At 38.3% G+C, this 72,089-nt stretch overlaps 1 protein-coding gene across 1 annotated transcript; it reads right to left on the bottom strand.

Annotated features, from left to right (window-relative positions):
• Nucleotides 1-32,799: 32,799 nt before the first annotated feature.
• TRIM36 (tripartite motif containing 36) lies at nucleotides 32,800-64,175 on the bottom strand. The gene is made up of 10 exons (XM_032214463.1): nucleotides 63,911-64,175; nucleotides 58,266-58,503; nucleotides 50,678-51,003; nucleotides 45,201-45,347; nucleotides 44,173-44,268; nucleotides 41,039-41,292; nucleotides 40,368-40,492; nucleotides 38,225-38,518; nucleotides 36,279-36,576; nucleotides 32,800-34,566 (listed from the first exon to the last, which is right to left on the bottom strand). Exons 1-10 carry the CDS (start codon nucleotides 63,935-63,937, stop codon nucleotides 34,200-34,202), a joined length of 2,172 nt encoding a protein of 723 aa, XP_032070354.1. The 5' UTR covers nucleotides 63,938-64,175; the 3' UTR covers nucleotides 32,800-34,199.
• Between the last annotated feature and the right edge of the window lie 7,914 nt (nucleotides 64,176-72,089).

Raw genomic sequence — 72,089 nt, 5'->3', positions numbered from 1 at the left:
TTGATCTTCTTTGGGTATCAAAGATATAAACGCTGTCTTCCAAGATGGAGGGACTTTACCTTCCGTTTGAATCATATTAAATAATTCTCTAAGAGGTTCTACCATTTCTAACTGTAAGTTTTTATAGTAAACCGCTGTCAAGCCATCTGTACCTGGTGCTTTCCCTGACTTTAATTGCTTAATTACCTGCAGGATTTCCCCCGAGGTTATTGGTTGATTCAATTTTTGCCTGTGTTCTTCTCTAACTGAGGGTATTTTCTCTTTGTCTAAATATTTGTCTATGTCTAAACCATTAATTTTATCCCCTTTATACAGTTCTGTAAAAAATTCCCAGAAAGCCTTTTGAATCTCTTCCTGTTGAAATACCTCCTTCCCTCTGTAAATCAGTTTAGATATATTTCGAGTTTTCCTTTTTTTCCTAATCTGATAAGCTAACCATCTGCCAGGTTTGTTTGCATTACAAAAAGTATTGTGTTTTGCATATAATAGATTAGTAGCCACCTGGTCAGAGATCAACATGTCAAATTGAGATTTTAATATGTTAATAGCTTCCTTAACCTTTGTATCGCCTGGGTTCATTGTTAACTCCAGCTCTTTTCTCTTAATTTCCTCTTCCAGTTCTGTTCGTTTTAACCCTTGCTTATTTCTATGTGTTTTATTTATATTCATCAAAACTCCTCTCATATACGCTTTGCTTGCGTCCCATACAAATTCCATAGATGTACCCTTATTCATATTCAAAACAAAATATTCAGATAGTAATTTTTTACAATCATTAATATACTTTTCATATCTAAATAAGTTTTCGTTCAATCTCCAAGACCTTCTTGCCTGCACTACCCTTCCCAACTCCATCCAAACTGGGTTATGGTCCGAAAGGACCCTAGCTGCAATCTTTGTTTTCTTGACCCTAGAAAGCAAATCATTAGTGGTTAGAATAAAATCAATCCTTGAGAGGGATTGATGCCTGTCCGAGAAGAAAGTGAAGTCACATTCCTCTGCATTTCTTTCTCGCCAAATATCTCTCAATTCAAAATCATCCATAATGTCAAAGAAAGATTTGGGTAACTTTGCTCGCATCTTGGTATTTAGGCGGGAAATCTTCTTATCTCTCTTAGTGTCTATCACTCCATTCCAGTCACCCAATAGTATACAGGAACTATAGTCCCACTGTACTAATTTAGCATGAAGATTTCTATAGAATCTATCTTGCTGTTGATTGGGAGCATAAATTCCCAAAAGTAATGTCTTTTTCCCTTCTAAGATTAAGTCTAAAGCAATATATCTTCCGAAGGGATCTGCTTCTATTAATTCAGCTTTCATATCTTTTCTTAAGTATACAACTATACCATTCTTCTTTTCCATAGCAGAAGCTGCAAAATGTTGACCAAGTTTTGAGTTGATCAAATATTTTTGATCAGTTGACTTGATATGAGTTTCTTGCAAACAAATTACATCGTTCTTAAACTGTTTGAGATAATGAAATATTTTCTTCCTCTTCTGTGGAGAGTTCAGTCCGTTGACATTCCATGTTAAAATCTTAGTTGTCATCTTTGGTTGGTTGAAGCATTTTTAGAGCTTCCTGCACGGCCTGTTTAACCTTAGGTCTAGCTCCTCCCATTGCTTCCAGATTTGTTGTTGTAGATCCTTGATCGATGGCCGATGATTGTTGATGCTGTTGCTTTTTAGCTTGTTTCTCCATACGTCTAGTAGTCATGTGGCTAGGTCTTGGTTCCATAGCACCTTGCACTTCTAGAGAAGAGAGATGCTCCATCTTGTCTGGTGGTTGTGTAGTTTGCTGTCTATCCTGTCCTTCTTGTGGTCTTTCTCTAGGTCCAGATGGTGCAGGGTGTCCGGCCTTCAATATATTATAATAAAAATCTCGGGCTTTCCATACAGAGTTGAGGCGGTACCTTTGCTTATCAAATGTAAATATGATGCCAAATGGTGCATCCCATCTATACTGTATCTGACGATTTCTGAGTTCTTCGACCAAAAAAGCGTAGTCTCTCCTGGCTCTTAACATTTGAGGTGGTATCTCTTTCAAAACAACCAGGTCTTGACCGCCAATTTGAAGCTTAGTGTTATAAGATGCTTGCAGTACCATATTTCTAAACTCTCTTGTAGTAAAATATATAACGATGTCTCGAGGAAGCTGCTTCTGCTTTGCCAGCCAGGAGTTAACGCGGTAAGCTTTGTCAATTTGCCAGTCTTGATTGGTCCCTGGTTTTCCCATCAGGCGGTCAAAAGCTTCCGATAGGATCTGTTTCAGGTTCTCCTGTTTCTCCTCACGCAGCCCCCTTACTCTTAATGCGAACTCCATTTGTCGGTACTGTATCATAATAATTTCTTTTTCAGCATTTTCCACTTTTTGTTCCACCACCTCTGTTTTCAATGTCAAGTTAGCATTGGCATCATTAAGAACCTCTAGAGTATCTTCCACTCCAGAAATATGTTCTGTTAATACAGTTACAAGACTCAGCATGTCATCTCTAATTTTATCAACCTTAGCATCAAATTTCTCATACAGCTCCTGTTTAAGTCCTTTTATTTCACTTTTAATTTCTTCTTTCATTTCTTTTATTTCCTCTTTTCTCTCCTGCTTTACCACCTCTCTATTATCTCTAAACTTATCTTCCATTTTAATTGTCTGTGCATTAAGAGCCTCGCTTAGATTACTCAGGAAAAATTCTTTCGTTAACACATCCCCAGCAGGGGGTGTAGGAAGCGGAGGCTGCAGCTTTGTGCCAGGCACTGAGGATGTGCCCCTGGAAGTAGAGGGTGACGACTTCAAGTTAATATTTGGTTTTGAGGCCATTTCAAAATTTATCTGCCTGCAGTTAATAAAACTCTTTTGCCTGAATATGCAGCTTTAAGTAAAGAGGCTTTTATTTTGAAGTTTAAGGCTTGGCAAAACTTTCAGTGAGTAAACATTGTAACAAGACCATTCAGCAGATTCATCACCATTTAACTTCCAAATAAGCAAGGTTAATGAAGGAGTAAAATTCTTCTATTGTGAAACCAAAACAAATGATAAGCAATCTCTTTTGTTTTGAATTCTTGTGAGGATTAGCAAAAAGTGTTCGTTATTACCGGAGAAACCAGCCTGCTCGGCGCCATTTTAGAAGCCTCTGAGTAAATAATTTTTCGGAGGAGAAAAAGAAAAGAAGCTAAAATGTTGATAAGCAATTATTGTCCACAGTAAACGGATCCAGCTCGTGATAAGAATAAATCAAACAAAACTTTGAGCAGAGTGGGAGAGACCTACTTTGTCCTGCACAAGGCAGTTTGAAGTTCCCAGCACGGACAGCCGTTCTGCCTTGGGCTAGCCCCCCTTTCCTTGCAAGCACAAAAGCTGCAAAAATCGAAGAGCATTTGCCAGCAAAACAGTTTCTTCTTTCCTTCTTGCCTGAAGGATAAGAAAACCTGATAAGACGTCAGATGGAAGATCCTCTAAACAGGTACGTAGCCAGGAATTCGGAGGCAGCTGATTTTTTGCTGCCTCCACCAGCAAGCTCCTCCCAGGAAGTCTTTGGCAACCTTCTGACAAGCAAAGGCAATGGGGAAGCCAGATTCACTTAACAACCGTGTTACTTACTTAACAACTGCAATGATTCACTTAACAACTGAGGCAAGAAAGGTCATCAAATGGAGCAAAATTCACTTTAAAAATGTCTCATTTAGCAACATAAATTTGGGGCTCAATTGTGGTCATGCGTAATTGGTTTTGAATTTCTTTTTGTTATGCTATAAATTATATTTAATATAATATAATATAATTATTATAAATATAGTATGATATAATATGATATAATATGATATAATATGATATAATATGATATAATATAATATAATATAATATAATATAATAATATAATATAATATAATATAATATAATATAATATAATATAATATAATATAATATAATATAATATAATATAATATAATATAATATAATATAATATAATATAATATAATATAATATAATATAATATAATATAATATAATATAATATAATATAATATAATATAATATAATATAATATAATATAATATAATATAATATAATATAATATAATATAATATAATATAATATAATATATAACATAACATAACATAACATAACATAACATAACATAACATAACATAACATAACATAACATAACATAACATAACATAACATAACATAACATAACATAACATAATAATATTATTATTATAAATATAATAATAATGTAATTATTAAATTAAATTGAACAATTTTCTAAATTTCCTTTCTGTAATATGTAATTTTTGATATAAATGCAGATCAACAAAAAGACATATCATTCCCTTGATAACATGATAGTATCAAATTTATTATGTGTATTTTTATAGACTGGGATTACTGAGCAATCTTAAAAATGGTACAAAACCAATTGATATGGGATGTAAATAGGTATGAAAACACATAAAATGCCTGAAAGTTTTGAGCTAGCCTTTCTCACCCACTGAAAATTCTTTTTCTGCCAAATAAACACTTTCCTGTAAAAATTTTGCATATCTCTGGGATTTGCAGTAATAATGAGTCCAGTTAACAATTTTCTCCTAAATTGATCACTTAACGTTCTTTATGTTTTGCTTTTGTAAGGTTTCCTAATTTCTGAAAATAAACAGAAATGCTGTGAACTCTACTTCTTAATGGGTATTGCCACTATGATTAAGATTAGGTTTAAAAGGTTAATGGATTGTATTTTTTCATATCTTGGCATGAATGCAAAATTTACTTATCAACTTCGAAGATAAAAACATCTATGTGAAAAGAATACATAACAAATATTGGTACTATGAACATATTAAAATGTTTTAAAGATAAAATCTTCTGCATACATCTACTAGCTTTTTATAGGGTTTTAAAATATTTAAATTATTACTTTGTTGAGTGAAACAACTTACCTGGGTGTGTGTTTCTCTGCCAGATATATATATATATATGTGTGTGTGTGTTTGTGTGTGTGTGTCTGTGTGTGTGTCTGTGTGTGTGTCTGTGTGTCTGTGTGTGTCTGTGTGTGAGTCTGTGTGTGTGTGTGTCTGTGTCTGTGTGTCTGTGTCTATTTCTGTGTCTGTGTCTGTGTGTCTGTGTGTCTGTCTGTCTGTATGTATGTATGTATGTGTGTGTGTGTGTATGTATGTATATATATATATATATATATATATATATATATATATATATACATACACACACACACATACATACATATACATACACACACACACACACATATACAAACACACACACACATAAACTCATACATACATACACACATACTATAGATTAAAAATACTAATATTTAATTTACTCAAACCTGGAGGGGCAGAATCATATTTTTGCCTGAAAAGGTTTCAGTTGGGTCATCTTGGGGAAGTTATTTTATTAATGAAGAACCATCATTGAATGGGCTTATATTTTTCACATCAGATGACATAGTGTCAGCAGGAAAGAAAAAGAAAAAACCCTCAGTGATAATTTCTATGGAGAATTAACTGGCTATGGGAAGAAGCAATTTAACAAATGCTTTAAATATTTTCTTAATATTTGACAGTCAGCAACTTTACTATTGAGATGTTACCATAATCTCATGGACAAAAAACCATTAGAATTACGAAAAGTCTTATGAGATCTTATGTGAGAATACCGGAAGTTATCTAAGGATCTGGTCATATTTTAGATTTTTTTTAAATGAAGCCCCACAGAAGCTATTAGGAGTTTTGTACCATAATGCTGATGAATACGTTATTTCAAAACTCTGGGATATGATCATTATTAATTTGTCAATTTTGGGTTATCTCAAAGACTATGATTATTATTTTTGCTGAATTTTGCTTTGCCATAAATTTTCCCTACAATCCCCTTAAGGACAGGGATAACATAAAGGTGACCTTCACACACATGCTTCTCCTATTACTTTTCCAAATTAAGAAACACAAATGCCTTCCAGCTATGACTAAATGAGAGGTGGAAAAATTAAATGCATATCTTTTGCTCTATTTCTTCAGCATGAGTCACCTTACTTGTTAAAACATACACAAGTAAGAATGATTATTTCCTTGTTCGTGATAATTCAATTAACGAGATTAGTTCCTAAAATAATGCTACTAGTATGGTATATGTTTATGTACTTCAAAACGTATGAAGTATATGATGAATGCATGAAGTACATGATGTACTTCAAAATGATGACTACTCTCCCTTTACTCCATCAGTTTTAGTTATGAAGTACAGAAGATGCTAAGGAATTTCTATAATATCAGCAACATTAGAGATGTATATATCCTACTTAGCTAAATAGATACATGCATATGATCTGTTTTGGACATACATTTTGTACTGAAAATTGCAAACATTGAGTAAATATGGTTTTGAAAGTATATCCAGTTGAAGATGCCACCTGTGCATATTCTAGTGTTGGAATGAGATGTCTGTTCTGAATGGTACTGTATTTCATTGAATATTTGATCAGGATCAGTCACCAGAACCAGAGATTTAGTCTTCCAAGCTTTTGGAATCAGGTCAGGGAACTTCTCTCTACTGGAATGTGTGCTTTGGGCTATTTTATGCATTGTATTTATGTGGTGCCTGGTTGGCTTCTTATTGGTTGATTGGAGTGTTGATGGCCCACTATTAACTTATTGGCTGTTGTTTCTTTGTGCCGGCAAGTCCTTGGCTCTTAAGTACCTGATAAACTGGTGGTAAATCAGCACCTATGTTGACTAACAAGGGGCGTATGTCATTTGTGCCTGGTCAGTCAACAAACTCAGTAGATGTAAAATTGAATATATGTCCTTATTCATTGCAATGTGAGGTTACCAATGAGTTTCGGTCTCCTCATCTGACTTTTCACTTGTGTTCTTGCAATCTGGTGTTTAGCTACTTCCCCTTCTGTCCTACACAATATTTGATCACGTTCTAGCTGCTTCTTATGACTTACAAGTTGAGTCAGGATTCTACAATTTCTACCTCTAAAAGTTAAAGCAATTTAAATAGCCTTAAATGATTGAGGATCAGTGTGGTATAGTAGTTAAGGTTCTAGTTAGGAGCAGGAAGTCTCAGATTCTAGCCTGTCCTTGAGCATAGCAGTTGTCTGGGTAATTTTGAGCCAGTTATTTTCTCTCAGCCCCAGACTTTGTATTGTAGATAAAAATATTCAACCTTCAATGAAACTGCCTTCCTTCTACAGTAGATTGCTTCAAGAGCACCCATATCAATGTTGAATCATCATCATAATGAAATCCTGCAGCTAAAATCTTACATTCTCATACACAATTGTTCTAACAGCACACAAGGAGACGTGTTTGCATGACTGGCCATTTTTGTTTCATTCCCATCTCCTTTACTGAAATGTAAACATAATAAATAGGCTATGTGGCCCATTTCTAACCAAAAGGTCTTCACTGAGTTAAATCTCCGGACCTCTTATTAGGGAAGGAGGGCAGGCCACTTGTTCCTGGGCTACAAGACTGCATCTCAGAAGCATATCTCATTTTTAGCCCATCCACAATTCCCTGAAGTTGTGCTGAAATGACATCTGTATCCAGGAGGTTGCAGCATGGCCCAGGGACAAACCAATCTGGGTTTGTCCCTGGATTCTGAATTTTAACATTCCACCTATCTTGAGTTTTCCAGCTTCCAGCTATGTGTATGTGAATGCCTGCCACATGTTAAGTCTTTTATTTCTCAGAAAGGATCTTAGTCAAATTAGAGCTAAAGGATTGACAGGATGAGCACAAAGCTAGACCAGATATCTCACTCCTGTCTCTCAATTCTTATTTAGCTCTGAAAAAGTGCCTGATCTGGCTTATTTCTGAAAAATGTATTTATGCACAACATACACAATGTCATGTGTGATATCTATAAGAAGATCATCGTTGTCCTTGAACAAGGTATTTTTATTGATAACAAGAAGTCATCACTTTCACTTTTTAAAGCCAAGTATGTTCAAAATGGGAATTGAGTTTATTGGGCAATTTCTCTCTTGCTCTTATATCAACCATAGACAAGACAGTTTATGTCTTTATTGTTTTCTCTTGGGCATAAGACAGTTTCAGTGGTTAGGCAAGTAAGAAAGCAATCTCCTCTTGAGACTTCTGAAAACTCACATCCAAACTTCAACTCTAACCCCCCCCCCAAAAAAAAACCTGATTAATGGAGTATAATAAGAGTCATGATGAGAAACCACCTTAGATAATTGTAAATAAACAAACTGTGAAATGATCCTGCTTACCTACACTAAATAGCTGGGGGGAGTGGGATATATTGAAGCATCTAGAAAGTTGGTCAGAAAAGATGATGAAACAAGTGGAGTGCCAAACTGTGCTTAGATCGCTAGCAAGAATTAAACTAATATTTTCTATAGGCATTTTTGTTGATTGGGAAAGGGGGCAGGAGTGATCACCCCTAATATGTTTCACCAATTTTATGAAGAGTATACTTTGCAGAGATCTTCCTGTCTTTTGGATCTAGGAATGGGGTCAAATTGATTTTACCCACAGTTTTGCTAGAAGGCTTATATAGAATACAGCTTTGGCTATTGCTTCCCTGATAAAATTGATACAAGAACTAGTTTTGAAACTTTGAAAGTGTCCAACACAATGTGTGGTATTCCAAGTGGATTATAAATATCAGTTACCTTGATAAAGATTTTAAAATTCATGCAATTAGTTTAGCCAAACTTTAACTACTGTTTATTGAAGACATCATAATTGACTAGTTCACATGGAATATTCAACCATATACAATGCATATTTTGTGTGTGAATGGGGAGATAATTCAGTATTCCAGCTCTAAGCTATCTGCTTAACTGAGCATGTTTGAACAAACAATTTATAATATCATCCACAGTATCATTAATAAAGGTATTTATTGTCGTTATAATGATGGCTCAGTAATGCAACAAAAATCTACAATGCTGCCTTATCTCAACCTGGTGACCCTGCATAGCTAATAATACATAAACACATAAAATGGGGAAAAAATAAAAGAAACACAGGACAATACCAATGCAATGCAAACCAAGCACCAAGCAAATCTCACCATAAAGCAGGGATGGGGAACGATAACCCTTTTATGACTTGTGGACTTCAACTCCAAAATTCTTGAACCAGACATGCTGGATAAGGAATTCTGGGAACTGAAGTCCACAAGTCATAAAGGGGCATTATTTCCCTGTTTCTCTGCCATAAAAGATACATAGTAGTTCAAGTATCTGGCTCCAAAACCATCTCTTCAAGGCTTTTGCTTCCATCTGCCATGAGTTCTGCCCTCACATCGTTTTTTATGACAAAGATGAGATATCTTAGACAAGATGCCAGAGTGATAACTGCAAAATAAATGTTGAACAGCTATTAGTTAAAAATGCTATTTTATATAAGCCTACTGAAACCCCCACACACATTAAGTTTAATAAGAACAAATGGAGGTAAGGTTGTAGCCTTTCGGTATGATGTATATCATGTTGAGCCTCCCACAAAATACGTAGGATGAAGTGATTTGCAATAATTTCAGCCTTCCATCATGTTCTTGTATTTATTCAATTTTGCTAAGAAAAGGTCTACATTTATTTTAAAAAAAGCAGCTATAGCTATAGCAGTTAGACTTATATACTGCTTCATAGGGCTTTCAGCCCTCTCTAAGCGGTTTACAGAGTCAGCATATTGCCCCCACAGTCTGGGTCCTCATTTCACCCACCTCGGAAGGATGGAAGGCTGAGTCAACCTTGAGCCGGTGAGATTTGAACTGCTGAACTGCAGATAGCAGTCAGCTGAAGTGACCTGCAGTACTGCACTCTAACTACTGTGCCACCTCAAGATCATCATGTAATATAGTGTCATAAAACATATTCAATATAAATAATCATCAATAACTACAAAGGGAACCATGTCAAATAATAGCTAAGATAATTAGTTAAAAGCCTTCTAGCTTCTAGCATGTTTTGGCTACACACTTGGAAAAAAAATGTTTGTGGTTATTGCTTTAATAATAACTGACCAAAGTCTGGCAAAGACTTTTTTCATAGTGATGGACATCATCTAAAAGTATTTGTTCTTGGCAACTATCCAATCCTCTATATCTCTTTCAATGAAGATAACTGGAACAAGTCTTTGGATGTTTATTAAATAAGTCAGGAAATAACATATAATGTCATATCAATGTCATTGATTGTGTGTTTTTGAAATACAAAAAGGCTAGGCTAAACTAACAATATAACCTTCCTGCAATGTAGGATAAGTAGAATGTTGTCCTCCATTGCACTAAAGGGCAGCTGGTTAGTTTGAAGTTGCAAGATGGCATACACAATTCTTTCTAATTTACCTAAGTTGAAAATACACTCCTTTGCTCCTTAACTAGCTCCTTTGCTAGTTAAATTTTCAGAATTTGTAAAGCCAATAAATTTTATTAGTCTTTTCTATTATTATGAACTGTGGTAGTGCAGTGGTTAGAATGCAGTACTGCAGTCTACTTCTGCTAACTTGCAACTTTTGATTACTTTTGACTGCCTGCAATTTGGCAGTTCGAATCTCACCAGGCTCAAGGTTGACTCAGCCTTCCATCCTTCCGATAAAATGAGGACACAGATTGTTGGGGGCAATATGCTGACTCTGTAAACCACTTAGAGAGGGCTGTAAAGCACTGTGAAGCAGCATATTCAGTAAATCTAAGTACTATTGCTAAATGTTATTACCCACCAGTGTTTACATAAAATTAATTACTGTATAGCAACGTAGCTAGTATGAATACTTGTAATGATTTTTTCCCTGCACTCAGGTACTTTAGACATTACCTCTCAATATCCATTTCAACATTTTATTTGGCTCATCCCATATTCCCAAATCTTGCATGCTAAATGAGTGAGAGGATCCCTTTAGTATTCAAGTGGTCACTTTTATTTACTAGTCAACTTTATTTCTAAGCATCATGTTAGTTAGTTATTGAAGATGATTACCCTATGTACAATTCATGGATTGTTTCTATCGATCATCTGCCTGCCTGCCTGCCTGCCTGCCTGCCTGCCTGCCTGCCTGCCTCTATCTATCTATCTATCTATCTATCTATCTATCTATCTATCTATCTATCTATCATCTATCTATCTAACTATCTATCTAACTATCTAACTATCTAACTATCTAACTATCTAACTATCTAACTATCTAACTATCTAACTATCTAACTAACTATCTAACTATCTAACTATCTAACTATCTAACTATCTAACTATCTATCTACATCTACATCTACATCATCTATATATCTATATCTCTATATATCTATATCATATATATATCTATATATCTATATCATATATATATCTATATATATATGATATATATATATGGATATGGATATGGATATGGATATGGATATGGATATGGATATGGATATGGATATGGATATGGATATGGATATGGATATGGATGATATAGATATAGATATAGATATAGAGATAGAGATAGAGATAGAGATAGAGATAGAGATAGAGATAGAGATAGAGATAGAGATAGAGATATAGATATAGATATAGATATAGATATAGATATAGATATAGATATAGATATAGATATAGATATAGATATAGATATATAATCTTTGACCCTCTTACCACAACTGAAGTTCAGTTCAGTAGCACTAAAATCTAGGGATCTACAAAATATTTGAAGAGGCATTTCATGAACATTTGGAGGCACTTCCAGCCTGGTTGTTTGTTTGTTTGTTTGTTTGTTTGTTTGACTAGCATGTTTTTCTATCAGCAAGCCTAGACATTTTCATCCCACAGCTTTTTTATTTTTAAGATTACTTGTTCACAGAACTAAACTTTAACTGTTGGTGTGGTTTATCTTTTAGTTCTATTCATGTAGTTTTGCTTTATAATTTAATTTTTTTTCTTAAATTTTATCATTAAAAGTATAGCAGTACCTTGAACACTACTATAGAGGAAATACAATATTGATGGGATAATGTTTAGATTTAGATTCACAGCCCTCGATGTGACTGTGGTGCTCCTCAACAAAATATTCACCACATTGTGTCTGAATGTCCATCAAGAGTTCACACCAGCCCAATGCCTGATTTTTTTCAACATAGACCACCCTGTCCTTGAATAGCTGGTTTGCCATACGCTAAATAAATAAAATGGTTAGATTTATCAAAGAGCATAATCCCTAAACTAAAAGCATTCTAAGCGCTCTTGTACTCTATTCACATGGATCAAATGTTTGAAGGTGACCTCAGCCAATAGTCTTCAATGCTGAGACATAAGGACAAGGACATGCAAAGACAAAGAAATGACTGTTTTTATGTATTAACCAGTCTAATAAGTACATATGTATAAATTTAAAGCTATCATACTTTATGTGACATCCATATATTTTTGCATGTTTCATCGAGGGAAAGTTTGCTTGTTGTATATTAGGTTTAATAAGCTGCTCAGCTCCATTACACTCTAAAAGGACAATAATTTTATAAAGTAGAACTGTGATTGTGAACCTATGGCACACGTGCCACAGGAGGCATGTGGAGCCATTTCTTAGGGCATGCAAGGCATTGCCCTGTCAGCTCCAGCATGCATTTTCAGCCATTTTTCGCCCTCCAGAGGCTTCCCTGAAAAATAACCCAACGCACAAACTGGAAATTCGGGAACGGACTTCTGGTTTGCACGTTGGGCCATTTTTCTCCCTCCGGGGGCTTCAAGAAAGTTCAAGGAAGCCTCTTGAAAATGGGCCTGAGAAAAATGGCCCTATGGGCAACCCGGCAATCCATTCCTGAACTTCTGGTTTGCATATTGGGCTCTTTTTCGCCCTCCGGAGTTTTTCACACAGGCATGTGCGGGGGGTTCCATGTGCATGCGTGGAGGGAGGGCGTATAGAATTATGGGTGTGGGTACATGCATACATGATCCCCCATGGTCCCCCCACTTTTGGTACGCGATGGCAAAAAGGTTAGCCATCACTGAACTAGGATAAGGACAAATAGGGGCTATAGGAAGATTAAGCACATCTTTCTTCTTATAAAGTGCTACTTTTGAGTTTTACTGTTTTTCCTCCTGTTTTTTTAAATGTTCCCATTAAAAATTATCATACAGTATTCATAAATAAACTTGTGCCCCAACTTCAGCATAACTCCATGAATTACATTTTTTATTTGGATGTCAATTGTTTCTTTTTGTTCCTCCAGCTAAAAAGCAGACTCGGAGTTTTTACAGAGTTAATGGACCAGACTGTGTTGATTTCAACATGGCACAAAGGAAGCTAATCGTGATCAGCAGCAATCTCCACCTACTTTGGAAAAAGCTGTAGTGAGATTGCTTTGTGTTTCAGAGCTCCTTTTCAAGGGCATTCTGAGGGCATGAATTGCATAAATGCACCAAGAATTGCTGTTCCACAGGCAACCATAGCTAATATTGCATTTACATAAATAACTTAACAATCAGAAAAATAATAAAACCCCAGGACCAGACAGAATACCGGTGGAGCTATACAAATATAATAAAATAATATTGGAAGAGTTAGGAGTGGAAATGTTTAATGAAGTTTTAGGAAAAGGCAAGATGCCTGAATCATGGACAGAAGCAATAATATCGCTGATCCCAAAAGAAGAAACCAACCTACAAGAAATTCAAAATTACAGGCTAATTTCATTACTAAACTCAGATTATAAAATATTTGCAGCAATTATGCAGGAAGAATTAAACAGGTTTTAAATGAACGAATACACCTGGACCAAAACAGATTTTTACCTCACAGACACATTAAAAATAATACGAGAGTCATCCTAGACATAATAGAGCATTATGAGGTGCATCCAGAAAAACAAATGGTACTGGTTTTCCTTGATGCACAAAAAGCATTTGAAAACGTAATCTGAAAATTTATAATAACACTATTGGACGAGATGAAATTCGGAGAAAAATTTATAAAAATGTGTTGTGGCCCAGCAGGAGCCGTTGGAGCTGCAAACAGACTCCAACAGCGAGGGGCCCTATGAGTCAGCTCTGGAAGAGGTGGAGGACCCTGGACAGGGTTCAGACTCCAAGCAGGGACCAGAGAGGCTGGTTGGCCAGCAGAAGGCATCTGAGGCATGGAGCAGTGGTGAAAGCCAAAGCGAGTTGGTCCCTGATGTCAGGCCCTGAAGCAGTGGGGAGAAGCTAAGGGAGTTGGTCCCGGATGTCAGGCAAAGGCAAGCAGATAAGCGCCGACAGCAACTATGCAGATACAGAAGATAATTGAACCCAGGTGGTTGTAATTAGGCTCCTCCCAAGAGAGTATATAAGAAGAGACTTTGAGAGGAGGCTGTTTGCAGGATTCAACTAATATACTAACGCTGGAGAAACTCTCGTGTGTATTTCTTATCTTGAAAGTCTGGATTGCTGCCAAAGTCTTGTCGGTGTGCTAATTTACTTTGAATAAATTGTCTAGCAGTAATCTTGTGTTGGAGTGCCTCGGTGTACGGAGGGGATGGTCAGAACAATAATGATAGAAAGTTTTTCGAAGAGTCAGACAGCCAAAGTTCTGATGAATGGAGATCTAACAGAGAAGATTGAAATAAAAAAGGAGTCAGACAGGGATGCCCCCTCTCTCCTTTGCTGTTTATATTAACTTTGGAAATTTTATTAAATGATATTCGGAAGTACCAGGGAATAAAAGGTTTAAGACTCAAAAAATGAAGAATATAAGGCCCAAGCCTATGCCGATGACTTAGTAATTGTTCTAGAGGATCCATTAGAATCCAGCCTGAAATTAATTCAAAAATTAGAAGAATATGGCGAAGTGGCAGGACTAAAGATCAATAAAGACAAAACAAAAATGATAACCAAGAACATGACAAAAAAGCAAGAAGAGGAACGGGAAGTAGCAACCAGAATGCAAATGACTAAGAAAGTGAAATACTTTGGGATCTGGGTGTCGGCAAAATGTTCCACAATTAAAGACAATAATTATAATAAATTAGTGACACAAATAAAGAAAGATTTAGAAAATTGGAAAAATATTCAGCTATCACTCATGGGACATATAGCAACAATTCAAATGAATATTTTACCAAGAATTTTATTTCTGTTGCAAGCCGCACCTATTGATCCAGGTAAAGCATTATTTCAAGAATTAAACAAAATAACCGCTAGGTTCATTTGGCAGGGACAAAAACCGAGGATTAAACTAAAGTCAATGCTTAACAGCAAGGAGAGGGAAGGTTTAGCATTACCAAATTGGAAATTATACGCATCAGCAGTAACAATAACATGGGTGGGATTGGATAGAACTAAAGAATAAAAGAATTTTGACCTTAGAAGGCCACGATTTGCGAGCAGGCTGGCATACATTCCTATGGGATGATAAAAATAAAACGCCCAAATACTTTCAAAATCATTTAATTAGAAGAGCGTTATTGCAAAATTGGCTCAAAATAAAAAAAATCCACTATGTGAAAATCCCAAATTGGCTATCACCGACAGAAAGGACGACCCATCCAAATTTTATAGATATGAACAAAATGTTAAGATGCAGAGACTTAATTGATAGAGAGGGAAATTTAAAAACAATTGAAGAATTGGCAGAACAGAACATGAAAGTTGACTGTCTAACTTACCTCCAAATCAAAACTAAATACAATAAAGATACTAAATTATATGACATTGAAACAGAACTACACGAATTGGATAAAATTATTCAAAGCTCAGATAGAAAGATGATAGGGAGAATATATAAATTCCTCCTGAAGTATAAAATGGAAGAGGAAATTGTGAAAGAACATATGATAAAATGGGCACAGAACTTTGGCTATAATATTGAATTAGACAAATGAGAAAAATTTGGGGGAACAAACTTAAAAATGACACTATCAGTTGCATACAAGGAAAACCAGTACAAAATGTTTTACAGATGGCACCTGGTACTAACAAGGTTACCTAAAATCTTAACAAATACCTCCCCAAAATGTTGGAAATACGAATCAATACATGGAACATATTACCATTTATGGTGCACCTGTGAGGAGGCTAAAAGTTTTTGGAAAAGGATCAAAAATTGTCTGGAAGCAATAACAGGGTTTGAAATAGAATGGAAACCTGAAGTTTTTTATTAGGAATAATGTCTGAGAAATACAAAAAAGAAATCCAGTATTTAATACTACATATAATTACAGTGGCAAGGATTGCCTTTGCCCAGAAATGGAAAAACAAATGAACTCCAAGCGAAGATGAAGTAATAAGAAAGATTATGGATTGTGCTGAAATGGACAAACTTACTAATGAAATCCAGGGAAAAGAAGAATCAGAATTCTACCAGATATGGGATAAACGGTATGGATGGATGGAGGAAAGAAACAAGAATCAATGAAGGAATACAACAAAACTCACAATTAATAGTTATCAGTAAAATAAGAGGGTTAAGAATGGTGAAATCCAAATGAAATATAATAGAAGGGGAAATAATAAAAGGTGAGCGGTATCGATTGATAATTGCTATTAGAAAGAACAGGAAGCTCCTGTTCGTATTGTATTGTATAAATGTGGTGTACTTCTAAGTTTTGTGAGTGAGTATTTTACATGTTTGTAAATGTATGTATGTATGTATGTATGTATGTATGTATGTATGTATGTATATATAAACAACTTTGCAGCAGTTGAGATCTCACATGTCAGAACTACTTGAGTATAGTAGTGTAGTCCCATTAGGGCATGGGGGGATGGGTGGAGATTAAAACTTTCTGTAGGTGAAACCACAAACAAAGTGATTTAGAATACAGAACTGGAAGAGCACTTGGAGATTTTCTAGTCCAACCCGCACTCTGGCAAGAAACCCTATACCATTTCAGACAAATGGTTCTTCAATCTCTTCCTAAAAACTTCCAGTGTTGGAGCATTCCAAATTTCTGGAGGCAAGTCCTTTCACTGATTAATTGTGGTAATTGTCAGGAAATTTCTTCTTAGTTCTAGGTTGCTTCTCTCCTTGATTAGTTTTCCTTCATTGCTTCTTGTCCTGCCTTCAGGTGCTTTGGAGAATAGCTTGACTCCTCCTTTTTTGTGGCAACTCCTGAGATATTGGAACACTGCTATCATATCTCCCCTAATCCTTCTTTTCATTAAACTAAACATACACAATTCCAGCAATTGTTCTTTACATGTTTTAGTATCAGTCCCTAATCATCTTTATTGCTCTTCTCTCCACTCTTTCTAGAGTCTCAATTTCTTTTTTACATCGTGGCAACCAAAACTGGATGCAGTATTCCAAATGTGACCTTACCAAGACATTATAAAGTGGTATTGACATTTCACTTGATCTTGATTCTATCCCTCTGTTAATGCAGACTAGAACTGTGTTAGCTTTTTTGGCAGCTGCAGCACACTGCTGGCTCATATTTAAATGGTTGTCCACTAGGTCTCCAAACTCCCTCTTACAGTTATTACTAGTAAACCAGGTACCATCTATACTGTACCTGTGCATTTGCTTTTTCTCGTCTAAGTGTAGAACCTTACTTTTTTCACCATTGAATTTCATTTTGTTAGATAGCACCCAATGTTCAAGTCTGTCAAGATCCTTCTGTATCTTAAGCCTCTCTTCTGGAGTGTTGGCTATTCATCTGCAGATTTGATGAGTTCCCCATCTATTCCCTCATCTAAATCATTGATAAAGATGTTGGGCCTAAAACAGAGCCTTGAGGTCCCCAGCGCATACTTTCCTCTATGTAGATGCAGTTCCATTGAGGATTACACATTGAGTGTGGTTGGTCACCCGGTTACGAATCCATCTGGTGGTAATGCTGTCTAATCCACACTTTTCTATTTTATTAAGTAGTTGGTTGTGGTCTACATTTATAACAGTGCACTTATGAACAGTATAAACTCATTTTAGATCAGAGGTGAACCTGTTCACTTATTTTCTCTTTGGAGTAACTCAATAATATTCTATTGATTATTAGTGACAACTTTGTCCCAATTTTATTCAAGGTCAAATAACCTCTAAGACAAGTAGAGACTTTGAGTGGAAGTATTTCTCTGCAAGACCAAGATAATAGTATGAACTTTTAGGATAATACATTTGGTGTAGTGTACCACATACTGGAGTTCTAGTTCTTCCTTAGGAATGGATGGTGGATTAGTGACTTTGGGTTAATCACTCTCTTTCACTCTAACCTACCCCATAAGTTTGTCATAGTAGAGAAAATAGGAGGAATTGTTTCCTTGAATTGCACAAATTAGATTAGCTCTATCCTCAATTAGTACTGTAATGGGAAGCAGGTAGGCAGTTTCCAAGGAATCCAATCCCCACCTCATGGCTGGCAGACCTGGAAGAAACTGCTGGACAAAATCCACATACTAAAGCAAATGTCTAGATTTATATGATTATTATTGGTCTTGCATGTAATAAGAATAGCCATCACAGAGGCACCTGATGCTTCCAAATCCCCAGTGGAGTGGGAAAAGGCACATTCCTGAATGGGACACAAATCAGTATGGTGCACTGTATGAACAGTTGAATGAAAAACTCCCAGATTGTGAAAAACCGCAGTTGCATGAGAGAGCTTCATGAGATAGATGAAGAATTACCTAGTTAGGGCAATAGTTTTAATGATTGTGGTGCCCTTGCCCAAGTCCACAGAGGTAATAAAAATAATTTTAAAGTATAGCCTCAAATCAACGTGCTCTACATGGGGCAGCCCTTGAAGAGCATTTGGCGACTTCAGCTTGTCCAGAATGCAGCCGCGTGAGTGATCGTGGGTGCACCTCGGTTCACCCACATAACACCTATCCTCCGCGAGCTGCACTGGCTGCCTATTGGTCTCCGGATACGCTTCAAGGCGCTAGTCGTCACTTATAAAGCCCTTCATGGTATTGGACCTGGGTACTTGAGAGACCGCCTGCTGCCAATTACCTCCACTAGACCGATTAGATCCCACAGATTAGGCCTCCTCCGAATTCCATCCGCCGGCCAGTGTCGACTGGCGACTACCCGGAGGAGAGCCTTCTCTGTGGCTGCTCCGACCCTCTGGAACGAACTCCCTGTAGGGATTCGAACCCTCACCACCCTCCAGGCCTTCCGCAAAGCCCTTAAAACCTGGCTGTTCAGACAGGCCTGGGGCTAAAGAACTATTGCCCCTGTCTCGAATTGGTATGACTGTTGTGTATTTTAAATTATGTATTGTTTTGTGTCGTTTTAATTTTCTGTTTGTATCCCCCTTCCCTGGTTGAGTTGTGAGCCGCCCTGAGTCCCCTTCGGGGGAAAAGGGCAGCATATAAATAAAATCAACATTCAACATTCAACATTCAAATCAAAAGCACCCAATTCCCTTGTCAGCAGAAATAGCAGGAAACCTGTAAATCACAAGTTGACATATTAGCAATATATAGCAGACAGAACCTAATTCTTGTTCCTTGTTTAGATTCATCTTCTGTGCATCAGAGGGGATTTCTTGCAAGCAGGGGAGTGGGGTTCAGCAGGGTTTTGCTCAGCAACCAAAGAAAAGAGGATGAACCCAAAGCAGCCTAAAATGGCTAAGCAGGTTCCAACTTCTAATCTCAATGAAATAGTCACTGAAAGGTGCCAGATTAAATCACTAGCAAAAGTTGCATCAAGAGAAGATGGAAAGTCCTAGTTTAAAAACAGAACAGGTCCAAACAACTTTTATGTTTCATTTACAATCTATGGGGGGAAAGTGACAGATATGTTTGTTGTTTGTTTATTACACTTGTATGCCGCCCTATTCCCGAGGGACTCAGGGCGACTAACAAACAAAGTGGGAAGGGGGGAATACAACAACAAACAAAGACAGAAACAAATACAAAAAACAGATTAAAACAACACAACAGTCGCAACAATTCAAGTGGGGCTGGGAACTCATCAGCCCCAGGCCTGCCGGAACAGCGAGGTCTTGATAGCTTTGCGGAAAGCCTGAAGGGTGGTGAGGGTCCGAATCTCCACGGAGAGATCGTTCCAGAGGGCCGTAGCAGCCACAGAGAAGGCCCTCCCCCGAGGGGTCGACAGTCGACATTGGCTAGCGGATGGTATTCGGAGGAGGCCTAATCTGTGGGATCTAATTGGTCGTAGGGAGGTAATTGGCAGGAGGCAGTCTCTCAAGTACCCAGGTCCAATACCATGTAACATAACAAACAAACATAACAACATTATAAGGATATGACAACAAAACAAAAGGTTACAGGTTAGGGGCAAGTGAGAAAGAGCCCTTAGGGATGTAGAATCTAGAGGTAAATGTTTACATAAGATGAAATTCTCTACTCAAATTAACTAAGCTAAGGGAAGAGAAAGTATATCTCTCCTGAATCTTTGCAGAGGAATTAGGATAAAGACCCTAGTGGTGAAGTCCAGGTTTAATGAAAAAGTAGAAGGAGACAGATTTGAGTTAGAGGTGGAAGATTGGAAGTGGAGAACAATAAGGGAGTAAACAAGTGAATTTCATAGGGACATGAATTTTGTTATCTTGTACCAGAACCAGATTTTCCCAGCCCAACACCCTTTGTGGGAGTTTGTGACTTTGCAATGGATGTTTTGCCAGACTCCCATTTTTTTCACACGCCCGGTTTTCGATATATCCATTTTAAGGGTTACACTCTTTTTTAAAAATCTGGGTTTCTAAATATACACATTCATATGCCTGTGGGAGCAATTGCCACTCTTTTGATGGATGTTTTCTAGCAATTTCAATTTCCCTTAAAATGTACTTTGAAATGTGCATATATTTAAATGGATCAGCAGATGAAGATAATGCTGTGCTTTGGTTCTGTTTTTTCAAGATTGGAGATAACTCTTTCTATATGTGAAAATAACTTGCAGAGATAATATTAGCAATTGCAGGACCATTCAGTAAATTAGTCACACTGCCCATATTAATAGACTTTTCATCTTTATATTTCTTATCTCTAAACTGTTTAGCTTGGCTCCTTTCCAAAGATTATGATAAAGGACTTGATACATACACAGTTTTAAGAAACTGTTAATTGAGACAAAAATAATATTTAATAAATGATTACAAGTGCCCCCCTGGTGTGTCTTTGCTGGCTGTAGAGAATAAGGAAGATGACCTTGATGGAGAAATACAGGCTCTGTTGCCTAGGCAAAAGAGGCTGGAGCATTTTTAACATCCAGAACATCAGATAATATACAGAAGCAGTTCAAACAGTTGCCTCTCTAAGTCATTGAACTATAAGGAGGCAGAACAAAATTCTGTTATTATAGCCAACCTCAATAAAAAGTAATTTTTGCCTTTATGTGAAGTTGATTTCCTGATCTGGTCCATCTAGTGGAGCTGACTCTGCTGGTCAGTTTGTTTGTAGGGATCTTCAGTTTATATTGTAATTCTTTTCTGCAACAAAGTCTTGTAAAGGCTGAGATTTTTAATTTATTAGGACGTGCAGAACTCAACAATCCACACTGAAATTATTCTATGCACAGAACAGGTAGTTTTGGTGCTCCATGCCTGAATTGAAACAAATACATTTCAAATATTTTGGTCTTTATCCAGAATGAATCAAGGCTGTTTTGTTCCAAATACAGACTAAAGCTCAGATGCTCTGAGTAGACCTGATTATAGAAGTGACAGGAAGAAGCCATGAATGAGGGTCTTCCTTGGTGATAATCAGTGTGGACATCAACAGCAACACCTGTAGCTAAGTGGAGACAGCGGGAAGAGGGAAGGGAAAAAGCTGGAAAAATGGGAATGGAAGGGTTGCTTGCATAGCCATGTGGAGGATGAGGGGAGAGATGGGGCAATGTGCACAATCAGTGTCCTATTCAAAGCATGCCAGGCTGGCTTTGGTTTTGGCCAAACTCCAAAACAACTAAACCATTCTAGGTTTTGTTAAACCATAGTTGATCCAAAACCATTTATTTAATCCTCTGGAATTAGATGGTTTGCTTGGGTTTGAACAAAACCGCTCTTCTATTTTCATGTATATTTGTCTCAGGTTGTATTTATGAGTTCCAGTCTTTCAAAACAGCACTTCAAAACTTTGGTGACAGATATAACTGTGTATTCATGGAAAACTAACATATTCAGAAATGTTAGTACCAGGGAAAAAATATTTATCTAGAGGAGAAAGTTGAAATTTAGAGACAAAATGAACTCCTTGTGTGTTTTAAGCACCGTTTCCAATACTAGATTCATTCATTGAAGAACATCAATAGTCTGTGTCTAAATTCACTGCTCTTGGAATCATCTGTTAAATTTAAAAAGTGTGGCTAAATAATAAATTTAGAAGCAACGGTTGGGATTAGGAAATATTTCATTATAAGTTAACCGATGTGTGAAAATATATTTATGTAGCTAAACTCGAGTTTTATATAATGAATTCTATTGATAGACAACACTTCCTTTCACAGTATTTAAGACATTAGGAGTAGCCACTGAAAGACCAGGTTAAGTGAAAAAATACAATCACCTTGCTTCAGTTTTAGAGAGAAATTTGAATTTTAAAAGTAATGTCAGTTGAAGCACCCTTTGAAACGTTGTGCTGTTTACTTAGGTAACAATAAGAAGATCTGATTCCAGTCTCAGATCTTCAAATGCTTTACCTTAATTAAGGAAGACTACAAATTGATTTTATCACATATTGTTAATCAATAATTCTTCAAAACAGAATGGCAATGTTTGCAAATTAAACCACACAATTTATACAGGAGCTGTTTGTTTGTTAACATTTATAGGGTCACCCCTCCCACCACAGTAATTTATGGTTATAAACAAAGTTAAAATAGAAAACACAATAAAAATTACCATTAGAGCCCATTTGGTCTAGAGTAGATTTGGTTTAGCAGTAAAAAGACTAGAAACCAGGAGATTGTGAGTTCTAGTTCTGACATGAAAGCTGACTAGGTGACTTTAGGTTAGTCACTCTCTCTCTCAGCCCAACCCATATCACAGGGTGGTTGTTGTGGGGGAAATAGGAAGAAGGAGTATTATGTATGTTTGCTACCTTGTGTTATTTATAAAATTAATAAAGGTGAGATATAAAAATCAATAGACAACATTAAAACATACCACTCAAAACATACAATTCGATATGTGAAAAAAATTGTTTTTCAGAGTACGTTGCGATCACTGGGCAGAAATATGTATTTACAGTGACATAACCAATTCTTCTTGGAGTTTATCTGATAGGCATTCCAAACACAGGGCAGGAATTATGCTTAAACTGTGCATAATAATTAAACAGAAGCATGAACTTTTTAAAAAATCCAGTAAATTCTTGACTTTGTTAAAGATTGCATGTTGATTATTTTGATCATTCTCCACAGGAAGTGTTCGATCTTTCAGTTATATTGAGATGTACATTACCCAATAGTTTTTATGATGTATGAAGACTTCAGGTCAAAAGGTACAGATCCATATAATCTTTTGAAAATAGTTTGCTACCGGCAGTTGTTGCTCCTCATACAATTTTTAACAGAGATTTTATAAGATACATCTGCCTTCTTGGTTACCTAACAGTAATAAAACAGTTGAGGTTTTATTTGGATTCTCCCACAGGATTTAGAGTTCCTGCTTTATTTCTAATTCTGCAATGCAATGAATATCACAAAAGGAAGCAGCAGCAAATCTATTGGGCAGAAGAGAAGGCTGGGAATGAAAATATTTCCTTTTGTCGAATGTTGTTCAGTCAGCAGTCAATAGTCACCATCTACTGGCAAAACTGAATATCAGCAACAGCAAGTCAACTTTCAGAGTGTGCTACGTGGAGGATATTAGAAGGTGGAAATCAAAGTATAAAAAGACATCTGATGGCTTTGGTTCCAAGGGCATTTGCTAAATATAACAATAATGATACATTGCAGATTGTATCATCGTTTTGAACTCATGAGCCAGATTCACCACAAGGATAAATGGAAAGAGGCAGATGAAGGGAAGGCTCTTCAAAGGCTGCTGCTGAGTTCCTCACTCACCTGCCCTATTATTTAGTTAAATCAGTATAAGTGATTGTTAAGATTTAGTGAGAGTTGGGCTGATCTCCTAACTTACATCTAAACCAATTTATATTATGAAGATTTTTGTATGTTCTGTTACTTAAGTACTGCTTTTAGCACTCTGTTTATGTTCAAGAATATATTTTCCAGCAAGAGTTTCTGCTGAATTTAATTCCCTTCACAATAAACCATGCCTTCATTTCTTACTATAAGACAGGGCCCCCAAATTTGATGTCATAGAGACAGCACATTTAACATATGCCATAACAGGCATGTCTATTTGAAATACAGTATTTTAGATGATTCATTATAGGCTAATCTTGAGTCAACATTACTCTGATTCTTCCTGGTACGTCACAAGTTAAACCCAGCTATCTCCCAGCCCGAATCTCACACCATCTCTTTCAAGCAAGGTACAGTTTTCCATGCCCTCGTCCAGTGGTCCCAGTACATTATATTCAGTCAAAAGAGCATGCTTTGCAATTCAGGCATCTACAAACAATACTAATACACAAATATTTTGTGTTGTATGTAAGGTACACTCATTTGTTGACAGAAAATAACTGTCAAGAATTTTCCCTTGAAAAATATCAGTCAAGATGAAAGCTGTCCCACCCATATCTATTATTGGTCTCACAAAGCTTTTTGGCACAAACCACTGACTTGTCCACCACCATTCTGTATGTCTCTGGAGGGCTGGAAGTTAAACTGGCACCAGATGCCATCATTTCCAGGTCCTCCTTAAAAGAGCTAATTGATGGGCTTTCAAATTAATACATGCCTTTTCATTTGCGCATGCGTGGGAAATAGAATGGCTGCCGAATTCCACCGCTCCGAATGCTTGCGACCAAGAAGATATTAACCGTGGCGCCCAGGACCCCTAACATGGTAACGGAGGGGTTCCTTTTGGGCACCAGCCTTCAGCCTTCCCAGGGAGGTGGTCGTTTAGGGAGGGGACCGCCCTTAAGCGGCTCCAGGAACAGCTCCGGAACGACGAGATCCTCCCCGGCGTGGCTCTTTGCATCGGACTTTCTAAACAGCTGGGAAGCGGCGGCGACGGCTCTGTGCGAGAGGCGGAGGCTTTGGCCCTGCCGTTTGGAGGAGTGCCGAACCCCCTCACTGACTGACCAACATCGTGGGGCTGGCTTATGCCCCGAAGAGGAGGTGGGAGGAGGTGGGAGGCCCAGGAGAGATGTCTACACTGGACTGGGACTGGGACCGGGAGGCAGAGGAATTGATTTCCTGTCTCCGTTACAGCTTCGCTCCTATCCCCCCCTGCATTTTAAAAGGGCGTTTTGCCACGATTTCATCGCTGTTTCTGCAGGACCTTAAAAGGTCTGACCATCTATCGGCTTGGCTTAGGAGTAAAACTGGAAGAACTAATTTACGGACTCCCTGTGGCAGCCATTACCATCAGCTGCCACTACTACAATTATCACTGCCTCAGGAGTGCTGTGTTAGCTGGGAAACTGAACTCCCTCTAGTGGCCATCACGGGTACTAATCTGAAACCTTTACCATCATCCAGCACTATTACATCAGAGAGGCAGTGTGCCAAGAACTTAGACTCCCTCCAGTGGACATTGTTAGTATTTCTTTTTGGACATATACTTTTCTGGACCATTTACAGCGTTCTATCGGACTCCCATTAGACCTTATTAACGAGAAGGCCAATCCTAAGATCCTGCCTTCACCAATTCGCACAACCGTTTAACCGCGCAATTTTTATCTGGTATGATGAGTGCATGGGATTGTATGTGCTTGAGTGAATGATCCCACTTTTATTATTCATTATCATTGTATTTTTATGTGTTTTAACTTTCTGTGGGGACTGCTTGGGTGAATGAATGAGTATGTCTGATTCGGAGGACCTGCCGGGAGAAGCGGGGGCCATGGGGGTGGTTGAGGGAACTAGAGACACGGGAGAGGGTCGGGGTATTACGGTCGTAACAGGGAGGGGCAGATACGGCGGGGACTTCAGGGCAGGCCATTACCGGGGAAGGAGGGTTCGCTACATTACAGAGATCCCTCCTTCCGGCCCTGTGAGTCCCACTCCGAGACCAGATGGCGCAAGTAATCAGGACCCTGGACTCAGGCTGCTGTCGCTAAATGCCAGGTCTGTGGTACATAAAGCTCCTCTCGTCCGGGACTTAATTTTAGACGAGAGGGCAGACCTGGCATGTATTACTGAAACCTGGCTGGGCCCAGAGGGAGGAGTCCCCCTTGTAGAACTGTGCCCAGAAGGATTTCAGGTGCTGCACCAGCCGAGAGCCCAGGGAAGGGGTGGGGGTGTGGCCGCTGTCATCCGGGAGTCGTTAGTTCCTCGTAGGGTCCCTGCTCCGGAGCTTGTCGGGTGTGAGTCTCTGCTGATAAAGTTGGACCTCAAGGGTCAAGTGGGTTTGCTGTTAACGTACCTGCCTCCCAACAGCGTTGCAGCAGCCCTCTCCTCGCTCCTCGAGTCGGTAGCCGAGCTGGCAATTGAGTTCCCTAGGTTGATGGTCCTGGGGGACTTCAATTTGCCTTCGCTCGGTGAAAACTCTGATGGGGCGCAGGAGTTCATGGCTTCCATGACAGCCATGGGCTTGACCCAAGTAATTCGGGGCCCAACCCATTCGGCGGGTCACATGCTCGACCTCGTATTCCTCTCGGAGCAGTGGATTTGTGATCTTGGTCTGAGGGGTAACGACATCATACCCCTGTCGTGGTCAGACCATTGCCTACTGAGGCTCGACTTCCAGAGACCAAACCCCCACTGTAGGGAGGAGGAACCGACCAGGTGGTTCCGCCCCAGGCGACTCATGGAACCATTAAGGTTCCAGACGGAACTTGGGGTCATTCCTGATTCTTTCGCCCACAATCCGGTAGAGACTTTGGCTGCTGCCTGGCATTCGGCAGCATCAGAGGCCCTCGACCGGATTGCGCCACTACGGCCCCTCCGAGGCGGCGGATCCCGGAGACCCCCTTGGTTCACCGAGGAACTCCGGGAGATGAAGCGCCGGAGGAGATGCCTAGAGCACCGATGGAGGTCCAATAAGTCCGAATCGAACCGAGCAATGGTAACCACCTGCACCAAGGAATACACCAGAGCGCTTAGGGCAGCGAAAAGATCCCACATAGCCACCTTGGTTGCGTCCGCTGAGTCCCGCCCAGCCGCCCTGTTTAAGATAACCCGCTCCCTATTAAATAAAAGGGAGGCGGGGGAACCCTTGCAGGGCAGAGCTGAGGATTATGCCCAATTCTTAGCGGACAAAATTGCTCGGTTTCGGTCGGACTTGGACTCCACCCCTGCAGTTCCAGCCGAGGCACAAGAGGATCAGATGGAACATCTCTGGGTTGAGTTTCAGGATGTTACCCCCGGGGATGTGGACAAGGCCATGAGGGCTGTGAGTGCCTCCACCTGCGTACTGGACCCGTGTCCCTCATGGCTGGTTACCAGCAGCAGTGAGGTGACACGAGGCTGGATCCAGGCGGTCATGACCGCCTCTCTTCGGGAGGGGAACTTCCCCGCCGCACTGAAAGCGGCGGTGGTGAGACCCCTCCTAAAGAAGCCATCTTTGGATCCAGCTGTCCTTAATAACTATCGTCCAGTCTCCAACCTTCCCTTCCTTGGGAAGGTTGTTGAGAAGGTGGTGGCCTTTCAGCTCCAGCGGTCCTTGGAGGAAGCAAACTATCTCGACCCCTTCCAGTCAGGCTTCAGACCCGGTTACAGCACAGAAACCGCTTTGGTTGCATTGACTGATGATCTCTGGAGAGCCAGAGATGGAGGATTTCCCTCCATCCTGGTTCTCCTTGACCTCTCAGCGGCTTTCGATACCATCGACCATGGTATCCTTCTGCGACGACTGCGAGAGGTGGGAGTGGGAGGCACCGTGCTGCGGTGGTTCTCTTCCTACCTCTCAGACAGGTCGCAGTCGGTGTTAGTGGGGGGGCAGAGATCGTCCCCTAGGCCCCTAACATATGGGGTGCCTCAGGGTTCGGTCTTATCCCCCCTACTATTCAACATCTACATGAAACCGCTGGGAGAGATCATCCGCAGGCACGGGATCAGATACCATCAATATGCGGACGATACTCAACTGTATCTGTCCGCCCCGTGCCAACTCAATGAAGCGGCAGACGTGATGAACCGGGGCCTGGAGGCGGTTATGGACTGGATGAGGGCTAACAAGCTTGTGCTCAACCCAGAAAAGACCGAGTGGCTGTTGTGTTTCCCTCCCAAGGATTCCACCAATATTCCATCTCTCAGGCTGGGGGGTCAAATTCTATACCCCTCAGAGAGGGTCCGCAACTTGGGAGTCCTCCTAGATCCACAGCTATCGTTCGACCACCATTTGACGGCTGTGGCTAGGGGGGCATTCGCCCAGGTTCGCCTGGTGCGCCAGTTGCGACCCTACCTGAATCGGGAGGCACTCACAACAGTCACTCGGGCCCTCGTGACCTCTAGGCTGGAATACTGCAATGTGCTCTACATGGGGCTGCCCTTGAAGAGCATCCGGCGTCTTCAGCTGGTACAGAACGCAGCCGCGCGAGCGATTGTGGGTGCACCGCGGTTCACCCACATTACACCTATCCTCCGCGAGCTGCGCTGGCTACCTGTCGATTTCCGGATGCGCTTCAAGGTGCTGTTAATCACTCATAAAGCCCTACATGGTAGTGGATCTGGATACTTGAGAGACCGCCTTCTGCCAATCACCTCCCTGCGACCAATAAGATCACACAGATTGGGCCTCCTCCGTATTCCATCGGCCAGCCAGTGTCGGCTGGCAACTACAAGGAGGAGGGCCTTCTCAGTAGTCGCCCCGACCCTTTGGAACGAACTCCCCGTGGAGATTCGTGCCCTCACCACCGTCCAGGCCTTCCGCACAGCCTTGAAGAACTGGCTAGCCCGTCAGGCCTGGGGATGAAGATAGTTGCCCCTCCCGAATGATGAATGCATGTTGGTTACTGTTTTTATTATATGTGTCTTTGTTATTGTCTGCATTTCCCCTTCCCTGATTTTATGTGAGCCGCCCTGAGTCCCCTCAGGGAAAAGGGCGGCCTACAAATGTCAATAAAATCACAAAATCAATAAATGCCGTGTGTGTCTGTGTCTGTGTGTGGATAGACAGACAGACAGACAGACAGACACACAAACATACACACACACACACACACACAGAGAGAGCAGGGTGAATATCACACAACAGTTCCTGAATTATTGGCTCATCACCAGTACCATGAGATGGTATCCATTTTATTTATTTGTTTGTTTGTTCATCAAATGTACCTAGCCACTCATCTCACAAGAACTTTAAGTGGCATACAATCTATCCTGACTCTGTTTCTTTCACCTGAACAGACTGAAAAGCTTTATGAATTTAGAGGAATTTATTTCTAATCAGACAAAAATGAACTGATCCTTAAAGAAGAGGAGAGAAAAAACAGAAAAAAAATAGGGTAAATACTTTTCCACTTAGCCAAAAGTAAAAACATGAAGACACAAAGGGGAAAACTCTTATAAGATATAAAATACTCATCTTAAAATTGACTGAAAAGTTTTATAAAGCATTTTACTCATTCAAAATGTGTAATTAGACTTTTAATGTAAGGCAATGTATTTATCAGATTCTAATACTTGGTATGTATTACCTACAGTATTTGTCTAAGAAATCTCGGTATTGACTGCAAAATTTGTGTTCAATTCTCTTTCCACTCCAGATTGTAAAACTTAAAATACTTGTTTTAACCAGATAAAAAACAACAATCCTCTAATATTGGGTAGGACTATATTTCTAATTTGCTTAGGCAAAACTGAATTTTTTTACCCATGAAACCACATTGAGATACATGCTTACTCTGATAAAAATTCCACCAGTGGTTCTTCTTAATAAACACATGCAATCGGTATATGCAGAACCCTTGGGAAGAGCCAGAGAAGTGAAATGATATAGATCCTGGACCAGCCATGGAGCTCAGTGTGTGACTGTGAGTCTCCCTCTCTCAATCCAGCCTGCCTGATATGACGCATCTTATGGGAACAAAGAGAGGATCCCTTCCCCCAGCCTATATGTTGCCTTAAGTTCCTACAGAAAAAGTAGACAGTGTGAATATTAATTTTAAAAATATTCTGCAAATATCAGAATATGCCAATTAGTACAAATGTACAGCATATGATGGATAAATGAGTCATTGCTGAAAGAGCAAAATAAGGTTTAATAGGAAAATAGTTCTATATCTGTGTCTCTCTTTCCTGCCCCAGACAGGTTCTATTAGTCCCACCTATTCTATCACCTTCTTTCCTTCTATTCTGGATTGAGCCCATTAAATGACTGGTATGAGGATGTGTTGTTGCCGTGGGTTGGGGGTGGTGTTATTATTTTTTAAAATGTTTATATATTTTTTATTTCCTGTAAGCCTTCTTGGATTGCAAGAGTGAGTGGGCAGCAATATAAAATTTCCAAATAAATAAAACAAATAATAAATATTCTGAACAGCAGAATATTGCAGGAAGAAGCTCTAATAGTGAAACATAGCATTCCTTTAACAGACTAATAGCTATAGGATTATATTCAGAACTCTTTGAAGCTTGCTTTCTTTGCCTGTGGATTGAGTTGGCCATTAATCTATCCTAAGGAATTGCACTTCTGTATGTAAAAAGTTTTGAATGACATCTGGATTATAGGTGTTGCAGTTATCTGTTCATCAACCAGTTTTTTAAAAGTCAAATTAGTAATGAGCAGTGTTGTGAAACTCATCAGTATGAGATTAGAAAAATTTCAGCATGGAATAACTATACTGTACTGGACATGTTTACATAGGGTTGTTTTGTATTACACTAACATACTCCATTACAATAATTCAGCATAGTCAATTGCTGCTTGATTAGTCCTTTGATCAGAGTACAGAGAAAATTCAAATTACACAGGTCAGGCCTAAGCATTCACATTTATAGCTTACCTTCTTAAGTGGTTACAACTTGGACAGCCATCTGAATTTCTTCCACGGATGTTTCCTATTTAAAAAAATCTTAATAAAGTAAGTCTCTTTACTCATAACACGGAAAAGGAGACAATAAGGAAACATTACATCACCCATGTATATCCAGGATAATCTTCTCATAACAAGGGCTTTTGATCTATAGACAGATATGCTATGATGCCCCATTAAGACTGCCTGTCATCTGATTTTTCAGGTCAAGATCCCAAGACAAGATGATTTTGGAAGGATCCACACAACGCAACAGTTAGGCAGTCCCTGGAGTTAAGAACATCCAACAATATGATTAGGCTGTCTATTATTAAAAAGTAGAGGACGGTGTACTTCTTTCTCAAGCCGCTGAAGTGCTGAAGCAATGCAGGCTGGATGCATAACTGACTGGCTATGCCCACCTGTTTTAACAAAGGGGAGGGAGAAGGGATACATCACATGACATGCCACGAGTTTGACACCCTGGACTAGAGGAAGAATAATGCCATCTGCCATTTTTAGTAGTAGGCAGTTCACTTGCAAGAACAAATTCCAACTTAAATACAAATTTGGGTTAAAGGCAGTTAGAGAACAGAATTCATTCTTAACCAAGGGACTGTCCACATTCTCCACTCAACATTTGGAGGCCACCACCAATAGTTCATGGCAAGAGTGACTCAGAATGACAGAAGCTACCCTGAAATTTCAGTCATTATCTGCTCTATAAGGGTAAAGGGGCTTAGATATATCTAAGTAGATGTGAAGAATTAAGGGCAGATACAGTAACAATAAACTATCACTGTTTTGGTGGTACCAGTGCCTCAGATAGATCCATATAGAGTGGCAAGTACAGCTGAGATTATACGAAGCTTGCTTCCCATTAAAGTCAGGATACTGCTTATAAGGGCTATGTGCTTAGAGCTCAAAGCAGTTAGAGACCCCACACACTCACTTCAAGGTCTGTTTCTGTTGCTCCCCTCTGGGAGGAGAGGTTTTGAAGTATTTCTATCAGGACTTCCAGATTCTGTAACAGCTTTGTTCCGTATGCCATCTGTCTTGTAAATTTGCAGGATTCTTTTTTCCCACCTGTATATGTACACATTCGAACTAGACTGATGTTTCTGTGTTATATATGACTTGGATGACAGAGTCTGATGTGGATGAACTTGACTGGCCTGCACAGGGTCCTGACCTCAACCCGATAGACCACCTTTGGGATGAATTAAAGCGGAGACTGAGAGCCAGGCCTTCTTGTCCAACATCAGTGTGTGACCTCACAAATGCGCTTCTGAAGAATGGTCACAAATTCCCATAAACACACTCTTAAACCTTGTGGACAGCCTTCCCAGAAGAGTTGAAGCTGTTATAGCGGCAAAGGGTAGACCGACATCATGTTGAACTCTATGGATTAGGAATGGGATGTTACAGTAAGTTCATATGCTAATAAAGGCAGGTGAGCGAATACTTTTGGCAATATAGTGTATATACCGGTGCAAAACAAAACACAATTTAACCAAAATTTTAATTTTATAAAATGACTATAGTTTTGAACTGAATTCCTGCCTCATAAGAGCATCAATTTTCTCAAACTAGTAACATAGTAATCAGGTAGTATAAGAAGAAACAGACATTTTATTTGTTATTTTTATTAGAAAAAAAACAGAAAATCTTCAGAAATGATACATTTCCACTTCACAATATCTTCAAAACAAGGCCTTTTGAATTGTTATTAAAGCTTCAAAAATTATTTTGTAAAAAAACAATCTCCATGATGTATCTTTTTGCCTAGAGTTCACAAATTACAGAGTGGTTACCAACTTTGTTAGTTATAGCAGCTATATTGTGAGTAATCCACATAAGGTTTAGCTTAATATATGTAAAGTGCAGAAAATAAAATTGTTTATTTTTTATCCCCCCATTTTTGTTCACCGCATGGCTAGGTGTTTCCCTGGTCCCTTAAACTAAAGAAAAGCACCACTTTTTGCATTCAGGAGGCCCTGAACATTCTACTATTTCCCAGCTCAAATTATTATTTTTAATTCAAACAATAAGAGTACCTAAAGGCAGGAAAAAATGTTCCAATTCATTGGGTAGATTAAATTGATGGTATTAATTAAACTGACATTAGGCAAAATATCACTTCACTGTAAATAAATAATTATCACATTATAAATAAAAAAGCTTAAATTAATCATTTGGGTTATTATTTGACTCAAAATGACTAGTGCTTACCAGATCTTGTGTAACTACTGCATAGTTGATATTTTTTGAAACAGTATTTAACACATAAAGTGGACTACACATATCTACTTATGTAAAACAAATTAAAAACCCTATATGACCTGAAGTGCAAAGCTTCACAAACATGAAGCAATTTTTTTACACACTTAAGATGATTATGGAGCTTTAGACAATTTTGTATGGATTGCTTTTTAGCTAAGAAGTTTGGACTGATGATACCTTAAGGTAAAAGTGTTTCAAACTTAATTTATCAGTGCTTTTATTCTAAACACACTGACCGCCTTAATTTTATGAAGAATTAAATGTGCCAAAACCCTTTTTTAAAGAAAAATATAAAATCCAAATTGTGTCTGCATTTCATCCCCCCCCCCACACACACACACAAGTCACATACACAGAGGTTTTAACACCAAGGTTTGATGAAAAATTGCACTTATTTAAACATAAATTAAATACAGCATATAGGAGATAACCTAAAATACTGAAAACACACATAAGAACCTGCATTTAATCACCATTGCAATTGCACCAGGTTTAAAAATCAATAATATGAATCACAATAAATCTGTGTGAGACACAGTAACTGTGATTCATTATCCATCTCCTAAATGCTACCAATTTGCTCATAGCTTGGATTCACAAAGCACTTTGCTCTAATGCAAAGACAGTTTCTGATACACATTTGACCACTCAGGATAGTCAAAATTAGCTCCTTCTGAAGTGAACAAATCTATAATTACTAAAAAGAAGAGCCTACTTCCATTTGTTTAAAAATGGAATGTAAATGGAGGCAATGTCAGAAATAAGGATTTAAACTTAAACAGACTGGCAGGTTTCCAGTTTATCAAAGGCAATCAGGGTGCTAATCTGAGTATCCAAGGTCACTATAAGACAAAAAACAACAGTTCAAAGAGGTCTTCAGGTAGAGTTTTCTGGACACTAAACATTTAGTAGAGTTGTTTTTTTCTGCAATTAAAAAACAAAAGAAAAACAGACTCAAAAGCAGGGGGTGCAGCAGATGCACTTGGAGTTATGTTGTAATTAAGACACAAAGCTAAAGGTGGGTCCTTGGGTATTAAATGTCTTCATCCTGATATTGCAGGTATTTTGCTGCAATCGTTTCTTCTAGATGAATTCCTGAGCTCCCCATTAATGCAAAAGCGGGATACATTTTACCAGAGCATTCCACTGGGCGTTCGTAAATACACTTCATCCGATCTGCATCATAGAATCCAATGCTGCCTTTGTCACAGTCAAGGCAGATTCCGATGTTTGATGGCATGGGAAGAACTCTGTTCACACAATCTTTGGGAGCAGCTGAAGCAGATGATGCTTTAGGAATAAACATTTTTTTCATGCCTATAGTTATTAATGTGAAAGGCTGCAAGGACTCAGCAAAGATGTCTTCACTCCCACTGTCATGACCACTGTCTTGTTCGTATCTGAAAAAGGAATACTAGTCATGCCACAATACTTTTCAGTTGTCAGTGATTTTTTCAGACTTCAGCATAATGTTCACACATTGTACATATTAAAAATATTGTACTGTACAATATCACAATGTGCTTGTAGGAGAGAATGATAAATAAAGGTAAGTTGTGTTCGCTTTATTAAATATCTTTTGCAATACTCTCGGAAGGATTCTAACATTAGGACATTTAACTGATCAAAATTCTCTTTCCAGATGAATTGCAATACAGTCAAGTTGGGGACTCAATCTGGCTGCAACACTATTTCAATGTAACCTTGTGAGAAGCGGGGGGGGGGGGGATCCTGTAATAAGAAGCAATCCATCCCCATCCAGTGCTTATCTCAGCTAGAGTGTGCCATCAGGAATACAAGCAATCTATATAGCGCTTCAAATCCCCTAATCTATCTTGCCTAATACAAGTAATGCTCGATTTACAACAACTCACTTAGTGACCATTTAAAGTTATAACAGCCCAGAAAAAAAATGACTTATGACAGTTTTCCACCCTTACAGCTGTTGCAATATTTCCATGGTCACATGATCAAATTTCAGATGCTTGGCAACTGACTCATTTATGACCATTAGTGTCCCAGGGTCATGTGATCACATTTTGCAACCTTCCAACAAGCAAAGTCAATGAGGAAGCCAAATTCATTCAACAACAAAATGTTAGCAACTTAACAAGTGCACTGATCCACTTAACAACTGTAGCAAGAAAGGTTATAAAATGCAGCAAAATTCACTAACAACTATCTCGCTTAGCATCAGAAATTTTGGGCTCAATTGTGGTTATAAGTGGAGGGCTACCTGTTCAGATTCATATATAGTATTTATTGCAGCTAATCTATATCGAGTACTTCAATCTTAAACAATACTTAACAAAGCCTCATCTAACCTAATCCAAGGGATTCCATGGCTAAATAAGTCATTTACAGTATGTGATCACAAACTCTTTTTAGCTTATCACATTTTGCTGTTCTTGTGATCTATCTATCATTTCATCATTTCACTTTATCACCTCAACTGACTTCTTTTAGATCAGCAGTTCTCAAACTTTTTGGTTTCATGGACCAGTGGTGGTGGTGGGGATGATTTCGTGCACATAATCTAAGTCCAGTGCATGCATGAATAAACTTCGTGCACTCAACTGCCATTTGCATGGTCCAATTCCTAAAAAGCTGGTACCGGTCTGCAGCCCAGTGGTTGGGTACCCCTGCTTCAGATTATAATAAGAAAACATCAGTATGATGTAAGTTTCAGAATCCAGATCTAACTTTTCACAAGACCAGAGTACATGCTAAAATAATCTAAGCAAAACTGGATGAGCCTGTGGCCCAGGGAATACATAAAGGAGAGGGGATCATTATTTTTCAAGTGTGGATTGTTGTTATACTTTTTTTTAATGGGAGTCTTTTCCCATCAAAAGATCACCAAATTGCTTTTGGAACCTTCAATTCAATGAAAGCATGTTGGAATCCATTTGACATACACAGTCTAAAATTCCCTTAGGCATGAAAAAAATGATTCTTTATTTTAGATGTAGATCATTATCTAAAATATTATCTTCCCTATTAACATCCAATTAATATTTGAACTAATGGATAAAAGCTAAACTATTAAATTAAATTACAACAGCAGAACTCAAAACAAAGTCTGTGAAAACAATAGAAAATGATTGCTTACCTGGGGCTACTTAGTTCACGAGAATTGTGGAACCATTCTTGGATCTTAGCATCAGATGCAACTCCTACTTTCACAAGATATGAATAGGGTTCCACATGGAAAGCCCAGAAATGCTTTCCTTTCACAACACCAGTGTCTCCAACAATGTAGTCCAAGGCAGTGTAACAGCCTTGTTGGATACGTTCAGCTTCCAAAAGCAGAGGAAACCCAGCTCTGCTTTCTACAACATTTCTTCTTGCATTTAGCAGAAGACGTTCACAATTGTAGCCACATTTGTCATCCAAAAGAAAACTGAAAACTAAAAATGAATAACCAGTCAGTAATAGAATTAGTTTCAGAAAATATTCTAAAGAAGATGGTAATAAACATTTCCCTCTCCCCCAAATTTCTAGATTACCCAATTCTATCACTCTGGGAGGCTTAACATGTATAAACAATAAAATCAAAATAAAATCCGGAAAACTGTTATTTAGAGGGAACAAAAGTTCTAAAGAATATAGATAGTCTTCAGTTACAGCCATTCATTCAGTGGTCTCGGGAAGTTATGTTAATGCTGAAAAGTCTTACAATTGGTCCTCAAGGTTCCGGCTGTTGCAGAACAAAATTCTAGTATCTGGCAACCAGCTCAAAGTTATGACGAGATGCAACATCCCACAGTCACATGATTATCATCTGTGTCCTTCCCTGCTGGCTTTTCCCAAGCAAAGTGGGAAGCTGGCAAGGAAAGTCACAAGTTGCTGGGGTAAGTCTTCCCTCCACCTTTCTTCATTTGTATGAATGTATCACATCCTCCATTCACACCCACCTTCTGCTCTTTTTAGATGGCCTTCCTACACCTACATGCACCCCAAGCCTTCTTTTCACAGCTTACCTAGAATAACACACATTCTGCACCGTCTTTTCATGACCTTCCTGCTATGCACGCACAATGCACACACCCACATCATTTTCCTTTTTCCTTTGTCTCTCTGCAATTGCATACATACCCAAACCCTCTTTCTCAGCACTCATACACATTTATATGTACTCCACACTCACTTTCCCTGGCCTCCCTGCACTCTCCACACATACACTTCATACACTCTTTCCCCAGCACTTGCGTACATGCATACATACATGCTTCATCTTTCCCCGCCTGAGTTCATGCTGCACCAAACACCCCTCCCTCACTTCTCTGCAATCTGTGTCAGTCCACCCAAGGTTTCCCTCACCCCTTTGCAGCACCCCTGCATTCCTTACCTCCTCTGTTTCCTGCTTAACTACTTGTGCATCTTAAGTTACGATGACAACCAGGACTACCTAGATTGCTGTCGCTAAGCTATGCAGTGATGTTACACTTTATGACTACATTGTTTAGTAATGGCAATCACGGTCCAATTGCAGTTGTAATTTGTGGGCTTGCGATAGATAGATAGATGAGAGAGAGAGAGAGAGACAGAGAGAGACAGAGACAGAGACAGAGAGACAGAGAGAGAGAGATAGAGACAGACAGACATAATACATACTTTGAATAATATTTTAAAGTAACTGCTGTTAAGAAATCTCAAGAATATGTTATAATTTTTGTCAACATGTTTCTTCTTATGCATTAGAAAATGGACAGTAAACCAGGTAGTCAAACTATTTCATTTCTGCTTTTATCCAAACTGCGATAGAATTCCCTTTTCTCTAAAAACAAGTATTATTTTATATTCACAGATACTAATAATGTTTTCTTCATTCTGATTTAAATGTTCAATAAACTCGCTACAAAGACATATATCATGGCATCTCTACCTCATTATAGCAACTTAAAAGATTGTCAAGAATCTGTGGATATCATTTTAATTCTGTTATGTAGACTTATTGAGTATGATTGTTTAAATTTACACCTAAGATTCTTCGGTTTCACTAACTGCAACAAGAGAACAGGGACAAAAATATCATGTGTACATTTTTTATTGTACCTGGAGCTGGTGGTGTATGTAAGATAAGTTCTCTGCTCCATGGGCTACAAATAGATCCTTTATATCCTCTGACCCTAAAGGCATAGGTACTGTTTGTGTCAAGGTCAGAAATTATTTCACTCTTACTGCAGACTTCAATTTCTTGCCATGCTGAGTTAGCCTCTTCTTTATTAAGCTTGTGATATTCAAGTATGTAAGTATCAGCTGAACCTGTTTTCTGTGGATGATCCCAACAGATCAAAGCTTTGTTATACATTTTGCTCCGTTCCTCACTGATTTCTGGTATATCATTTCCTGAATTAAACATAAAAATATACAGGATGTTACAAATAAAAATACTGATAAGAGGAAAATACATTTATATATAAAATATTCATAAAATTGAGGAGAAGAAGGGTAAAACATGTTTACATCATCTTAGTTCTGCCTATCCAGCAGTGGTGGGTTCCGGATCCCACTGCAACCGGTACAATGCAATGGGGCCTGGCAACAGGGCCTGGCATCCACCACATGAAAACGTGCAGCGCACGCACACGTCCTTACCTCCTGCGATGGAGCGTCACGCAGGTGCCTTACGCTCTGTGCGCAGAAGCTCAAATACCGGTAAGGAGATTGGGCGGGCGGGTGGGGCCTCCAGAGCACCGTACCAGAACGGTACCCAGAGCTCCCGGCAGGCACCAGTATGCCCGTACTGTGGCGTACCGATCGTAACCCACCACTGCTATCCAGCCAAATTTAGGTGTTTTCAATTCTCAAATGGGCATCATTTTTGTTAACCAGAAATGAACCAAGGAACTTTTTTGCATGTTACTTACCAACACATATTATCCTAACCAAACTATATGCTGATAACATACCAACTTCTCCCTTGCAACAAACATTACACAGGAGTAAACAAAACATTGGCCTGCCTTCATAGATGGCCGGAGAACACCTATTCTGGGTCTCCACTACCCAAGAGACATAACAAATAGGGGCAAGCATTTTGTGTAGGTTGGAAGATTCTGTTCATTGACCTGAGGATCAACCTGCCCTTTCTTCCAAAAGACTGGAAAATATCTCTTCCAGATGGTCATTGTAGATTGATTGTGGCATAATTAATGTTAAAATTAGTTTTATGGTACTATGTTTTCTATTTTTTTATCTTGATCCCACAGTCAAGCCAGATATTTAGACTGGATTTGGCCTTTTTACATAGGCATTCTTATTTGATGCTGTTGAAGGTATCATTGTGGGATGCAAGATATTCCAATTAAAACTGTCTTTTGCAATTGACTGATGATGATTTTATCAATGCCAATGGTGTTCAAATGGTATTCCAGATCTTTTGGGACTGTATGCACCAAGATGCCTATTACTATTGATACTATCCTTGCTTACTTTTGCCACAGTCATTCTACTACTGTTTGCAGATCTTTGCATTTGAAATTTTCTCTTCTATGATAAATAAACAAACACTATCCAGACTTTTCTATCTTTCTTATCAATAATTGCTACGTCTGTGGTGCTATATGGCAGGTTCTTGTCTGTTTGAATTCTAAAATCCCAGAACACTTTAGCTTCCCCATTTTTTTATTATTTTGTCTGTTTGGTGATCATTTGTTTGCTTGCAGACAAATGGTATTTCTTGCATATATCCCAATGCACCTTTCTTGCTACTTTGCCATGCCACTGTTTGTACTCAGTCTGTACAATTTTCTTGCAGCAGCTAACTAATTAGCCCTCAATTTCTTCAGTTTCTTTGGGGTGGCAGCAATTGCAATCTGTTGCTGCTTCTCAGTTCTGGCTTTGTATGCATTTTTCTTAAGGTTTGGTATTGTGCAGCCAGAATTAATCCCTTTGTCACTTTCTTCAATTTTGCTGCTCTTATCCATTGCCACATTCTACTGTACACCCACTCAAATAGTATATATGAAATACTTAGAGATGTTAGTAATAACTTGTTCGTAATGGCCAATTTCTCTTCCTATAAGGACTTTCAGTATACTAAGAAATTCCCATATGAGGATGAATCAAGTGTGTGTTCAACCAACTTTTGAAGAATGTTGAATACTTTATCAAGAGCAAACTGTTTACAAATACTATTTCTCTTGCTCCTTCTCTGGGGTGGGAAGAGGTTAAATGTTTTTTCCTTTAAACTTACCATTTGAATGGAAACACATATTTTCAAGAGCTTCCTGTTGCTTTTCTATGTCAAGAACAAAGTCTTCAAAAGAAGCTTGAGCTGCAGGCCTGAAGCTCTTCAAAGATTCAGTAGCTTTCTGAATTCTATAGACAGAAAAAATACCAATATTATGTACACACTAGCAAATTGCCTTTAATACTTTAATATGAGAGAAAAAAATTGAATGCATCCATTCATGAACCATGCTAAAATACATGGCTTTTTACTTCTAACTGTAAATAAAAAAATAATTATTTCACTAAAGAAAATCCCTATAATAAATATTATAATGAAATTAGTTAACACTAGCAGCTGAACTATATAAATTGCATAACATTTTCAAGATGGTAAAATGTAATCCATCCAAAATTCTACTGTGCAAACTAATTAAAATAGGAATGTAACAGATCTCACCTTGCAATTGGGTCCAAAGCAGAACCATACTTTTATAGGTATCTATTATATTCTATATAAGCAAATTTATAATTTTTATGCTTGTTATCCTTGCACTGCATGTATCCCAAACCAATGGGTACTATTGGAGAAATGATTTGCAAAAGTACAACTAAAAGGCCATTGGAAATTGGGAAAGAGACATTCAGAGGATTACGCACAATTCAAGCTATTCTGAAAAGAAATAAATTACATACCTATCATGAAGCTGCTTTGCTGTTTGAACAAAACAAGATGGGTCTGTTTCTTTGAGAACTTCTTGTGCATATCCCACTAGGCCATTGTTTTCTAGAAGTCCCTGATACTCTTCTATTTGAGAATGCAATTTGTCCATTCTTAAATGTTTGGATGTTTCAATAGCTCTAATTGCAGTGTTTTTCTTTTCCTCCAAAACATGAAACAGCTTATCGAAGTTATTAGACGCTTCCTCCTTCGCTCTTTCACCATTGCACTGTTTTTTTTTAAAGTTAAAGCAGGATAACATATTAACTTTAAAATGTTTTTGATTAGATTCAAAAACAATTTCAAGGAAGGGAATGAGATTGATGTAATGTACAAAACCAGGATTCTTTCTAAAGTTAAATGTATTTGATACACTGAAATACCATTATTCATCTTTGTGATTCTGTAGTTGTTTTTAAACAAAACATTTAAAAACATAATTTTAAGTGACAACAGGATTTAGCTTCTTTGCTTTCTATATTACAGAGGCATGTTTATAATTCAACCCTTCACACGTGTACAAGTAAACCATAACAAATTATAGTTGTAAACAAAAAATTGCTCTTAAAAATTTAGACAACAGAACATCTGTGACAATCAGTACAAATACATTAGGATGAAGAAACACTTCATCTAAACTACTTCTTTACATTAAATATTAGGTTTCAAGGTCACAGTAGTGCAAAACTGCTAGAAAAAATTAGAAAAACACTATTTTTAAAAGAACATGTTTATAATAGAAGTCTTTCAAAACTGTTTAAAAATTGAAATATTTTTATTGTGCATTTCAGAATAATAAATTGCATCTCACAATCTCAAAGACAATTTAAAACAAATAACAAGAGTTATTTTGGGAGGAAAGGGTGAGATGCCTGTTCAGTATATAGGCATTTAGCAAATGTTTTTCCAATCAGAGCCATCCATGGGGGCAAAGACCAAAGAGTAACAAAGAACAAGGAGTCATCTAAAAAGTGACGAGAGAGAGAGGGCACTTAGGCTACCCAGCGTGCTCTAGTAAGAATGCTTTCTTGCCAAACAGGGTGAGGGACACTCTCTACTTTCTGCATTCCTATAGTACTTTCTTCTGATTTGAACAAAATTGTAAAATGGATTAGCTCTAGATGCTTCTTGATTGTGGCATAATTTTCTGAATATTTTAGATAGATTACCAAGCAGTAGAATATGATTAATTTGATTTTCAATAAGAGATTTTCTAAAATTAAATGTTAGCTGCTCAATTTACTACCAACTGTCACAAATACAGTAAGTGAATAATCAATTGTAGCATAATTTTTTAATACAGCATAAACCTTTTTACAAAGCAGAAACTACAGTGGGGCAAAAAAGTATTTAGTCAGCCACCAATTGTGCAAGTTCTCCCACTTAAAAAGATGAGAGAGGCCTGTAATTTACATCATAGGTAGACCTCAACTATGAGAGACAAAATGAGAAAACAAATCCAGATAATCGCATTGTCTGATTTGGAAAGAATTTTTTTGCAAATTATGGTGGAAAATAAGTATTTGGTCACCTACAAACAAGCAAGATTTCTGGCTCTCACAGACCTGTAACAACTTCTTTAAGAGGCTCCTCTGTCCTCCACTCATTAACTGTATTAATGGCACCTGTTTGAACTTGTTAGCAGTATAAAAGACACCTGTCCACAACCTCAGTCAACACTCCAAACTCCATTATGGTGAAGACCAAAGAGCCGTCGAAGGACACCAGAAACAAAATTGTAGACCTGCACCAGGCTGGGAAGACTGAATCTGCAATAGGCGAGCAGCTTGGTGTGAAGAAATCAACTGTGGGAGCAATAATTAGAAAATGGAAGACATACAAGACCACTGATAATCTCCCTTGATCTGGGGCTCCATGCAAGATCTCACCCAATGGGGTCAAAATGATCACAAGAACGGTGAGCAAAAATCCCAGAACCACACGGGGGGACCTAGTGAATGACCTGCAGAGAGTTGGGACCAATGTAACAAAGGCTACCATCAGTAACACACTACGCCGCCAGGGACTCAGATCCTGCAGTGCCAGACGTGTCCCCCTGCTTAAGCCAGTACATGTCCAGGCCTGTTTGTAGTTTGCCAGAGAGCATTTGGATGATCCAGAAGAGGATTGGGAGAATGTCATATGGTCGGATGAAACCAAAGTAGAACTGTTTGGTAGAAACACAACTTGTCGTGTTTGGAGGAGAAAGAATGCTGAGTTGCATCCAAAGAAAACCATACCTACTGTGAAGCACAGGCGTGGCAACATCATGCTTTGGGGCTATTTCTCTGCAAAGGGACCAGGACGACTGATCCGGGTACAGGAAAGAATGAATGGGGCCATGTATCATGAGATTTTGAGTGCAAACCTCCTTCCATCAGCATTGAAGATGAAATGTGGCTGGGTCTTTCAGCAGGACAATGATCCCAAACACACCGCCCGGGCAATGAAGGAGTGGCTTCGTAAGAAGTATTTCAAGGTCCTGGAGTGGCCTAGCCAGTCTGCAGATCTCAACCCCATAGAAAACCTTTGGAGGGAGTTGAAAGTCCGTGTTGCCCAGCGACAGTCCCAAAACATCACTGCTCTAGAGAAGATCTGCATGGAGGAATGGGCCAACATACCAGCAACAGTGTGTGCCAACCTTGTGAAGACTTACAGAAAACATTTGACCTCTGTCATTGCCAACAAAGGATATATAACAAAGTATTGAGATGAACTTTTGATATTAACCAAATACTTATTTTCTACCGTAATTTGCAAAAAAAAAATCTTTCCAAATCAGACAATGATTGTCTGGATTTGTTTTCTCATTTTGTCTCTCATAGTTGAGGTCTACCTATGATGTCAATTACAGGCCTCTCTCATCTTTTTAAGTGGGAGAACTTGCACAAATTGGTGGCTGACTAAATACTTTTTTGCCCCATTGTATGTAGCTCTTTGGGGGTTTTTTTAACGCATTGTGCATTAAAATAAATTAGTCAAATTATAATGGATAGAAATGTTTTAGTTTCAATAAAATTGTTTATGTAGAAATTCACATCAATACTAATATTATTAAAGAGCCACAAAGTAGCCCTTTATGCCCATGGCAAAAATAAGTAGTTCTTACCTCAGCTTCTTTCACTAAAAGACCAAGCTCTGTAATTTGGTTTTTCACGTGGCTCTCCTTACTAATGAGGTAGTGTATATCCTGCGAAAGTTTCTCCTATGAAAAATCATACTGCATGGTTAAAAATGATTGTAAAGTACTATTTTTGCATTTGAAATTAGTGAATAGAAGGAACATTTTTATTTTGTGATTGAGTTTGGTTCAATAAACTATTATGTTCTATATCTATCAAAACTACAGCCAAGCAATTGTTTTAGAGTTAACTAAAAGTGCACACAATTCAATCATATGAGAATAAACAAGTGTGATGAGCCTTGGCATAAGCTATGTAGGCACCAATGTCAAATATGTGAAAGCTGCATTAAAAAAGATAAACATGTTTTCACTAATAAGGAAACGTTTGTAGTTTCACTAATTCTAATTGCTTCTTTCTCTGCTTACTAATTAAAAAGGCTATTAAAAATATGTATACAATAAGTCCATTAAAACCTGCAGTGAACCAAAACAACTTAAGCCAATATTACATATTATCAAATTACATCCTTTGTCTCTGTTCCAAGAACTAATCTAAAATGTTACTTGCCCCATCAAATATTTATCTATTTGAACAGATGGCACAAGTCAATATAAGGTATTCAATGATGTGGATTAAATTTAAATGTTCTCCTTCAAGAATATTAATTTTTTTTGCAAACTATGGCCATGATCTTGTATTATAGATAGAAATACTCAAATGTGCCTAAATGTTAAAACATGATTAGGACAAAAGATATTTAAGTAAAGTTGAAGTCAGTTTTATTTCTGAGGAAATTTATAATATTCTACAGATATAACCCACTTTGGAAGGTGAAAATTACTGAGTTTGCTGGTCACAAAATTCTGGCATAAGTCAGAATAAAAAAAAATGCATGTTCTTTAATTAGCCCAGGTTTCAGTAACATTTCATGATACTGAACACAGGATCATCTCAACAAACCTTGTAACACTAAGCAACACAAAACCAGCTAAGAAATAAAGATGGGACACACCTTAAGTGTTTTGTAGGCACTGCTCATGGTAGTCACTCGATGGTTTGCATGTGTACCACCCAATTTGCAAAGGTGACAAACAGGTCTTCTGCATATTTCACAGTACATATTTACTTTTTCCATTTCATGTTCCGGACACATCAAAATCTGAGAATAAAATAATAGAGTATGAAATATACTTCAAGAACTGTGTAATGATGAAGTAAAATCAGAAGCATTTTCATTTTTGTTTTTCATATACATTTTAATATTTATGAAGATATTAAAATTATTTTCTTCCTTTATTATCAGATAGTACTTATATACAAATGAATGGATTGTCACCAGAAAGTATCGCTCTGTCCCTCTGACTCCTCGCTAGTATTGTCCATCTTCTAGCCTTTCACAGCCACCATAACAAACCATCTTTGCCTTTGTCCAGTCGCTTCAGGGCTTTTTCCTGCCTTCCTGTTTCAGATCACCATCTGAGAGTTGGCTCAAAGGGCATCCCAATTCTTCTGGTCCCCCTCCAGGGGACCTATGATTCCAGAGAATCAAACAGTGGTGTTCACAGAGAACCATCTCACACACCCATTCAGACTGGCGGCTGGCCCCGCCTCCACCCCCCCGCAAATTTTTCTCTTGCTCAATATCAAACAATTTTATGCTGGAATCTGTGTCTCCAGCCAATAGATTCTCTTAATCTCTTCTGGAGATTTTAGGAACTGCAGAGGAAAAAGTTGCATGAGGCACTGTCTCTGAAACACTGGATAGACACTTTTTAAAATAGTATTAATGTAACTATACAATCACAACATACTATGACCTTATTGTAAGAAATAGTGTATGTTTTGTTATTTTGGAAAATTTCAATCTCATTTGCTTCTATTGTCTTTGGAATAAATTATGTTTTAAGAATAAATCATTAGCTGTTTTGTTTTGGACCCATTAAGTCTAGTTACCTGCATTTTTTAATCTTTTAAAGTAAATTAAAACAAATTCCTTAACTATTTGTTTTGCATCAAAACTTTCTTTCTTTTTTCAGCTTAACTACATCAATTATACTATACTATATTTTTTAAAAATTTCAGAATTAATGGAAAATACAATAGTTTTGGCTAAAGTATCATTAGCCTAAAGTTTAATATTTTTATAGTTCACTTAGATAAGATTATAAAATTAAATCTTACTGAAGCTATTTAATTATAATTGGAACTACGGGAAGCTCAAAAATATCACCATCTTCCCTGAGATATTACATATGCATTTATTCTTTAATAACTTTCCAATCCATTTTTTTACAATTGCAACTTTTTTTTATATTAATGGAGGGCACCAGAGGTGGGTTCCTACTGGTTCGGACCAGCTGAGCCGAACAGATAGTAACTTGGTGGCCTGGGTCACTGGAACCAGCTGTGACCCAGGACTGCTATACCCCCAAACCGGTTTTCTCAGCAGTGCCATAGGCGCCGCCATCTAGTTTTTGCTATCTGCACATGCACAGAGCAATTTTTGTTGCACTGTGCATGCAACAGGGATGCGCGCACACAGTGCATCCCTGAGCAAACCGGCAGTAGTGGCTGTAAGTGTAAGTGCCCACCCCTGGAGGGCACCTACACTTACAGAGATACGGTAATATTCATAAGGTTGAATATTAACATTTTCTAATATTAACAAAAGCACTTTGCAAGAATTATTGCATTTATAATATGGTTGGGAAACCCAGACACTGTTGAACTACAGATCAATTGGGGGAAAGAGTGCTCATTGCTCCTGTGGGGTCTGTTAAATCACAAATTATTTCATTTGGGCAATTTAAGTCATTTGTATAATTACATCATTATGCAAAATGTAGAAATTATGTCACTCCTGGTGGTTTTCATCATTTGAATAATAAAGCTGTGAATTGATGCAAATTACATAATTTGTGCATAAATTGTTAGAGATATTGCAAATAGCAACAAAGATTATTTATATTAACGTCAATTTAACTGTTCATCTGGACTATTTTGGTCCATTATAGCTTGCCAAAAGGGGTTCTATTAAACTGAGATTTCATTACATAACTGTCACTATCCCTAATGGTGGTTGTCATTTGTTTTTTTTTAATTCTACAATCTCTCCGATATTTAATTATTTGATTCAAGCTACTATTTAGACTAATGGGAAACATTTGATACTGGTTCAAGAGCTAGTGCAAATGGATGCAACTATAAGCAAATTATAAATTAGAAACTAGGGGAGAAAGATAACAATATAAACAATGAAGAGCTGGAATAATCCATGAATAAACTGAAAGATAAATCTAATTTAATTTTCTAAACTGTTCAATTTCATACATTATTTACAATCAATTTCAATATCAGCTTTCAATAGACAAATCTTAAGAATATAACCATTATCAGTCCAATTCATATTTTTTGCTTGAAGAATTAAAAGATGTATTTTAAAAGAGAATCAGGAAGAAATCAACCAGAAACATGGACATCATTTAAAATTGACCAATAGATAAATATTTTTATAAGTAAATCAGTAGTCTTGGGGCAGCATTATAAAACAAAGATGTTGAACAGAAAAGAAAGAGGAAATGTTCTTTTATATGCTACACGACATGCTCACTTGAGACTTGAAGCCAATTAACATCTGAATCCACAGCTATTCCACAAAATATTATAACCTGATTCATGCTGAAGAACAATATAGTCACATGATACAATGAGGACAGAACTGACCTAAAACCCTACTATCAAGCAAGGTTTCCTCACTCTGAACAAGTTGCTGAATAGCAGAAAACTGCAACCATGATGTCAGAATTGCTACTGTGTGATGTGCAGCATAAACTAAGCTATAACTAGAGGTCACAAGACCACTTTTATGAGTTGGTTTTTGCAAGATATCAACCTTTTTCCAGTTCTCTGATCTTTGTCCCATTTAGCAGTGTGTAGGAGTATCTGTTCTCAAAATTATAAGCATGGCTTTTATCACATTACCAAAAAATAGATCTGATGTCTTATCTAGTATAATCTACCGTATTTTTCGGCATATAAGATGCAGCAAGGTTTTGAAGAGGCAAATTAAAAAAAAGTAGGTAGGTAGATAGAGGGATAGAACGGGAGAGAAAGAGAGAGAAATACAGTAGGGAGGGAGGGAGAGAGAGAGAGTAGTTGGATAGGTAGGTAGATAAAGGGATAGAGAAAGAGAAATACAGTAGGTAGGTAGGAAGAGAATGTGTGTAGATAGGTAGGTAGAGGGATAGAGAGAGAGAAATAGAAAGAGATAAAGAGAGAAATACAGTAGATAGACAGGGAGAGACAGAGTAGGTAGGTTGGTAAGTAGGTAGAGGGATAGAGAGAGAAATAGAGAGAGAAATACAGTAGATAGGTAGGGAGAGAGAGAGTAGGTAGGTAGGTAGGTAGGTAGGTAGATAAAGGGATAGAAGAGAGAAATATATATATATAGAGAGAGAAATACAGTAGGTAGGGAGGGAGGGAGGGAGAGTGTAGGTAGGTAGAGGGAGAGAGAGAAATAGAGAGAGAGAGAGAGAGAGAGATACAGTAGATAGGTAGGGAGAGAGAGAGTAGTTAGGTAGGTAGGTAGATAAAGGGATAGAGAATGTGAGAAAGAGAGAGAGAAAGAAATACAGTAGTTAGATAGGGAGAATGCATGTAGGTAGATAGATAGGTAAGTAGGTAGGTAGAGGGATAGAGAGAAATAGAAATAGAAATACAGTAGATAAGTAGGTGTTTCTGCTGGCACAGCACTTGATCAATGTAATTCTCATCAATTAGTTAAAGAACTTTCCAAAAGGAAAAAGTTTTTGCACTCTGCAAACCTCCCAAAAGTGGCCCATTTTTCACAAAAACGGGCCCGTTTTTGTTTTGTTTTTTTAAAGCATGAATAGCCTTGGGGGAGCTTGGAGAGTGCTCCGGGGGGAGGCAAGAACAAGCAAAAAATGGCCCATTTTTCATGAAAACGGGCCCAGTTTTTGTCAAAAAAATTGCATGCATAGCCTTATGGAGGCTTATAGTGTGCTGCTGGGGGGGGGGGGGGCAACAATGGCCTGCTTTTTGTTCATTTCTGCCCTCCCCAGCCCCCAGCAGCTCTCTGAAAGCCTCCATAAGGGTATGCATGGCCATTTTGGTAAAGGGGCGGGGCTTTGGGAGGCAAGAAATGCTGTATTCGGTGTATAAGACACACCCAGATTTTCAGCCTCTTTTTTTTGAGGGAAAAGGGTGCTTCTTATACTCCAAAAAAATACGGTATTTATGAAAGACTGTCAGAACAAAGTCTATTACAATTTCTTTGAAAAACAATTTAAATAAAATAGTAAATCAGGGATGGCAACATTTTCAGCATTGTTCTACACAGGCGCTACTTTTCCAGCAGTTTCACATGATTATTTTAAAAATATAGAAATAAGATATGGATCTAATAATGCTGGATACATAGCAATATGATATACATATGTGTGAACAAATATTATCCAACTTCTGCTCTACCTTTTTTTTATTTAAAAAACTGAAATTTTGTCAGGCACATAGTTCAATTAAGCGGATTTATTGCTAAAGTCATTACACAGGAATCTTTTCTAGTAATGATCAACACCTGGCTAGAGTTAGATAAGAGCTAACTGCACTCAAGAGAGGTTTGGACTTAGTTCACTTGTGGCCACTTAACTATTCTAGCCTGATCCTCTTTTCAGTCTGCCCCCAGGTTCTACCATTCCTTCTCCTACAAATTTGGCCAACAGCAAAACATAGCACATCTCATTTTTATTTCTAAGAATACCAAATATAGTTTCAGTACATGCTCTTAGAAAAACAAATATTAAAGGGACACAATCATCTGGGGGGGGGGGGGTGATGTGCTTATCCATCTACAAAATTGTGACTTACAATGAAAGAAAAAAGAATCCAATATGACTAGCAGTAAAACCTCAAATTCCAATTTATTAGGTTTCTTAACAAAATATTTAAGATTTAGGGGAACATTTGTAAATATAATACTCTAATCAGCATTTAAGAGCTCATTGTGCTAAATAAAGTAATAAAGTTAAGCTAAAGAAAATACTAAGAATTCAGCATGACTAATCCCACAAGATAATATTACATTATATTTTAGTAATAAAATTAATATAGATCTTAAAATACTTTCAAATTATTTGAATATAAAAATAAATCTATGTGCACTTTTAAAAATAATATATATAAGTACTAAGCTTCTTATCCTAAATCTGCCTTGGTAATAACACTAAACTGTACATTTCCTCAAAGTGCAGCTTTTGCATATACTATATACATTTCAGCTCATTCATCAACATTTATAGCTATCAAGTCAAAAGCTGAACAGTACTGTGAATGGTACTGTTAGTACATATTTGCTAGGAGTATTAAAGCAATTGTTTCATAGCAAAATTTAATGAACAGTTGGTTTTAAACAGATGCATATACATTCAATTCTAAGTGATTAAATGTACACTGAAGGAAAATACCACTTACTTTAGGTCTGAAATTGGTGGTTGGTCCCACATATTCATGTTGGGCTTTTAAAGTTCCCCAGGGATGGTGTATTTTGAAGCATTCGTTGCAATAACTTGCACCACAATCCATGCAGCTCTTTGTGGATTCTTGTGCTGGAGGTTTACATAGATCACACATAATAGCTGTGGCTGCCCTCGCTGCCTGCCTGTACCGTTCTACAATAGTTTCCAAGGTGACATTTCGAAATAGGCCACTGATCCCACGTTCGCCAAGATCTACATCATGCCGGCATCCTGGGCAAGGGAAGGTTGTTGTCCTAGGAGTTAATGAATTGCGTTTCCAACCTGAATAGATGGTAGGATCTGGTTTAATTACAATGCAATGAAACATGTTTTATCTTTTCAAGAAATGAAGAAATGCTAAAATACTGGATTGCATTTAAAAAAAATTAATGTACATTATAGGCAGATACTAAATTAGTGCCACAGAGTACTATTATTAAACAACTTTACAACTTATTAAATATCTCAAATGAACCATGTAATCTTAACGTGGAAAATTACACTAATTACTTTATAAATGGACAATCTATGAATAAAATATTGGAATGAATACATATAGAATATAGTAATAACCATAATAGAAAATAGTGTAATTTAAATGAGAAAGATTATATAATGGGAAGGCTTTGTTCAGATCCTTCCTTATCTGGAAACTCACAATAGTTTTTTGCAGTCTAGGGCAGTGTTTTTCAACCACTGTGCCGCGGCACACTAGTGTGGGAAAAACACCCGCCTATATTGAATATAGGCACAGAGTTAAAAAAAAATTAACATTTTCTAATGGTGGTGTGCCTCGTGATTTTTTTCATGAAAAAAGTGTGCCTTTGCACAAAAAAGGTTGAAAAACACTGGTCTAGGGTCTCCCAACCCAATCTGTAGCAAATGTTTTTAATAAAGTACCTGATTCCAGTATTGTTGTGGACCAGAAACAGGGAAAGAAAGAAATCAACCGAGGAAGAAGGCGGGGCTTAGCAGTGAGAAGACGGATTTTCAGGCTATTCCTGAAATTCCCCTATTCCGAAGGAATTGGACAGTTCATTTTTGAACCCAAGCTGTCCCGGAGAGACAGTGAAAGGTTGGAGGAGATCCAATGACCCCAGAGATGTTCGCAAAGTCCCTGGGGGCTTGGAATTTAACCTCCTTTGCCAGTGACTTCTGGATTAGCTGTAAGCTAACCGAAACTGCAGATAGTCCCAAAGAATGGCGAAAGTGTTTTCCAGCTGGTAAGGTGATTTTATTACTCAGAGAGAGATAGTCCGCATAAAAATTTAAGCTAATTGAAACCAAAGAACAGAAGAATCTAGTGGCGATTTTGATCTCTTTATTGGTTTATGGACGGTGGTTACCCTATTTTTTAAATGTTTTAAATGATATTTACATGGACAAAGGAAAGATTACTCCAACATCTCCTCTGACCCTCTGTAAGTGGGCTGTAAACCAATTTACTATAATTTGGCTCCCTACAACTTGACACTTTTATTGCTTGACTGGGTTGGTCTAAGATCAGATAAGATTGTACAGCTCCCAGCTTGTTTTTACTTTCAAATACCTTAGAGTTTCCAAAGGAAAAATACTAACTGTGTACAAAGATGGCGTTTGTTCAAGTTTCAAATGATTCATTTCAAATGATTTTTTCCGCACTACAAAATTTATCTGCCACATACGATAGATTTGAGAGGAAGCTGGATTATTTGCTGTTTCTAGCAACAAAATATGAAGAAAAAAATGAGAATGTTGAATGTTTGAATGTTCCTGAAATAAAACGAAGGATGTCAGAGATAAAGATTTTCAATTTGCTGATATTCCGGGCATCTGGTTTACCTCTGAGGGAGAAAAAGATGGAATGTCTGAAGGAGGGGCAGCCACACAGAAGATTTACTTCGAAAGACAGAGCATAGGAGGAATGAGAAGCATTAAAGAATTTATACTTTATGAAATATCATCTGCAAAACTTTTGATACCACCACTGAGAATTAAAGACAAGCTGAAAAGGGGAATAAACGGAGGACGGCAGCATTATATGAGAGGCACCTTAAGCAAAAAGGTGCAAAGACCTTTTTGTTTGGACTTGCTCATAAAGACGTTTGGAGAACTTGATCCACGAATGGCAACAGGATTAAGGAGGTTTTGTTATTGGAGAGACACAGGCTGATAGATGGAAGAATACAATTCAAAATTAGCTAAACCTAATTAATTTCATTTGTAATAGACATAGTGGAATAATAATTGATAATGATAGTAATGTATATAATGTGGAGTTGATATGATAAATAATAATTGGATATGAGAAGGGAAGGTTAGAAATATTTTTGGACCATATATAAAGGTTATTAATCACAATAATTATCACTATTAAAAAATAAAATAAAACTATATACAGTTAAATCTTAACTAATATGGGGAAAATGCTATGATATACGATATAATTACATAAAGAAAGGAGAATGATAATAAACTATATACATGGAGGATGGAATTTTTGGTATTAAATATTATGGATGTTTAGCTAAAACAGGATATGAGGATTTGATGTTAATGGAGGATTTTATAAACAAGTAAATGAAATGCTAGCATGTGGTTATGGATTAAATCTTTGGCATAGTTAAGGATGAAGGATGTTTAAACAACTGTAGTCAACTAAAAGTGGAGGTATGACAATGTTAATATGGTAAACATTTGAGTTAAGATATTTGAATTAATATGAATTAATGGAAGAGATGCACAAAAACATGTTGTAACCAGCTGATATACTTTTTTATAACATATACTTGTTGTGTTTTTTCTTTTTTTTTCTTTTTTTTCCCCTGCCTTGTTTTTTGTTTTTTGTCTTTTTTGTGTTTTCTTTTTTTTTCCCACTAGTGTGTGCATGTGTTGTTTATGTAACAAAAAAAAATTATTAAAAAAAAGAAAAGAAACCAACCTTTGAAGCAGGGGACTAATACTCTACTTCATTCTCAAACTGCAAGCAATTACTAACTAGTTATTAAAATTGCCTCATAGAACAGGTTTTTTCCCCATAAACATGAAATATGTATGCATGTCACATGCTCCAATGTATTAGTAATATTCTTTTAGACCTATAAGATCAACAGCCCCTTAAAATATAACTCATGAAATCCTATACAAATTTCTATAAAAAGAAAATCTGATTTTTCTCACCTTTGATGTCAAAAATAAAGTAAACCCACCCCCGAGTTTAAATAAATCTAGACAACTTTCAAATATTACATAATTCTTTTTCAGATTCACTTTCCCAAAATATCTGTATTGTTTTGGAAAACTCTAATGCAAAGGTAAAATAAATTGTAGGGCTTTTTTTCACAAAAGGAAACTTTTGAACATAATTCTAAAGTATATGGAAAAGTGGTCATTTTAATTACATTACAATGGCATTTATTAAAATATTATTTATTATTTATTATGTACTATTCAGACTCAGAACATCTGTGTGAATCAAAGATAAAGTCATATTCTAAGAAAGATTTAGAAAAATGATTAACACCAGATGCATATGAAAATTTGCAATAATAGAGACTATCCATCAATAAACTAATTTCAAATGATTATTTAAAAAAATTGTTGGGACAGTAAGTCTAATCTAAAAAGTCACACATGCTAATAGCATAACACACATGCATTTTTGAAATTAAAACATAATATGTTCTAAACAAAATGTAACTCACAGCAAAAATCACTACAGATATACTGAGAAGTGACATTGAATTAATGGGAGTTATTTAAAAGAAATTGATATAAGTCTTTAAAATGTAAACAGGAGGAGGGTATACTCTACAACATGCAATATGCAGTTAAGCAATGTCACAGAAGCAAACTTAAGGTGACAAAACTTAAGGCATTATTATTCAAGTTGAGATTAAATATATATGAAAAATAAAATATAATATAAATTAAAGTGCAGTGGTCAAGTATAGATAGTATGATTTGAAACATTTAGATAGTAACATGCTTTTGAAATGCCCATAAGGGCAAATATTTTCACTGAAGCCAAAGCATGAATGCTTAGAGCTGTTCCAAATTTAATTACAAATAAAAGTAACGACAATGAAAACCCAATTGTGGTGATGATGATGGTGATGATTATTATAAAGAAATCTAAGTTGTTCTATCCCTTTTCATATTCTCTATTTATATTTGCTTAAACTAAGATAGCATTTGGCATTTTACCCTTATTTGCACAGATATCACAGTCTTCCATCATTATTAGTGGTAGTACCAAATCTTTATTTATCTGGGCAAGATTTATTTGCATTTGAATTTTAAAATGGTTTAAACGTATCAGCACAGTTAATACAGAGTGCCAATACGGTGTTTTCTATTATACTTTATAGCCAGAGGATCAGAAAATTTCAGCTGGGCTGAACACAGTATGTTCCTCTCATATTCCAATTAAGCTACTGAGTTCAATTTTAAACCACTAAAGTGCTTGGTACCTAGACTCTTAAGACATCTATGAATCCGCATTAAATTTAGGATTGTTCTAGATATTCTTCAATGAACATCACCTTTGCATAGCACCAGAAGTGCTATGCATTTAAGAATACACACTCTCTTATATTTTCCACTCCCTATACAAATATACAATACAGAATAATACAGAACTTGACAAAAACAGCTGGCTAAGAAAAATTTCCAACTGGCTTTTCCTGCTTCTACATGATATTGCAAGAATATTAGCTGTGGTTGCCAGGCAAAAAAAATATTGAACTAGGAATTAAAATTGGGAACTAAATCACAGTTTGGGAATAAGAATTTTTGAACAGAGATGATTAGATCTAATTTGAATAATAATATCTAAAATCTATTACCCTCACACTGGAAGATTCATTCATACTTTTCGGGCATTCAATTCTGCTAACAAAAATTAATTTTGAAAATGGGGCATAATCTCATATTCTTCTTTCCAGAAAAAAATGAAAATACAAACCTGGTAGCAAAAATCAGTGTATAAAATGCAGCATTTACTCTTTTACCATTATTTTCTTCCTTTTCAACAGAATGTGATTAAAATTCCTTTACTAGTGATTTTAAATTTTGCAATCTATACTTTTTCAAAACTCATTTGTGTTATAGGAGAATTCAGAATATAAAAATTAACAAAAATTTTCATTTAAAACATCTTGGTAGCATCAGAATTAAACATTAATGTTAGAAGTCATAAATGGTATTTTGAATTTTGGTATACCAAAATTCAAAATACCATTTATAACTTCTAAAGTAAATGTTTAATGTATGTTTAAGTCATCTAAGCAATATTGCCCGTTTGAAGCCAGTGAGTTCTATACGAATTAGCAAAATGAAAGTAATTTTTGTTCGCAATATTGCCAACTGATAATTTTGGACTTGACCACTGATACTTAAAACAATTATACTAAACCTAGTATAATAACATCCATGTTCTACCAAGTATCATCTACAGCCATATAAAAGGAAACATTTCTACCTCTCAACCCATGAGGCCTCCTCTGTGAGGCTGTAAACAGTGAACAGAGAAGCATTTTTAGAAGCTGAAAAGGAAGGATTCTTGTTTACAGTGGGTTACAGTGGGTTTACATACTACTGGTTTACAATAGTATGCTGGAGATTACATAGCATTTTATAACAGCAACTTGGTTAAGTTTAAGCCATACACATTTACTTGAAAGATCCACTGATGAATAATGGGATTGACATTTGAGTAAGCAAGTATAAGAGGGAAGAAGAAAATTTCTATCCCCATTTATATCTGAAAAATAGAATTATTAGAACATATTTTATTAATGCTTCTAACTGTAGAATTGCTAAAGATTCAAGCATTTTTCTTTAAAATGTGATTTAAGAAATTTAATCAAACATACATCAACTTAACCTGAGAAATCAAAACTTTTAATATCACTTCTGTACTTCTTTAACATCAATAACACAATCTTTCTAAATATTTAGACAAAAAAAATACAGGTTAGTTTGAAAACAATGATTACAGGTAGTCCTTGATTGGCAGCCTCCCCATTATGTAAGTCATGATGGTCATAAAGCATGTCATCATGTGACCAGACCCGCTTTTATGACTTTTCTTAGGCAGTTGTTGAAAAACTGTTATGGTCATTAAGTAACCACCACAGTCATTAAGCAATCACCATGTTTGTTAATCCATTGTTTGCTATGGAGCATTTTTGCTAAAAACAAGTAAATGCCAGTTTTCAGCAAAAATGTTAAAAATTGCAGTCACATGATGTGGGACACTGCAAATGGCCATAAATCATGGGCTCATTACTGAACATCAAAAATGCAATCATGTGAATGCAGGGAGAGCACAGCAATCATTAGAACTTCAGATTCAGGTCATAACTTTCCTTCAGGGGAACCCTGACTTCAAACAGTTGCTAAATGACAGGTTGTAAATTAAGGGTTAACGTAATATGAACCTTACTGAATCTGTATTAACTAAATGTTCAATGTCTGAAACAATGGGAATTTGGTACTAGAGCTTATGAACTCTTGATTGAAGACAACCAGTTAAAATCCGTATTTTACATGATCAGCATGAGGCCATCCATGACTCATTAATTTTAATTTTCAATTCTAGTTTCAATTGCTAAAATTGAGAATCAAAAAATGTTGATAATCTATTGAAAATGATTCAAAGATCCATTAGTTGATAACAATCTATCAACTTTGACAACATCAGAAAGACTGCAGGAACATGAAAATGACCATACATATGTCAATCACCAATACATATGTTTTATATGCAAAAGATCAGAGATTCATACTCTTGGTATCCATGTTTAAAGGGAAAAGGAAGTATGTGATACACATGACCTCTGCCCTAAGACTCTAGTCAGCAACTTCTAGTCAGAATTAACAGCTGTGAACCAGATAAATAGGTTGTGAAGTTGATGAAAATATTTCCCAATTTTGGCTGGGTTTGTGAAGAATTCCATTATCATATATGCAAATGAAATCTAACATAGTAGAGAAAGAAGTGGAGAAACCAACACCATGATCTCAGCCACTCTTCATAGGATTGCATTTAGTAATTTATGCAGAATGCAAGCACCTGGAAATTGAATCAGTACAAAAATATGGCATATTCTTAGAAAAATGAAGATGCACATACTATGAAATATCAAACATTGTATTCAAGTTTTGTATTTAAGCTTTGCTGTGTTCTATATGCTGGAGACTACTAATTTCATGATGCTACATGTATGTGCATAGATACATGAATTATAAAACCTATTTCTTGGAACATTAATACCCTAACTCTATCTTGACAACATAGCAAGAAAGCATTTTACATTTTTTGATTCATTGGTTATTTAATAATACAGTGTGTAATTCAAATGATACTAATCAAGAGATTATATCATTTCTAATATTAGATCCAAAATTATCTATTGCTCAAGCATTTTGACTGATCTAATTGGATGTGGCTATCATGACATGTTTTTATTATTGCATTTTGATGTGGTTTTATTAAGGTTATTGTTTTGTAAATTACCATGTTACTTTAAGAATAATTTTTTTAAACTTTTTTTACGTACCTGATCTATTAACCCTGTCAATTCTATCCAAGCTAGGGGAATTCATTCTACTGCGAGGGCTACTGTGATTGGAAGTTTCTGAAGCGGCATCATTGAACGAATCTTCAAATGTTAAGTACAGAATTTCTTTTACACATTTGTGGCAGATACTATGTTGACAAGGGAGAATAAGTGGATGGGTAAATAACTCCTTGCATGCTGGGCAGATGAGTTCTCGTTCAATATTCTTAATGGTAACCTATAAACAAAAAGAAATGAGAAACTGTTCAGAAGTCCCATGATGGTTACAGCCAGTTAAAAAAACATAACATTATTTCAGTCAGGTAATTAAAAGAAATTAAAATATAAATACTATCTGCTGTAGGTAGCTATTTTGACATTCAGCAATCCAGATAACCTATAATTTTCACTTCAAATAGTTGTTCATACAATAACTAAAGACAGCAAGATTAATAACTAAAGCTAACCATTTTGCGAGATTAAGAGCAGTCAAAAATGAAATACTAAATACATAAGAGCAAAAACTTAAAAATGAAATGGGGAAGAATATATAAAATATAACCTAGGCAGGTAAGGGTAGGACTCCAACCAATATGGAAGTTTATTAACTGCCTTGGAAGGAAAGCTGATTTCTTGAGTTTAGTAAAAATTTACTTTGAGCAAGGGAAATGTTCCATGATGTATTATTTATGTTTATTTAAAGTAAATGTATAAATACAGTATGGCTAAGCTGAAAGAAAAAAAGGAAAAGTAATTGTATTATATTACAAAAAGCAATAAAGCTACTTTGTAATTCATTTGTACTGTTAATATTGAATCTTATGTGCATGTGTGTGTATTTAGTATTATTTAGTACTGTATACTAAACATATATACATTTCTGCTATTTTTTCTAGGTTTAATTTACTATATTTGTTAAGTACTCTAATCTTATGATCCAAGATAGCATATAATTATGGTTCGTTGCACAATTAGATGTCCACATAGGATTTGGCATTTTTGTCTACCTATTGAGCCCTTTCCAAGGACCTGGGAAAGGTAGATGGAAAGGTATTTGATGGAGTTACAGATATTGTCACAGGATATAAGCTATTCTAAGTAAAGATACCTTTTGCAATTGACTGATGGTGAATTTGTCAATGCTGATGGTTCAAATGGTGCTTCATTTTGCAGAGGATTGCATCTAATAATTACTATTGGTTTACCTTTGCTTACTTTTGCCAGTCATTCTATTTCTATTTGCAGGTCTTTGTATTTTGTTATCTTTTCCATTTATTTCTCTTCTATTCCGCTGTCTCCAGATACTGTCATAGCCATTATGCAGACTTTTTTGTCTTTCTTATTGACAACTGTTAAGTCTGAGATGTTATGTGGTGATTGCCTATCTGCTTGAATTCTACAGTCCCAGAACAATTTAGCTTCTTCATTTTCTATGACTTTATTTTATTGTCCCACCAGTTCTTGCTTGCAGGCAAATGATATTTCTTACAGATCTTCCAATGTACAAGTGTTGCTACTTTGTCATTTGTGTTGTAGGGAGTGACTGGTCCAGTTCACAGCTTCTCCTTTGTAGCATGCTGTAAGGCTCAGTATTGTCTCCATTCCTTTTTAACATATAAATGAAGCCATTAGGTGATATAATCTATCACCATGGGATGAGGTACCATCAAGTATGCTGATGATAGTCAACTTTATATCTTCTTCCTTGGTGATTCAAATGAAGCTATTGCTGCCCACTCACAGTGCCTGGAGGCTGTGGAGGTTTAGATGGGGGACAACAGACTTTGGATGAACCTTGGTAAGACCAAGTGTCTTTGGGTATGTGGAGCTTCAAGATACAGGACTTTAACATCTTTAGTTGTGGAAGGGGGTACAGTGCCTAAATGTTATGCATGTTATGCATCTTATGTGCTTTCCTGAATCAGGAGCCCCTACACTCAGTCACTCAAGCCTTGTTCACCTCATGCTTTTATCGCTGCAAACCACTCTATATGGGACTACCCTTGAAGAGTATTCGGAACTCACAATACGAGCAAAATGCATCCACACAGACAATCCTTGGTGTCACTAGGGTGGCCCATGTTATAACACTATGAACTGCATTGGTTGCCAGTTTGCTTCTAGATCAAGGCATTCTCATCTTTAAAGTCCTTCATGGCATGAGTCCAAGTTGGTTCCCTTATCTAAGGGAACCATCTTACTCCAATGGGATTGGCCTACCCCACCCACACTGGCAGAAGGGACATGAAGACCCTGTCGATCAAGCAATTCCAGCTGGTTGGGTGTTCAGGAGACTCCTGTCCTCTGGAACATTGTGCCCCTCCCCGGCAAGGTGAGATCTGCACACATCCAAAGTGGGGCATGTAATTGTGGTGGTGATTAATAAATTATGACCCCATCCCCTATGTGATTTTGCTCCCTTCCTTGTCAATTTGAAATCAATCAAATCAATTTGAAATCTTTATCAATTTGAATTTGAGTTTATATTGTATTTATTGTTCTAATGTTTAATCGTCTTGTATTTATTGATTGTAAGATGCCAAGGGCTGCCCCTGGGCAAGTTGGGCAGTATAAAAGTTTAATTAATAAATAAAGATGTTAAAAACAAACCAAGGATAAAGAAAATCTAAAAATGATAAATTATTTTTACTATATTACGTGCTTTTTTTTACCTCTTGAAGAAAAAAAGCAAATAAATATAACACTATAGAGAAAACAAATGCCCCAAACAATATAACAGTATTTGATTCTGAGAGTTGCACTTTCACATTGATACCATGGTATGGCAGTAAAAACCTTAAGAGTTTATCAAACCACTTTAGACATAAGAATTAATGTCCTTTGTTAAAAATCTATTTGTCTAAATATTTAACAAAAGGATACAAATCCTATCCAATTTATTATTGTATTTTCTAGTTCTAAAAATAGTACTACATAATTGAAGCGCCTGTGCTTTAAATACGCCTGTGCTTTAAATACATATGAAGCATATGGCAATTTTCTTTGCCTCATTTCCAAACGGATTCTGAAGAAGAAAGTACATGGATAGAAAAGATGCTTGTCCCAGTTACAGTTCAGTCAGAATAAGTTATAACCTGGTTGAATAAATAAGGAGATGTATTCTGCAACATTCAGTACTTTGCCTTTTGGGAATGTCAATTTACAAACTCAGGAACCGAAGATTTGAAATAGTCATTATTCATTGGGGGGGGGGTGTCACTTTCCACTTATCCAAAGAAAAAAAGGAAATGAGAGAAATAGTGTTCCATGTTACTCTGCAGTATGTTGACTAGAGACACAGTTCTTTTTCAGTTCAAATTGAAAATATGATGGATAGATGCATTTTTGTCACACTGTCATTTTCTCAAAAGCATTTTGAAGTACTACAATCTGCAATCTAATCTTTCAAAATGTATTTGCTCTAATATAAGCAAAATATATAAACAAACCAAAATCTCATTTATTTACTCAAATTCACTCAATAAAAAAATGATAGTTATTTTCACTGTTTAAACATCATTTTCCACTGATAAATTAAATTGAAATTTCTTAAAGACCTATGGTACTGACTCTCCCTTTTACTTTCTATAGCTTGACAATATTGTTTGCAAACGTTGTTTGCAAATTAAGACTTAACGCTTATATCCTAAATAATAAAAGCAAACAAAATGAGTTAAACGTTGGATTTTATAAAGTTTTCCTTGGACAATTAGTTATATTTCACTTTGGAAGATACAGTAATATGCCTTTTTAAAATCTACTTGTATGCTATAGAGCTGAACATCTAACATTCAATGTCAAATGTATCATGGCAACGTTTCGACAAGGTCTCACTCGCCATCCTCAGGCTGGTGTTTTTGGCTATGGTGAGTGAGACCTCACCGTATATATCACTTTTCCAGAATGCTATTTGGGACACATATTACTACAGTGCAAAAATGTTCTCAGGAAAAATTGTATTGGAATGCATTAGACTGACTTGATATCTTTTGTCATGGCCTTTATGGTGGTTCAAGACACTCTTATTTATGCTTTTCAAAATTTATAAAAACTCGCTCTGAGTAATTACTGGAAGGCTTAATGTAAAATATCATCAACAATCCAACCTCTTTTCCATCTAATCTCTGGAAAATTATTAGTTAAGGGTTTCAAGGAAGCCCTACATAGGATGAAGATAAACTAAATGAAGCATAATCATTACAGGTTGAAAAACTACTGTACAGACTGTTTATATAAAAGCAATTTTGGAACAAAGAATCCTGAAGATTGCAGTGAACAAGTAGGTATTATCTTTGGGTTTACTAATTCCGGTGGCTGTTTTTTCCCCAACTTCAGTTTGCTTATCAATAACAGCTTCGACTTCAGTTTCCCACATCTTGGTTACGTGCAGATTAGAGTGTAGTCCAATATTCTGATTTGCATTGGTTATCTTTGAGAAAACGTGATACAGCTGCAGTAATGCAAATAAAATTTGAGTAACAATGTGGAACCTACTTTTCTTTTGCCATAATTTCCCTCTCATTTTCCCAAGCGCCTTTGCATACATTCATCTCCTTGCTGCATTTATGCTTTAGAAAGCAAGGCTGAAATCATCTTGTTTTTTTGTGCAAAGCAATTCATGACCAAAAGATTAACCCTCTCTAGTCAATATGTAAAAGGTAAAGGTTCTCCTTGCACATATGTGCTGGTTGTTCCCGACTCTAGGGGGCGGTGCTCATCTCCGTTTCAAAGCCAAAGAGCCAGCGCTGTACAAAGACATCTTCGTGGTCACATGGACTAAACGCCGAATGTGCACGGAACGCTGTTACCTTTCTACCAAAGGTGGTCTCTATTTTTCTACTTGCATTTTTACATGCTTTCAAACTGCTAGGTTGGCAGAAGCTGAGACAAGTAATGGTTATGCGGTGCTAGAGATTCAAACCACCGACCTTTCTGATTAACAAGCTCAGCATTTTAGCCACTGAGCCACCATCAATACTTTCACACAATGAAAAGCTAGAAGATGGATTGCTCCTACCCAGCCTAGATCAAGAGAATATGAATGATGGACATCCTCACTTGATCGCTTACCCAAGCTCCAATAAACTGTTCCTACCACATCTGCAACAATGCAGACATTCCTGAAAGATCTGAAATAAGTCACTGTCAAAGACTGAAATAGCTGAAGCTCCTCCTTGGGATAGAGTCCGTCAAACGCTCAATTACACATTATGAGTTTGCACAAAGCTTTGGTGAGGAAACACCCCAGGCTCCGAGTCTATGTCTTACTTAAAGCAAACAAGGGGGTGGGAGAAGAGTCAGCTTCAAGCGAAGACGGGTGAGGCTGTTTGGGAAGCCGGCTGCTGAAAAGGCAACCACAATCTCTTCTGAGAAGGGAGCGGAAAAGGCTGCCGGAGTTCTGCTTTTGCAGCCGAGCCACGGGGAGAAACAGAAGGGAGCCAGCCTGCCGTGATCGGGCTCCCTTCCTCCCCACGGTGTGGAGGAAGCCACGGTCAAAAGCCCCACAGGTCGGGGGGAGGGGACCCCTCAGATCCTCTCCCTTTCCTCTCAAATGACCCCCCCCACCCGCCCCGTTAAAGCCCCACCTCGGGAGGGGCGACCCTCCCGTCTCTTCAGCCTGTAAGTTCCCCTTCAGGAACACTCACGACGGGTTCCAGCCGGTCCCCTTCCATCCTGGAATCGTCACTACCACTGATGCCGCTTTCGGTCCCGGACGGTTGAGCCCGGAGGTGCCCGGGGCGCGCGAGTCTGGTTCTCTCGCCCTCTCCGCAGACTCTCGGAACCGGTCGAGTCCGCCCTTCCCCCTCCCGAGAGCGCGGCGCGAGGGAAGGGATCAAGAGAGCACGCGCGAAGCGGCTACGAGGCGCCCAGCAGCTGCCACTGCTGCCCCTAGGAAACTACGGCTCCGGGCGGGTGGGCGGGTGGGTGGGGGGGAAGGAGGTGGGGCAAAGGGGAAGGGGGCGGGGCCTGCCTGGCAACAGCCTCCACGCCACAATGTGGGGGCGGAGCGTCAGCGCCACCTGGCACCTTTGTTGAGCCGCCGTTAGGATGTTTTGTCCACCTTTCTCTTTCCAGGAAGGGAGCGGGGGAGGGAGGAAACTATAGAATGAGATCCCTCTCTGACCCATCCGTGTGTGGAAACCAGGAGACGACTATAATAACTCCTCTCGAGAAGGGTGTCGGGATGGCCATGCCTCTCAGCCGGGCTCGAACCGAAATCGCTGCCACTTTTCCAGCCTCACGGAACCTCCGAAGAAGTCCGCCAGGGCAGTTGCAACAAGGGCTGCGCGTAAACTGGATTTCTGTCTCAACGGTCAAAAAGACGAGAGCGGGGAAGAAAGGAGGAAAAGGACGCATTGTTTTCAAAGCAAATGGGAGTTTAGTCTAGAAACGATAATTGCAGAAAGAACTAACCCGATTTACAATTTTCCGATACAGAGCACCGGTATAATTTTTCTTTGGGCAGAATCAGGAAAAGCACAAATCTTAACTGGCTGATGCTCTGACTCTTTTCTAAAGCAAATTATGAGAATTGGTGCAGATTAGATACCCCTTTGCAGGCCTAGGGTTTCCACAACACTTCTTTATGAGAAATATCAAAACTGTTTTCCTATCCCAGCCTAAGTAAGAATTTAAGAATTATACTAAGCTGGGGAAATTAACTCTAAAAATAAAATATCTGCTTTACTCGTCATTTGATAACTGGAACATATTTACTGCATGCAGTGTTACTCTTAATATGGTAGGAGACGAGGTGGGGCAGTGGTTAGGGTGCAGTACTGCAAGCCACTTCAGCTGACTGTTATCTGCAGTTCAGCAGTTCACCGGCTCAAGGTTGACTCATCCTTCCGAGGTGGGTGAAATGAGGACCCAGACTGTGGGGGCAATTTGCTGACTCAATTTGCTAAAAATCTGTAAACTGCTTAAAACTGCTGAAAGCCCTATGAAGCGGTATATAAATCAAATAAATAAATAAGTTGCACAAGTTTGTACAATGTGCATTCGGCCTTTAAATATATTTAAATGCAATCCAAAACCTATTGAATCCATAAAAACAATTTATAAGGAAAGTTGGGTTGAGAATGACTATGCCAAAGTCACCCAGTAGGTGAGGGTTTACGCTGGCCATAAACTATGATTTACAAATGCACTAAATCTAAGCCAAAACCTTTGGGAAAGTAAATATCTTCAGATTAATTCTCTTTATATCAAATGTATTTAATTCACTTTTAAAAAGTGTGATTAAAACAAAGAATCTGACCTAAAGCTTTATTTAAAATCGTTTTTCTTTTCCTGTATTCTGCTCCTCCCCCCTCAAATCTTAGGGCCATTTGTCACTATCAGGCTGATTTCCATCCCTGAGTCAGCAGAAATTACCAATGTAAAAGATATCCTATCCGTTGTTAATCCATACCCTGCTTCAAGTCATTGCAATCCTGACTTCCTTCCAATATGACAATACTTAAAATATTTTATAACTTTGAGATTGCCTTTCGATGCTTGTGACAAGAGGGAAAATATCCATCAAAGGAAAGCTATCTGACCTTGAACCAGAGACAGAATGAAAACAAATGATGTATATAAACAAAAGCAAAAATCATGTTTGGCTACGATTATGCGGCAGTCAGATACCTTTAAGGGAAGATCTTTCCCTTAAAACATAACAAAAAGTGATTCCACCATTGTTTAAAGAAAAAAAGAATAGTGAATTAAAAATAATTTAGCATCTAATAGGTGATAACATTTTTATTTTTATTAGCAAGCTAGAAATGCCAGCTGGATTATTTTGGGCCAGTCACACACACTCAGCCCACAATGCCAGGCTCAGATGACAAGCCAGATGGTCAATTCCTCACACAATCAATGAAACAAAACTCACTTGAACAACAGCAAAAGGCAGATTCCCATAGTTACAAGGAAACACTAGGACTTAAATACACTTAAATATAAAATGGACTCATCGTAAGTCTATGGAGATTCTTAATCATCCAGATCATGGGTTGTCCCAAAGGTGCTTTCCCAAAGTCCAAATGGACCTTTTTGTTGTGGTCTTTTCTTAGAAAATGTTTAGTTTCTCATTCAAGAAGCTTCTTCAGTTCTGAACTAAAGTTCTTGAATAAGAAGCAAAATGTTGCCAAAGAAAAAAACAGCCCAGTTGCATTTGGGAAAAGCACCTTTGGGGCTCATCATAAAACTTCAACATTCCTTGCAAATACACACACACACACACACATCATTAATGAGCTGCTGAAACAATGCCTGAGGCAGCAGAAGATGTGGGAGAAAGATCAAGCAGAAGAAGTGTAATGGTAAGAGAGTACCCTGCATGGCATGTACAATGGACAGATACCTGAGGTGGCAGACATTGGGAAATCCTACCAGTGGCTGGAAGGGGATAGATTAAAAGATAGCACTGATCATACCAGCATAAGAACAGGCGCTAAGCACCCAATTCATAGGAACAGGGATCTACCACATTCAGCAGGTCCCGAGATGTTGGCTACACAGAGAGGCCTCAGAGGCAGTCCAACACATTGAGGAAGGGTATAAGATGCATGCAGGAACAGCATACACTGAATTGAACAACCAAGCAGCTGGCATCGTATATAGGTTTGGGTTTCGGTTTCATTTTATTTATATGCCGCCCTATTCCCAGCGGGACTCAGGGCGGCGCACAAACCCAAAGGGGAAAAGGGAAACACAAAAAACTACAAATACAGGCATTTAAAAAAACAACCAACAGCCACACCGATTGAGAGGGGAAGGGAACTCATCAACCCCAGGCCTGCCGACACAGCCAGGTTTTAACAGCTTTTCGGAAGGCCTGAAGAGAGGTGAGGGTCCGAATCTCTGCGGGGAGTTCGTTCCAAAGGGCCGGAGCTGCCACAGAGAAGGCCCTCCCCTGAGTGGTAGCCAGATGACATTGGCTGGTAGACGGAACCCGGAGGAGGCCGACCCTGTGTGATCTAATGGGTCTTTGGGAGGTAATTGGCAGCAGGCGGTCTCTTGTATATAGGAACATTGGTAGTATGGAGCAGCTGGGTGATGTTGGTACCTGCTCCCTAGATCAGGTGCCATTCTTCACCCACTTTAATTCAAAGTTGGAAGGGCATTATGACAGTACAGTACACATTGCTGTTATCTGAAACCATGCTGTCATTTTAATTAACAAATTAATCTTCTGAAACAATAATTGGTTTCAATAGCATGCCTATTTTCATTGAGAAACGTGGTCTTCCTTGAATCTCATTTTGGGGGATGCATTGCCTGAGTGGGACCACAGTTTGATGGAGGAATAGATCCTTCATCATACCCTCCACTTTTTTTCTTTTTCTGATTATTTCCTACTTTCTTTCACTCCTTCTTATTTCCCATCAAATTACACAGTAGGCTGCCAGAAAAGAAGAGATCATTTTGGCTACAGATTCAAACTGAATGGAATTAGAAACTCTAACACTCTATAGAATATCAAAATGAATCAGAGAGTATATTTATTAGGAAATAGATATATATCATTCTTTGGAATAAATATACCAAAAATATACAATAATATTGCAATATCTTTAACAAGCAGTGATAGTATTGACCAGCAAAATACAGGCAAGGATATTAACACATACATCTAACTATAAGAGCAGCACTTTATTCCTTCTTCACCTCATCTATATTGGAACAAAGTGGCTCTGACTCAGCAGAGCTCTTGATGTATACTAATTGATTTTATTGAAATGAATGCATTACAGTAAGAGTATATCTGTCTGTTAGCAAAGAAAAGAGACTAAGTGTTTTTCTGGCATACCAAATACAGGAAACCACAGACTGTAACCATTTTCAGGGCAGATATGTGACTTCACAGTCTGTCATTAAAATGCATTGTATTGAATGGGGTTCATTCCCCAAGAATTGAATTAAATATGACAAGGATTCAGTCCTACTCAATACCTTGGAGTAAACCCTGAGTATTTGTCAGAACATACTTCTGCTATAAAAATTGATAGGCCTCATGAGAGTAGAATTATTCTTTTGCACAGAAACTAGCCTTTTCACAAAAAGACTGGACTAGATTCTTTTCCTATCCATTATTATTCAAGTGTGCAAGTTATAAGAATGAATCCTTATTTGGAACCAATGTCAATGGTTCTGTATGATAATGTGAGCCATATTGAACATTTTTTACCATAGAAAAGCAGTATGTAAACATGAAAGATGAAAGTAGGTTTCCTTTAATGAGACACCATAAATTGCCATTAAGGGGGAAATTTGACATTAAAAAACCTTTTTGGTAACACATGAAACTGATGGACAATATCTTGTACAATAGGGCATCCGCTTTTATCTATAATCTTCCCCCCGCTCTCTCTCTCACATACACACACACACACACACTATATGAATTGTTTCTCAATCTTGACCATTTTAAGATGTGTGAATTTCAGACTCCAAAGAATTCACCAGCTAGCATGATGCACAATTGCACTCAAAAGTCAACTAATAACCAGTACAGCTTGTGTGGCAGTGATGACATATTGGAAATGCCAACAGGTTCTCTCTACTACTCGCACCACTGCACTTTGAAACAGGTCTAGTTTCTGGATGGTCTTCAAGGGCAGCTCCATGTAGCAGCATTGCAATATTCAGTGACGTGTGGTGAGGGTTACCGTTGGTGAGGCAAGAGCGCAGCAGCGGCGAGAAGCAACATCCCCACCGCTGTGTCCGACAGGCATCTCACGTTTATGGCGGACATAAATGTGAGACGCCTGTCGGACACAGCAGCGGGGGTGTTGCTTCTTGCCACTGCCGTGCTCTGCCGCCTCGCCCCCCGCCTCCTCCTTCCCCGCTGACATTCCAAAAGTATGCCGCCGAGGAGCAGCAAAGCCAGGATCATTGCCGCTCAGGTGGCCCCCACCGCCAGCAGCTTGGGTGTCCCGGCTCCGTTCAAGCTGCTTGCCGTCGCGCTCCACTGCCTTGTCCCCCCTGCCTCCTCCGGTGAACAATTCTGCTGCCCCGGCCTGCAGCCAGCCCAGCACCGAGCGGGGAGGACGAGGAGGAGGAGGAGAGGAGCGGTGAGTCGGGGAGCAGGTGAGGTGGGGGGTGGGTGGGCTGGCTGGCTGGCTGGGGAGGGGGCCACCTGAGCAGCCATGATCCCCCCTCCCCAGCCATCCAGCCCACCCACCCCCCGCCTGACCTGCTCCCCGCCCAACCCGCCAGCCGGCACAAGGACTCACCGCTCTCCTCCTCCTCCTCCTCTTCATCTTCCCCGCTCGGTGCTGGGCTGGCTGCAGGCCGGGGCAGCAGGAATGTTCATCGGAGGAGGCAGGGGGGCAAGGCGGTGGAGCGCGACGGCGGTGAAAAGCAGCTCGGACAGTGCCAGGACACCAAAGCTGCTGTCGGCAGCAGTGGGGGCCACCTGAGCAGCCATGATTCCCCCTCCCCAGCCAGCCAGCCCACCCACCCCCCGCCCGACCTGCTCCCCGCCTGGCCGGCCAGCTGGCACAAGAACTCACCACTCTTCTCCTTCTCCTTCTCCTCCTCCTCTTCCTCCTCCTCCTCCTCCTCCTCCTCCTCGCTCGGTGCTGGGCTGGCTGCAGGCCGGGGCAAGCCACCCAGTAGAAAATGCCGGGCAGAGAAGAAATTGCTGCTGAAGAAATGGCAGCTGGCGGTCCAGAGCAACCTCTCCAGAATCACCCTCGATTGCGCAGTCGCTCAAGTGCAAGACACGATTCGCTGCTCCCAGGAGGCGGGAGAATCAGTGCCTCCTTTGCATATGAATTTTTTTGCTTTTTAACTCTTTCTTAACTTTTAAAAGGCAAAAAATTCCTTATGCAAAGGAGGCCCCGAGTTCTCTGGCCTCCTCCTATAGTTAACACTGAGAGCAGACAGCAAGCCACTGTGACTTGAAATCTGGTAGCAACGATAGGCTTTAATTATTTTTTAAAAATTCTTTAAAATTCTTTCCTTTCCCTCAGGAGACTGGTGAGGCCCCGCCTCCCCTGCCTCTAGTGACTGCACCTCCCTGACAACATTCATACCCTAATCATCCAGTCACCAGATGATTAGGGTATGAATACCTCTCATGAAGAAGGAGGAAACAACCTGTGTCCAAGGTGAAGCTGTGGAAAGGCCCTCTGGGCCACAAATGTATCTGATCTTCAAACAGTAGCTATGACTCCAGAAAAGACCCCTGGTAGCTTATGAGTCTTAAATGGAGAAATTCAGTTTGAGATATGAGGATAAGCTGATTAACATCAAGCTTTTTCAAGATTAGATTTTTAAAAAATGTTCTGGGTTATTAAAAAAACTATGTCATTTTGTGGCAGAATGACATGAAAATAGCAGGAATGGTAGATTACTGAAAAAAATAATCCTAACAAGTATCAAGGGGCATGATGGCTTAGTGGTTCAAGATGCTGAGCTTGTCATCTGGAAAGCTGAGAGCCCAGTTCAAGACCCCAGTGCCATCTGATGGGGTGAGCTGCCCCAGTTCCTGTAAACCTAACAATTCAAAAGCATGCCAATGCAAATAGATAAATAGGTACGGTGGGAAGGTAACAGGGTTCCGTGTGCCTCAGCATACAGTCACGATAGCCAGATGACCACAGGGGTGTCTTCAGACAACAATGGCCACTTCAGCTAAGAAACTGAGATAAGCACCACCCCTAGAGTAAGACATGATTATACAGTGTAAACCTTTACTTTTAACAACCATCAGCTACTTACCTTCAAAGATTTCACAGATTGATTTGATGAAATATTTGCCTAATCAAAGTAGTCTTTCAAAGATGATTTTAAACTTGGCATTTTTAAGATGTATGGACTTCAACTCCAAGAATTCTTAAAGTTGCCAACATCTTAAAGTTGCCAAGTTTGAACAATCCAATTGTGCATTGCCTTGATAAAGGTTGATATTGAGTAGTTCAAAAGTAGACTCAATCAAACTCCGAGGCCAGATGGCGCGAGTAATCAGGACCCTGGTCTCAGGCTGTTGTCGCTAAATGCCAGATCTGTTGTTCACAAGGCTCCCCTCGTCCGGGACTTAATTTTAGACGAGAGGGCAGATCTGGCATGTATTACTGAAACCTGGCTGGGCACGGAGGGAGAAGTCCCCCTCGTAGAGATGTGCCCAGACAGATTTCAGGTGCTTCATCAGCCGAGAGCCCAGGGAAGGGGTGGCGGTGTGGCTATCGTTATCCGGGAGTCTTTAGCACTTCATAGGATCCCTGCTCCGGAACTTGTCGGGTGTGAGTCCCTGCTGGTGAAGTTGGACCTCAAGGGTCAAGTGGGTCTGCTGCTAACGTACCTGCCTCCCAACAGCGTTGCAGCAGCCCTCCCCTCGCTCCTCGAGTCAGTAGCCGAGCTAGCAATTGAGTTCCCCAGGCTTATGGTCCTGGGGGATTTCAATTTGCCTTCGCTCGGTGAACACTCTGATGGGGCGCAGGAGTTCATGGCTTCCATGACAGCCATGGGCTTGACCCAGGTAATTCGGGGCCCAACCCATTCAGCGGGTCACATGCTCGACCTCGTATTTCTCTTGGAGCAGTGGACTTGTGATCTTGGTCTGAGGGGTAATGAGACCATACCCCTGTCGTGGTCAGACCACTGCCTACTGAGGCTTGACTTCCGGAGGCCAAACCCCCACTGTAGGGAGGAGGAACCGACCAGGTGGTTCCACCCCAGGCGACTGATGGACCCTCTGAGGTTCCAGACGGAGCTTGGGGTTATTCCTGATACTCTCGCCCACAGTTCGGCAGAGACTCTGGTTGCTGCCTGGCACTCGGCAGCATCGGAGTCCCTTGACCGGATTGCGCCACTACGGCCCCTCCGGGT

This window comes from Thamnophis elegans, chromosome 3 (genome assembly GCF_009769535.1).
Source record: "Thamnophis elegans isolate rThaEle1 chromosome 3, rThaEle1.pri, whole genome shotgun sequence".
Lineage (NCBI taxonomy): Eukaryota > Metazoa > Chordata > Lepidosauria > Squamata > Colubridae > Thamnophis > Thamnophis elegans.
The sequence above is the reverse complement of the archived record's forward strand: the minus strand, read 5'-3'. Positions and strand labels throughout refer to the sequence as shown.

Excerpts from the sequence above, each read along its gene's own strand:
- TRIM36 (XM_032214463.1), bottom strand. The coding sequence starts at position 63,937 with ATGGAAGGGGACCGGCTGGAACCCGTC. Across the intron at positions 58,504-63,910 it reads GGGACCGGCTGGAACCCGTC|GTTACCATTAAGAATATTGA; the intron begins GTGAGTGTTCCT and ends TTTTGTTTATAG. Across the intron at positions 41,293-44,172 it reads TTTTAGTGAAAGAAGCTGAG|TGCAATGGTGAAAGAGCGAA; the intron begins GTAAGAACTACT and ends AAAAAAAAACAG.